The 72,089-nt window shown below is 32.7% G+C and overlaps 8 protein-coding genes across 17 annotated transcripts in view; 5 read left to right on the top strand and 3 right to left on the bottom strand.

Moving 5' to 3' along the window:
• The window catches only part of LOC132948401 (solute carrier family 35 member F3), a 12,708-nt gene extending 1,826 nt beyond the window's left edge, over positions 1–10,882 (bottom strand). Inside the window, exons 1-11 of one of the 3 annotated variants that reach the window (XM_061018840.1) lie at positions 10,741–10,882; positions 10,203–10,348; positions 7,301–7,447; positions 6,823–6,926; positions 6,462–6,611; positions 4,598–4,945; positions 2,262–2,396; positions 912–1,101; positions 756–845; positions 347–476; positions 200–229 (exon numbers count right to left, since the gene is read on the bottom strand). In XM_061018840.1, coding sequence (XP_060874823.1) covers positions 200–229; positions 347–476; positions 756–845; positions 912–1,101; positions 2,262–2,396; positions 4,598–4,945; positions 6,462–6,611; positions 6,823–6,926; positions 7,301–7,436 — 1,313 coding nt within the window. In that variant the 5' untranslated portion in view covers positions 7,437–7,447; positions 10,203–10,348; positions 10,741–10,882. The other 2 variants (XM_061018839.1, XM_061018841.1) reach the window with 2 other exon arrangements.
• A 7,451-nt stretch (positions 10,883–18,333) lies between these two features.
• Positions 18,334–19,122, top strand: LOC132949469 (uncharacterized). Of its 2 annotated transcripts, XM_061020379.1 has the most exons (3): positions 18,334–18,623; positions 18,704–18,857; positions 19,000–19,122. In XM_061020379.1, exons 1-3 carry the CDS (start codon positions 18,442–18,444, stop codon positions 19,015–19,017), a joined length of 354 nt encoding a protein of 117 aa, XP_060876362.1. In that variant the 5' UTR covers positions 18,334–18,441; the 3' UTR covers positions 19,018–19,122. The 2 variants fall into 2 exon arrangements, with proteins under 2 accessions (XP_060876362.1, XP_060876361.1); XM_061020378.1 differs by having other exon boundaries at positions 18,337–18,623; positions 18,704–19,122.
• A 1,151-nt stretch (positions 19,123–20,273) lies between these two features.
• Positions 20,274–23,182, top strand: LOC132949522 (transmembrane protein 115). The gene is made up of 3 exons (XM_061020464.1): positions 20,274–21,318; positions 21,374–21,550; positions 22,964–23,182. Exons 1-3 carry the CDS (start codon positions 20,612–20,614, stop codon positions 23,133–23,135), a joined length of 1,056 nt encoding a protein of 351 aa, XP_060876447.1. The 5' UTR covers positions 20,274–20,611; the 3' UTR covers positions 23,136–23,182.
• Positions 23,183–23,667: 485 nt separating this feature from the next.
• LOC132949451 (protein scarlet-like) lies at positions 23,668–29,932 on the top strand. The gene is made up of 14 exons (XM_061020346.1): positions 23,668–24,003; positions 24,082–24,280; positions 25,007–25,055; positions 25,149–25,198; positions 26,278–26,411; positions 26,500–26,891; positions 26,959–27,118; positions 27,549–27,580; positions 27,640–27,745; positions 27,822–28,046; positions 28,111–28,234; positions 28,872–28,977; positions 29,234–29,334; positions 29,596–29,932. Exons 1-14 carry the CDS (start codon positions 23,995–23,997, stop codon positions 29,769–29,771), a joined length of 1,863 nt encoding a protein of 620 aa, XP_060876329.1. The 5' UTR covers positions 23,668–23,994; the 3' UTR covers positions 29,772–29,932.
• Positions 29,933–32,102: 2,170 nt separating this feature from the next.
• Positions 32,103–35,316, bottom strand: LOC132949458 (uncharacterized). 7 transcript variants are annotated; one of them, XM_061020359.1, is made up of 5 exons: positions 35,176–35,316; positions 34,499–34,685; positions 34,275–34,428; positions 33,820–34,118; positions 32,103–32,942 (listed from the first exon to the last, which is right to left on the bottom strand). In XM_061020359.1, exons 3-5 carry the CDS (start codon positions 34,411–34,413, stop codon positions 32,634–32,636), a joined length of 747 nt encoding a protein of 248 aa, XP_060876342.1. In that variant the 5' UTR covers positions 34,414–34,428; positions 34,499–34,685; positions 35,176–35,316; the 3' UTR covers positions 32,103–32,633. The 7 variants fall into 7 exon arrangements, with proteins under 7 accessions (XP_060876342.1, XP_060876340.1, XP_060876343.1 ...); XM_061020357.1 differs by lacking the exon at positions 35,176–35,316 and having other exon boundaries at positions 34,494–35,165; XM_061020360.1 differs by lacking the exon at positions 35,176–35,316 and having other exon boundaries at positions 34,275–34,442; positions 34,499–35,165.
• On the top strand, positions 32,949–33,649 carry LOC132949459 (nicolin-1-like). Its single transcript, XM_061020364.1, has 2 exons — positions 32,949–33,383; positions 33,458–33,649. The coding sequence occupies exons 1-2, from the start codon at positions 33,075–33,077 to the stop codon at positions 33,647–33,649; spliced, it is 501 nt and encodes a 166-aa protein (XP_060876347.1). The 5' UTR covers positions 32,949–33,074.
• A 2,009-nt stretch (positions 35,317–37,325) lies between the features above and the next one.
• Positions 37,326–39,858, top strand: LOC132948442 (uncharacterized). The gene is made up of 3 exons (XM_061018895.1): positions 37,326–37,500; positions 37,597–37,738; positions 39,709–39,858. Exons 1-3 carry the CDS (start codon positions 37,376–37,378, stop codon positions 39,856–39,858), a joined length of 417 nt encoding a protein of 138 aa, XP_060874878.1. The 5' UTR covers positions 37,326–37,375.
• A 12,726-nt stretch (positions 39,859–52,584) lies between these two features.
• On the bottom strand, positions 52,585–53,817 carry LOC132948440 (uncharacterized). The gene has a single exon (XM_061018892.1). It carries the CDS (start codon positions 53,815–53,817, stop codon positions 52,585–52,587), a length of 1,233 nt encoding a protein of 410 aa, XP_060874875.1.
• Between the last annotated feature and the right edge of the window lie 18,272 nt (positions 53,818–72,089).

Here is a 72,089-nt window from a genome sequence, read left to right as displayed (position 1 = left end):
TCTTTTCTTTTTTTTTTAATCCTACTACTGCAGCATCTATCACAAGGCCTTCCCCAAGCTACAATTCATCTTATTATTAGATTATTATTATTATTAATATTATATTATTATATATTATATTATGTATATATTGGTCCACTCTTTCAACAATTTCCACAAAAAAATTCATGCTTTTTTTTTTGGTTCACGCTACACTCACCTAGCGCTATGACTCAGTAGTATTATATTCCTGAAAATAATTGTTAAAAACATAATAGGTGAGTGTTTCGTCCGATTTGTTTGCCAGCGCTGTAGTAAGAAATGCCTAAACCGCTCGCATTGAATCTTATATTTATGTGCAATTTACCTGAGCAATCGAAAAATGTATTCTGGCCAGTTGTTAGGAAACATGACCAATAAGAAACCGATCGATATAAGTATGATGCCAGCAAGTTTCATACCATAAAACTGTACATCGTGTATGGTTATGTCAATGGCTGAAACAGTAAAATAGGCCAAGTACAAAAGGCCGTGTGAACAAAAAAAGGGTACTTATATATTTTTTGCTGAAATTAATTTCGATAAACTTATAATATAGTATATACTATATTATAAGTAAATCGCGTCAACTATATATTGTATTTCGTGTGTATAATAAAATGTATTTTTAATACACAATTTATGTTTCATAAACACGAAACACGTCAAACTTGGTGTAATTACTCGTACAAACATAGTATAAGTATTTCGTGATTTAGTCCAATGGAAAAATTTACCTGCAGACACGGGAACAGCGGTGATTAGTCCGAACGTAATGAATATGTCGTAAGTGAACGCAACGCTCAAATTTCCCAGTAAGTTCGCGACTGAAAATGGTAATGTATATAAAATAATAAGACAGTGTGGCGCAGATACAGATATTTGTTTTGTACCCAATGACAGCGTGCTGGCCGATAATAGTATCATCCAAGGCAAGCGGTCCCAATGAAGTATTTCGACTTCGGAAAAGTACAAAACTAAACACACTGGCCAGAGAAGTGCGGCGTTCAAAAGACCTATGAGTGAAAAAAATAGCGACACTTGACCGTAAGTAGCATCGCCGATCATTTTTTTGAACATGACCTGTAATGTACAATACAATATTTCAATCACAAATATACTAACTTCTAGCATTGAGTATATTATATTGTATAATATATACTCAATGCTTCTAGTTTCTCAATTATTTTCATCTTCTCGACATTATTTTTGAGCGTTTGCTCATCAGTTAACATAATATTGCTTAAATTACAATGATGTTTCCTTCACAATAGCGTTTATTCAACAAATAATTATAACCTTAGTCTTAATATCTATTAATATTGTTCGTCAAATAGTTAAAATATATTTATATATAACATTTTCAAATATATATATACTATAATGCATATAATATAATTAATATCCGTATAGAATTTAGATATCTGTGCCAGGGCCGGATTAAGCAGGAAGCAAAAAGGTAAATTGCCTACTGCCCTATATGTTTATTTATTCAGCCTAAAAATTAAAATTAAATATTAATTATAGATCAACATTTTTAAAATAAAAATAATAATATTTATTATACGCAGTTTTTCGAATATTGGTGTTGTCATTGTTTTGTCGTTAATTATCTAAAGGTGTTAAGTATTATATCATTCTTAATAATTGTGCATAAATAATTTGCCATTAGGTATTTTACAATATTGGCCGATTTCTAGTTTCATAATAGAAATCCATGAAGCTGCCTTTTATAAAATTTAATCAAATAGTATTAACTACTAACGAAGACAAATATAATGTATTTATCACTCATGCAACTACCTAATAAATTATATTATATTATAAAATTGCAACTTGTTTATAGATTTTAATTTTTTTTTATATCTGTATAAAATATATGTATATATATTATGTATTTTTATATCTGTATAATTATAATTCGTATATATATATTAATGCGAATATAAAATAATTTGTGTAAGACACAACACAGTTGTATAAACGATTTAAATAAAGATACACCTAATTATATTAGGTAAAATAGGTAGTAGGTATTTATATATTTAGAAGGTACGATAGGGATTCTGTAGGTATTTAGTGTGAATGTGATGATTATGATTTATGACTCTATATTAAACTTTAAAGTTTTTCACAAGACGTATATTAGGTATAGTGTTATGTATAGAACTATATCGACTGAATATACGTACAAATATTATGTTGTTAATTTTAATAGCAGTGTACCTGCCAGAGGTACTCACTTTATATACTGCCGACCCGGCAGCAGCTAAAGCCGCTAACAGAACCCCGGTCATGGTCTTCTTTTTGTTCGTAATGCCGGCGTCCATGTAGGCTAGTAAAGCCACCCCTGTGCTGCACAGGATGACAGCCACGATCTGCAAACGATCATTACTGAAAACGGGACGGGTCGCATGACATCGACGTGGTCCCGCAACGTGCGTCACTTAATACGATTTACTAAAATCCCCGAACTTTTTAAACACTACATATTTTAATATAGCGTTCCAATCAATAAAAGCACTATAATAATATAATATCTACGTCATCGCAGTTGATCGCATGCATAATGATATATATTTTTTATTATAGTAGGTAGACGATTATATTTGTAAACATGGACGTATACTATTAGGTATACACTGTACAATTTAGAGCGTAGGTACAGGGTAAGTCCATAGGTGCAAATAAGTTGGAGTACAGGGAGAAATTCCCCCTTCCCTAATCCATGAACATTTTTAATCTATTTTATCTAAATCATGCGGATGAGTGCACGCATTACTAAAAAAAATTGTATAACAACATGTTTATATTATACATAGAATATACAGTATATATTATGTCAATGTATAGTGTAAAATATACACTATATAGTATATAAATGGTATAAATTATGATCTACGACATACATATTATAGCTACTTGAAATAATAACAATAATAAAATTAATATTGTTCAATCAATTATGATAAATCGACAAAATTAAATTTTTATCGTTTATCATCTTGACATGGACTTAATAATATTAATATAGCGGCCAAAAGTCCGTTTCGCTGATAATGACTAAGAAGTTGATTATCCCAAATGATGAGTTTTCCGTTATATTATAATGCGTAAACCTATCATTGATTCAATTACCTATTTATGCCATTGGGCAGTGGCGCAACTAAGTATTTTTTTGCGAAAGGAGCGGGTCACAACCCCCAAACACTCCACCACTGGTTGAGCTATTGCCTATGAGTAGATAACCACCATCACCCCATAAAATTATCGAAAACATGTAAGATATGGAGTCCAAACATTTATTTTGTAGAATATTATAAACATGTCATACGTTGTTTCGTATATAGTATTAGGTATAATGTTTTTATAATATAATATCTAGTATATACAATATAGTACATTATACTGTATTCAGTGCTCGAATAGATGAAATAAATGAAAGGAAACTCCGAGACTTGAAAAAAATTATCGTTCCTTACAATGATTAGTTTAGGTTAGGTCCGTGCTTTTGACAGCGTTATCGATTATCATAAAAAAAACCATTAAATTGAATTTTAATATCTTATTGAAAAATAAATTTGGTACAACTTTACAAAATGATAAATTAAGGGTAGCCCCCTACGCTCCTCGGCCAATCTGAGCACTGAGAATATATTATAATTTTTTATAAAATACACAAACCTAAAAACAGTGGCGTATTTGAGAGTTCGTCTTGGCCCATGGCTAACAAACAGACATACCTCATAATTACATTATAGGTATAACGTATAATAAAGAATTTACAAATTTATCTTTTGGTAAGTCTGAGTTCCCATATGAGACACAATAGGTAAACAATCAACTATGTAAGTCCAATATACGGAATAAAAACGAGTTGAATATGTGAGTTCTTAGGAGTAAAAAAAATTAAATACATATTATACATACTATTATAATTAAAGTAAGAATATTAAACTTTTATATCCAAAAATATTCCATACTAACTTGAATCAGACTTATTAGGATCGATAACTAAATAATTATGTATACCTATAGAGTATAGTTGGTGTGCCGTGTGTTTAAAATGTGTTTGTTTTTGTTTGTGTTGTTAATTGCTTTTACCAGCTATCTCTTTTCATAAAATTATTAAAATAATATGTTACCATATTCATTCCTGCAGAATGACAATAGTCTGGGACAACTCGTTGTTAATAAACATTTTGTAAAATATTGCCGTATGGAAGACTCAACATATTTTTAATCCCGTGCAGGAGTTCGCGCATGAGTGGTTTTTACTTGTCACGTCTCTCCATGGATATATAAGAACTTATAATATTTCCCTCTTTATTTATCTTTTTACAGTTGTCCCTGCCGCTGTCGTCTCTAGTCTCTACACCCCCTTAAATACACCGCTTTGAAAGCAATGCCAACAGTCGTACCTATCACAATCCCTGCGAGAACATCTCCCATTGCCTCCCACCCCGCCACCGCCGCCGAAGCCCATCACCACAGACCCACGTGGCTTGACGGCTTTCGGTTTGCGATGATAGTGGCGGTGAGGGGGGGGGGGTCGGGAGAGGAGCCCCGACACACTCACCCGGACGCCGACGAACTGATCGTGGAGTATGACCCAAGACAGCAGGTACACGCAGCACACGTTGATGGCGAACAATGCCAGGGCGTCGGTGGCTACGAGTATGCTGAGCGCATGTATGTACAGGTAGTTGGTGAACACCCACAACATGCAGAACATGCAGCACCGCGTCAGGAAGTGTGCGGCGGTGAACCCGCGGTCCCGGAAATTCCGGACGCTCTCTCCCAGTATGTCGGTGGGTGTCTGGTAGTTGGGGCTGCCCAGCTGACAGAAGAAGTACAGCGGGAAGAACAGCACGGTCCAGTTCGTGCAAAACCACGTGGTGAAGAACGGTGCGTTGTACGTCATCAGCTGTAAGTTCGCCCGGTAAAACGACATGATATTATATAATGCGTATATATTTTATACCTAATTAAAACTATAATAATTATTCTAATAATGTGTAATGACATAGACGCGCGTATCTAGAAATTCGCTAAGCTAGACCGGTTCAAAATTATCCCACATTATCCCGCACCGGCATTATGAACCATGTAAATATTGTAAATGATATTATGGTCCAAACATCCCGGTGCATTATTTTTCACACCGGTTTAGCCCAGCGAATTTCTAGTATGTGTGCGTATATCCGTGTGACCGAATGAGGCCATCGATGCTTTTGCAGGTAACTAGTCAATTTTGATCTAGGCAACAGACCACCCGTTCGCATCAAGCCACACTCATCTCCCGAGCACACTCGAATTACCTCCATATGCTGCCAAAATAGTGCGTGCATCCAAAAATGTAAAAAAAAGCCCGCAAATTTATTTTGATAAGAAGGGCCTAATAATGATCAAAAGTCAATTTTTGTAATAAATTATTTATTTTAATGTGGAATACACACGAATATTAATCTGATTTATAACTTATGGTTAATAATGAACAGTAACCTGTGAGCTCGATGTATACCTTTTTTCATAATAGGATGTTATAATAAATAGTACAGAGTCTATGCTATAGACTATATTATGTTCTTGAATTGATTTTTTTGCAGGAATTTTGAGTAAAAGAATTTCACCTACCTAGATTTAGGTGGCTATTCGTGTACACTGTACACCATCCCATCCAACCTATCCAAAGATATACTAAACGTTTTATGGTATTATACCACTTTGAGGGGAAGGGCTCCCGATTTTTTGATTTAGAATTAATATACATAATATTTTATACACTTAATCCTTATTCTCTTTCATTTAAAATTCTCTGGCAGAAAGAACAATTAATCATCAATAACATAATAGTGGGTATTATCGAATAAAAAGAGATGCGATTTCCACGAAGGGTTTTTTTTAATGATGTATATTTATAAAAATAACCGAAAGTATAATAATACCTATATGTTTTAAATATTTCGTTTTAGAAAAAGAATTGTATAAAATCCGTATTAATCATTTGTATAAAAAAATATATGTACCTATATACAATATATTATGTTAATGAATAATGATATACTTGCAGATAAAGTGTGTTGAACAGCGCACGCACGCCGCTGCTAAAAAATATTATAAAGTCTCGTTTTCGACCGCTCGTGTAATGCGCCCGTTTAAAATACATTATAATATATAATATAATGGCGTGTAAAATGGTAATTTTGGAGTTTTATTCTTCTACCGTCAGCGAGCAATAATTCCGACCTCGCATACAAACAATACAGTCCAAGCATAATCTGACTCATAAACACCTCGTCTGCGCGTATACCTATGTGGCTAATGTTTATATACTACCTATGTATATAATATGTGTGTGTGTGTGCGAGGCACACGTTTAGCCAATTTCGTGAAATCGATAATATTTTGATACATTTTTTTTATTTATTTATAATATATACCGTTTGTTGGTGTATGGATGAAAAATTGAACCCGCTGCCTGTGAGCACCGGATATTTGGTCGGATGATACATATATAGGTACTTGATAGCGTGCGTGGCACCAACCCAAGACGCGGTGACGAAAAAAGTGACGCACAAACCGTAGTATACCTGTGGACATAGAGGTACACGCGTATTATACACAATACAATATCTTAAGAACCTATAGAGAAAATTGGTATGTTTTGGGTAAGCTTTTTTCAATAAGCCTAGAAATGGACTTTTTTAAGGTACCTACATAGCTACCTATAATTTTTTATGCTGCCTGGATTTGAAAAAAAATTAACGAATAGCACATAAACTATACGCGCACTTTACAAACCTTCCTCGCATGTTTCGAACAGCATTTGTTCTTCAGCCTCTTGAACACGCCCAACTGCCTCCGCTGGCACTGTTCCACTTGTTCCACATCTTCGGGCTGACACACTAGAAAAACGATACCAAACGAGACAAGAATTTAAGTCATAAACACACACACACACGACATTAGGATAAATTTCGGGAAACGAGATGTATTTTGTTCGAGGCGTGCAGAAATGTTCAATCCTGGAGATGAGTGTTATATTATTATTTTCTATACAATATGTTTGCCATCTCCTTTCAAAACGATTTAACACATCGAAGGTACACGATTAATTTTATTCTTTGAATTTCACTCGAATAATAATCAATTAATGATAAGGTTACGCTCCACTGAAGATTAATCCAATTCTTCACATATTAATTATGTATACGCCCTGCACGCCTCGGCCATCAAATCCATCCGTTGTTAGATCAACGCGGCACAACCAGACACGTACGAGATTCACTTCTGGACAGCACGTGCGAGAAAGGACCATAAGGCCTGTGGTCTGACGTCAGCACGGCATTACTTTGCGAAAGTCTAGGCTTCCGTGGGTTGAATATTGTGGGCACATCACTGTTTTCAACCTTCATCACTCGAGTATCTAAAAAATCATAAAGCCGTCACTTAGGTTAAGTTGGGTTAGGCTGTTAGGTTATGCCCAAGCGAACATTGCGGGCGATGTAATTTATTCATTCGGTTCGCGCGTTTTGTAATATTATGCCAAATCGTACAGGACAGTATAGCTGATTCGATTGTAAGCCCCAATTTACTGAACGGTCCACGCATCTGAGTGATAATAACGACAATCGGTCCGTTGAATTAATTAGTGCATTAAACAGTATTCAACAAGTCGATAAAAATATGGATTACGTAATTTGCCCGCCCGATATGTCGGAATACGAATAATATTACCCTAGCCTTTTATACTGACAAAAGTGTTATATTTAAAACTAATCCAAAAAACCATTTTTTTTTTTATTAAATCTATTACGAAAAAATCTTATGTTTTAATAACTATAAGTTAAAATTGCGATTATGTATGGATTTGTTATTAAGTTTAAGTTTTGAAACTTAAGGTAATAACAATAGGTATAATGGTATAAGTAAATATTTATTACACGACCACTTAAAAATTGTATTTGGAGACTGTCCAAATGTATATGTATATTATGTAGTACCCACATAAAACATTTTATCTCCATTCCTAAATTACCTATCTGCGTTCTTTTAAAAACAATATTTGTATAACGTTGGTCAATTAAATTTGACAATTAATTATTCACCCTTGTGATGATGTATTAGTGAATGTAGTTGCAGTTTTAAATTTCCCTTGTCCCAAACAGACGGTTTTCTTTTTTATTATTTTTTTTTTTTGGTCTTTAATTTTTACTTGGTAAATGCAAAAACAATTTTCGCATGCAAATATATTATATAATGATGTGAAATCGTCAGTGATGTACTGCACTACTCAGCTGTTGTGATTATTAAGATTATTTGACTTTATAATAATATTTAACCAATATTTAACTATATTATAAAATAAATTCTATTAGTTATTAATTATTATTTATTATAATGGTTAGAACTTATCAATTATCTTCATAGATATTTCAATTTCTATACTTGTTTACTTTACCTAAATTGTAAATATCAGAGAGCATTATTTTTTATTCAATCATTCCGATGTGATAGGTTTGGTTATAAGTTTTTCTATAGAATCACGTTATTAGTTAGGAAGTATTCCTAACTAATAAGTTGAGTGGCTGTGTAAACGTTTTATTTAAGGTCGATTATTAGGTACTATTTTTAGTCTAAATTAATGTACCTACCTAAAAGCAATAAATATATAATTTGAGGTATAAACTACATAATATATGCTCGTGTGATTCAGAAATATCTTTAAGAGTTATTTAATTTTTTCATTTACAATATTTTTATTAATAATATAGGTACCTACCTATAATTACAGTACATTTTTAAATTACATATTTTATACTTATAACTTATTATATAAGTGACTTCATGAATGTATGTTATTTTACTACTACTGAAAATGAACCAGTTTATTAGCAATAACACTAGACGATGGACTTCAAAAAATATAGTAATTAGTAAGTAATATTATGTGGTAGACATAGGCGCAATTTGGACAACTGATTTGGGGGGCTAAATTTATAAAATCAATACAGACCCGCATAATTTTTTTAGTAGGTGGATTTAAGAATGAATATATTTAAAAACTTACGGGGGCTTAAATAAAACTAGGGGGGATATGCCCCCCTATAAACCCCCCCCCCCAATTGCTCGACTATCGGAGTATGTATTATAATATAGGGAATACCTCGGGGAATACATTGATAACTTAAATACATATTATAACTAAGAATAAGGTCTTCCTGATAATTTACTGTGGGGTAGTAGTACTGAACGTACTTATACAGGTGACTATAATACAGTATAAGTAAATGTAAATCAATAATTTGTAAAGATACATAAATATGGGGTGGTGAAAAATAATGCATTATAAACTTCAAAACATGCAATGAGAATGTAAAAAAATATATTTTATATTTCACACTTAAAAAGTTGTCTTACAAAAAATATGTCAAAAATATTGCACCACTTGTAATTAAAACGCTTAATATAGGTAACTAAACATTTTATAAATTTGATAATGTGACATTTAGGACAAACAAAATTGATTCAAAAAATTATTTATTCAATATTTTGCATTACGCAATGAAAAATGAACAAATTTCAAATTTAACGTAATACATCAAAATACGTCTTCATTATCATATCTAATCTAATCGTAACAATTTGTTCATCACATAAATATAAAAATAATAAAAAAATACTGTGATTAACTGAAATGCTATGATAAAATGGTGATTAAAAGATTATCATGAAGGTTAACAAATTAGTAACAACTGCAAAATATAAGTTAAAGTATTTTATTATTATTAAAGTATCATCAAGTATGCTAAATTGTAAAATTATGTTCCAATATACATTTTAATTGAAATTTGGGTACCTACAACCTACTATTAAAAACTCTATGCCTCACGACAATCATTAAAAAATAAATACATTTTCTGCAAATTCATAGGCTGCATCCCTATTATTGTATATAATATGGCAACAATATTAATAACATGTATCTAGCTGCAGACCACTTAATGTCTTAATATAAGTACAGTCGATTTTGTATAGCTGTAATTCAAACGATATGGATTATAGGTACAGACACGATAATTATACGCCATACGGTAACATTATACGCCTATTTATATTATTTAAATCGTCACGTGTTCTATAAACCACGTGTATATTTAAATTAATTTGTGAAGTCTTACCTTCAAACTGGTCGGGGGAACAATAAGACGACGTCGTACGTTTGCTTTCGAAATCATATCGTTGCAGAACTTTCGGGACGATGAGACAAGAGAAAACAGCAGACGGCTCTCATCACGCGTGTGGTCAAGATACGATTGATCGAGTACTATTATAATATAACATACAATATTGATTGTTGTTAAGTATAATATCATATCATAATCGTATATTATGTAAAAAAAAATATTCGAAATACAAAACGGTCGTGGAGCCCGGACGGCGTATGTCAAATATTCAAGTCTCACACGCGTTCTATACAGCCGGTTATAATAATATCATGCAATATTCTACTTACCGAGACGAAAAGCTACATATCGCGCAGTGATATTTTAGGTATCTTAATTACATCGCGTCCAACAATTTAACACGACGCGTACTTATATTATATGTTAATCGTCACGGTGACCCGGTAACCCTGCTCGCGTAGTCCGATCCGACTCCGAGCCGTACATAAAACTGCAGCAAAGCGAACGCGCGCGTATTATACTAGGTACCTACCACTCGAGCGAGCGGTTATTTCGCCGTTTTCTTTCCCGTTTCTCTCTTCGTTCTTCCTTCTCCGTCCGTCCCGATCGCAATCCCACTAGGTGCCTTTCTCCTCTCTCTCTTTCGTGCTCCTGGCATGCGACCGCAATTGATTTTTCCACCCACCGCCGACACACAGGGACCGACCTCTGGCGGCGCTAATTGGCCGGCGGCGGCGCGCGCGCGTCCCGTTCGGCGACAGCGTACGGCGGCTGATGCCCGCTGCCGCTACTATACGACCATACTTACTGTACGGCCGCCACCGCCGCTCACTGGACCCGCCACTGCCTCGTCGCGAGTTCTATCATAACAGCTTTATACATATTTTATAATTACGGTATAATTAAAAAGCTTGGTCTGCGAATCACTATATTATAGTCAATACTGTACAGTATACATATAATAATATTATTATAAACCTATTACCTTTATATTATGCTCGTATTATAGGTGGTAATATTATTATACCTGGTCGTTCATTTAAAACTATACCAAATCACCATGTTTTTCAAATATAAATCTAATTTTTATCATAGTGGTTTTTGGGTTCTTCATTATTTTCGATTTCATAATCAGGAGGAGAATTACACTATTTTCTAAACTTTTCCGATTAATTTTATTGGATGCTGGATGTCTAACAAATACCCAATCGTTTAAACTTTGGGTGAGCTTAGATTAATGGACGGTGAACCGCAACTTTGGCTAAGAACCTATACCCAATGCCATTTATACTTCACTCGTCTATACATTTTAAATGCGATACGTATTATTTTATAGATTACCTGTAAACAATTTAATAAACTTCAATAGGTAATATAATTAATACATTATATTATAATATACCTATATATATTGAAATATTATATAGTTGTAATAGGTAGGTAGGTATGCTCAGTGGCGCTGGAGTACAGGGGGAGGGGGGCGCAGGGAGAGTAACTGAATCCCCAGATATATACCCGGTGGGTCAAAAGTATAATTTTTGATCCCCCCTCTTAACTAATATTAAACGTTTACCCATTTACATCAGATGTTTTTTGGACGCATAATGTATTTGTCATTTAGATTTTAATAATAATATAAATTATTAACAGAATATAATATTATATTGAATATTATGACTATAATATGAGGTGAGAATTTCATAAAACATTTTAAAAATCCTCAAATTTAATGTTTTGTATATTATAATATAGCTGCAAGGTGACCCTGCAGTACGTTTATTATTATTATTTATATGTACATATGACTTATCAGAAATATGTATATATATATTATAATTACTATGATGTTAATATATTATAGACTATAGTATTAAGTACAACATATTATAACGTCACGATGTAGACTACGGAGAGTGTACACTGTACACATTACACATATATAAATATTTAATACCCATATTATACGCATGTAAGTACACAATAGGAAGTATACCTACACAATATACTGCAGCTAGCCGCCTCGCCATTTATAGCAGCCTGCATGCTCTGACTGTGCAAATAAAATACCAAACAAAAATCGTTATATACGTCTTGTGCCCCTAAGGTTATTAAATAAAATGTGCTCGTTCTGCTGGTACAACACCCGGGTCAAGGTCAACTCTGCAGGCAAAGATCTAATTGGCCGGATTGTTGCAGAATTCAAGGACCACATTACTGTGATTTTTGGACTATAATCATAATCACATATTTTTTCATAAATCAATTATATGATATCAGATATGTCTATTGTCTATGGTTTATATCTATTGCGGCGTCAATACATTTGGTATATATTGTTCTTCCTATTTCTATCAGCAGTATTTTGTTATTTAAAATGAATTCGATTTAAGAAGATTTAAGTACATGAGTACTGAGTAGGTTGCTATACATGTTTCAAAAGTTAAATGAGCGAGAATAACGAGATCAAAAGTGAAGGAAAAGTCATTATGTTTAATTATTATTATTTTTATTATTTAGAATAGTCTTAAAAATCATTATCCTACTTTTACATTTACATTAATTACATACCTACTTGAACTAATAATTATGGTTGCATTACATTGTGAATGAACATTTTTTTATCATATTTTTATTATACTGTATAATATATAGAATACTATATACGTCCACCAAAATATATGCGCCAAAATCAAAATCAAAATATAAATTAAATTATAATATGCTAATATCGACAATATATAATATTAATTATTATAATCCATACGTTATTACATACATACAACTTTTATTGTTTGGACTTTTTATAAATGTAGGTTAACAAGATACACTGTAACTACTAACTAATATTTTATTTACTCAAACAATATAGTACCCACTATACTACTATAGTACTATCTATAGTTATAATCCTTATTCTAAGAAACTGTTTGAAATATATTTGTATATTTATATGTTTCTATTTAAAAATAGCTCATAGCTATTAAATTATTTAGCATATTAAAAAATGTTATAACGTTTAAACATTATACAGACATAGATATAGGTAGGTACTTAAGAAAATATGATTTATCGATTGTAAATATTATAAGTTACATTATTGTTGTTTTTAATATGATATGAGTATATTATTATGACTGATATTATTAAGTATTAACTACCTAATGATATTAAACCTTAAGTATTCAGGCGTATTGTATTTATGTTGTACATTGATCCTCAACCACTGTACGCCTTACCTATTTTTTTATGAATTTCATGAAAATTATAATAGTTTATTGTTTTTCGGTGACATATATATTAATAATTATTTTATTATAGGTATTTATACTAAGTGTAACATAATGACCAGTCAAAGTGTCGTGATTTCGACAACGTTTGAAAAAATTTAAATTTTAAATGCTTACAAAATAAAATGTGCTTATGCGTATCTTTCATATTTTTAAATAGCTATAAAAACAATTTATATGAAGAATCTTAATAATATGGTATTACATTTTAAAACTTTTTGACGGAACGAATACTTTTTTAACGACCTTTATAGAAGAAAAACTAAAATAAATCGAAGACATATCTAAATAAAGACGGTACTTACTTATAACTTTTTAGTAAACTGCATAGTTGTCAGTTACCAAACAATTATTTTACTAAATGTCCGTATTTTAGATCCTGACTGTATTGGCTAAATACAAAATGGTACAGTACAGTATGTATTGGTTACAATGAAGTGTTTTTATTTTTAATTTTTAAATTTTTTTTTGTGTCTGTCATCGCCTTTTGGGACAGTGAAAATGCTTTGATTTTCAACTTCAGTACCTATCTTGTTCGATGGAAAAGTGTATTTAGTTGGTGCTTGGGGAGGTCAAAATGTTTACATAAAATCGGTTTTCGACAAAATCGATTTTGGTTTTTGGTGTAAATTTAAAACAAATGGCCATATAAATACCTTTGACATTTTCACTGAATGTTTTTAATAGCTTTTATATACCCCATAACATGACCAAAATATTTTGAATTGTTTTGATCTGTTTACGGACATTTTCAGTTTCCAATTTTTTATTTTTTTTTCTCTTAATGTCAATTAAATATTTATTCGTTGGGTCAAAAAGCTTGAAAATTCAATACAAGGTGCCTAATAGATTTTTATAACAGCAGTTAATAAATATTAAAAATACAATTTTTTTTTTATTAGCATTTAAAGTTCGAATTTTGACAAAAGACGTACAAATCAGGGAAATGTGCAAATTATTTTGAATTAAGAAAAAATGTAATTTTTAAATCTTAGAAGAAATTTAAAATTAAAAAATGATTTTCTAGTTAAAAATGTATAAAAGGTTCAACTTTTATAGCTGAGGATTGAAAATTTAAAATAAGATTCCTCATAAGTTTGTCTACCTTTATAAAAAAAAATGTCTACCAGAAAGTCAAATTACATTTTTATAAGCTTTTAAAGTTCAAATGTTGACATAATTTATCAAATTGAAAATTTACTAATTATTTTTAATTATAAAAAATGTATAAGATGTTCAACTTTTATAGCTAAGGATTGAAAATTTAAAACAAGGTTACACGTAAGTAGTTAATTCCGTAACCAAAAAATCTAAAAATATACATAAACACAGTTTTGTTTTAGTTAATTTAAGTTTATCTATAAATTCGACGAAATTCCATATTAAATAACCAAGAATAACGATTTTAGTTATTTTTTTGTTATTTATAACATTAATTCAACTTACCTGCTACCATATTAATAATAAGTATTAACAATATAAATATAATATAAAATATCTTAGACTGACAAACCGTCCCCGCTCGGCGCTCAGAATCGTTTTTCGTATATAGGTACAAGTATATAATATCATATTGAATTTAAATTTAATACCATCTATTACAGTGACCCTCTTGTAACCCACTGTACAACAGATCAACATCTACTAACCAGCTGTTTTGTTTTATTTTTCCCGATTAATTTAAAAAGTATATTAAATAGTTCCAACTAGATCCAATGTTCTACCAAAAACCTCTTTCAAAGTTGTACAATCTGTCTGTTTTGCCTAAAGAAAAAGTGTTTCCAGACCCACAAAAAATAAAACACACATCACTGTTAAATCAATACATTCGATATTCATTGCTATGCTTAGAATCTAAAACAACACAATGGTTTTTAATAGATATTTATTATGCATTTAAAGAGAAATATTTCAAATTGTTAATTCTAAATAAAATCTAAATAATGCCTACAATACACCAAAATACTCCTCAAAATTCAACTTCCAGAAACTCTCTAGAATCTAGATTCATCTATTAAGCCAATCTATAACAACTAATTTAATACATAGTAAAAAATAATAGAAGAATAATATTGTTAACACAAAATGTGTCATTGAAATTTTTAAGTTGGCTATTACCTTGGTAGGTAGCTAATTTTTTTGTTGATGCCTTAAAATAAACAAATTAAAAAAACTAAAATAATAATTTTCCTTAGGAATCGATGATGTTCATAAACCTGTATAGTTATTGTACGGAATACAAATATACAATATATATATAGGTACTATACAGAACGAATTTGAATTAATATTTAACGGATCAATAAATAATTAAAATACATTGAAATACAAATGAATTTCATTATATTTATTGTTAGGTGCGTAACTATCGTATTTGTTTATATTAAATTTTGACTGTTTTGTTTAATATTTGAGACTAGATTTATTATTTAATAGGTAGGTACAACGATATAATATGTAATATGTAGACAATATAACGTATAGTTACATACTATTGGTTAATGAATATAATGGTACATTGGTACCTACTATATAATAGGCCTATAATAATTAATAGTACTATAGTAGTATAATAGTTGTTCATATTAAGTTGTTAAAAAGCCATTTATGAAACCATATAAACGATGCGATGGACCATTAATGTACCTATATTATATTTTTCAATTTGAAAGTAGGTAATTCTAAAACTCAAAGCGAATAGGTAAATAATATTTAAAATCTATCGATTACTAATAATCAAAAAATAAAAATCATTTTTTAAATTATATTTAATGTATAAAAACAATTGTATTTTCATATATCTATGTAAATTACTTATACTTACACAATCCATTTTTGTTTCATTCAATTTACTGTTTTCGAGCTAATAGCCCGGACGACGACGAAATAATAATAAATCTATAGATTAAGTATCTATATATATAGACTTTTTATTGTTAACTTTAATCCGGACGAAAATCAATTTCTTTGACAATTTGTATAATATATAGTATTCTGAGTTTATTGTATTTTTCCAGTTGTCCTGGTTGAACATTAAACAACGAATAACCATAATTACCACGAATACCATTTTAATCGTATTTAACCTATCATTAAACAGTTTTAGGGACCACATTTTCAAGGCAAACCTCGATTAAACGTATGATGCCTATAACCTCTAATAATATGCTTTCTAAATTTACGTCCGGAATTTTGATTATTTCCGTTTTGGTTGCTTTTGGGATTTGGGATGTAATTTTATCTTTATTGTTCATGTCAATTTCATTGTCAGCTTCAGCAATGTTATTGATAGGTATCCGCAGAATTTGCTGCAGCGTCTTTTGATATATTTTTGGATGCTTTCTTATTGTAATTAATCGTTTGATAACTTTCTTTAGATACGTCATTAAAAGGGTGCAGATTTTTATGTAAATACATAATATTAATGAATGTAGATCTCTTAATTCTGCAGATTAAGCACGTTTTAGGTATAACACTTTAAATCTAATAAAATATATACTAAATATTAATTATAAAATATTTTTGCATATTTTGTAGTAAATACATTTTCTTAAATATTTTACGATTAAGACCATATTTTTTTTAAATATTTCGTATTTTTTTAGAGTAATCATTATTCTGCCAGAATTATTTTCAATCAGGCGTAAATCGTAATAGATAACGTCGTAATATATAAAATAAAATGGATAAACATAAACGACTTTTATGATATTGATAAATCTGTTGTACAATTTATTTTTCTCTATATCACGGCTAGCAGTGGCTCTAGTTCATTCATTTATTTTTATTTTTAATACTTTTCTTTTTTATATAGGTATGATTAAAATTTAAAAAACGTATGTTGAATAAAAGCTTTTTGTTAAATATTTCATGGTATTTAAACATATTTTGGTAAAATAACAACATAAATATTTACATAATATTTTGTCTTTTATATTTCATAAGATTCTGAGCCCTAGCCATTAATATCATCTAGTGAATTACCGAAGTGATATTTTAACCCTTAGGTTACCCTTAGGTTTTGATAGGTACCACTAGGTATAATATTTACCCCCCTATACGATTTATATCATATTGTGAATTCCACTAGTGAATATTTTGACGGTTGTTTTTTTAATGACGCCCCTGGAGTACGATATGATCTAAGCTTATCAGTTATCAGTAACCACCACGGCTATAGATAGCTGCGCACAGGACTGGACACGTCATGGTTGGACGGTGTGGGGGGTTGACCACGAAATGTTATACAACAGGCGGAGTTCGGGGGGTATTGTCATTTTAGCATTACTAGCGCTGTACTTAGTGGATAGGTACTAATGGAACTAGAAATTTGTATGATGTGTTCTATAGAAAGTCCGTGATAGATAGTACACTATCTTTAATCGGGGTAACCCACAGTCACAGAATATATCTATATAGTACTAGATAGTGAACTCTCACAGTGAATTGAAGCATCAACGTTGGGGGGCAATTGCATGGTATTTCATATGACAAATAAGATTAATTACGATTTATTTTGTATTGTATTTTATTATTTCTAAACCTGTAGTTTTAAAAACAAAAAAAATATTTTATAGAAGTCATTTTACATGTACTATTTTATTTTACCATTAAAAGCGATGTTGTTCCTAATACATTTTGTATAATGAATGAAATGTTTTGCCCCCCGAGAAAATGGCGGCCGTCGACAGCTGAGCTTCACTTGATAACAATGTAAATTATATAGGAGTACCTTATCTATAGTTAGTATATAGATATCTGTGCCCACGGTCAAGCCGGTGGCATATAAGCAAACCATACATTGCTAGAGACCCATAGGAAATAGAGAGCTCTCATTGGTCCTATTACATTTGTGATAACATGATAAAATTATCAATATTTTCAAATTTTATGCTTTTTCTAATTAGAATAGATTTGTTGATTAACATTTTTAATTATTTAATAAAATGATTTACCCACCATCATTTAAATATGAAATTGTCAAAGATGACAATGTAAATATAACTTTAAGATGTGATGTGAAATCTATGGAAGACATCAATGTGTGGGTTGCTGAGTTTGGTAAAATAAATTATTTAAATTGGAACGTTAGAACTAGTGTTCCAAATGGGCAGCGAATTGTGTGTTCGTAAGTATTTTATATTGTATTTACATTACTATTTATGTTGTAGAAATCTTAACTAAAAAACATCTTTAAACATTTTTTAGAAAAAACTTTGTTTGTCAACATAGTGGATTTCAGAAGCCTAGTATATCTGAAAATCAAAAAGGAATTTCGAAAAATGCTGAATGTCCAGCTAAGGTTAAGGCTGTTATTAAACTGGACACAGTATCTACAAGGAAGAAAGATCCATTTATTAAGGTATTTATAAATTCAATTAAACTCATAATTAATTTTTTTGTCTTTTTGTTTAGCTTGTGAATTTGTCCAGATCATCTATGGTAATATATTATTCTGATACTATTTTCATTTTAATTTTCACAATTAGTTTTTTTTTTTGCAGACTCCAAATATGTGTTAAATTTGTGAAATAAAAATGAATTCTACATTTTTACAGATTGATTGACAAGTCATAGTAAACAATTTATGTTATGTCTGTCTGATAAAAATAAATTGGTACTTTAAATTTGTGTTCATTATTTACTAACAAATAATACAGACTATATTGTATTACACTGTTTCTGGTATAGTATTGTAAACAATACATCCACAATATTTTCCACTGTATTATACAGTCTTTATTGTATTACACTGTATATTATACTTTAATGATGTGATTTAAAAAATAAAAATTAACAACACTTAATATGTACTTAACAATTGGTAATAAGCAGTAATAATACAAGCTTTACAATAAATAGATATTTAATATTTATATTACAGAAAGGTTTAGTATGTTACATAGAAATATATAAAATTAATTAATGTGTGTTCATTATTTATTAACAAATAATAAAGTCTATATTGTATTACACTGTTTCTGGTATAGTATTGTAAACAATACATCCACAATATTTTCCAATTAATGATGTGATTTAAAAATTAACAACACTTAATAATTGAAAATAAATAATAATAATAATAATATAAGCATTACAATAAATATGTAATATTTATATTACAGAAAGGTTTAGTATGTTGTATAGAAATATATAATCATCATACCCATACTATAAAATCTGGTACTACAAAAGGTAGCAAACGGTTATTAGCTGGTAGACCTCCATTAGGAGAAAATGTTGCTAAAAAAAGGAAAAGAAATTTGAACCAAAATATTAATTGTAATCAACCTAATGCTAAAAGTCACGGTTCACTTTAAATACCTATTTGTAATTTTAAAATTTATTTTTAATTTTTAGTATTTTAAAACTGACTATAATATGTATCTATACACTTAATTTGAATTTGAATTTTAACTAGAAAACTTATACTTTATTATTATTATGAACTGTAGAAATTGATTAGATGTACATACCTATACATGTAATTTGAATTTTAACTTGAGAACTTATATTTTATTATTATTATGAATTGTAGAAATTGACTTGATGTACATACCTATACACGTGATTTGAATTTTAACTTGAGAACTTATACTTTATTGTCATTATATTTTATATATGAATCATGTATTCATGTATGAACTAGAAAAAGCATAAAATTTGAAAATATTGATAATTTTATCATGTTATCACAAATGTAATAGGACCAATGAGAGCTCTCTATTTCCTATGGGTCTCTAGCAATGTATGGTTTGCTTATATGCAAGCCGGTGTAACAGTTATTTTTTAATAGGGGTAATCACAGTTGAGTTGACTGATAATGGGATTTTAAAAACAACCATCAAAATATTATCACAGTCTGTGTCCTGTGAAATTGTGAAAAACACATTGTTATCATTTTTGATGACTTCTATGATATTAGTTATTATTAATAAAAAAAAAAAAATACTATTACAATTCACAATTAATTATTATAGTTATTATGTTATGTACTTATGTGCAATTGTAGAACGCCGAGTACGATTAATACAATACAAATATACGATGAAAGTACGTGCGTGTGCAAATTGATATTTGTTTTTGGAGCTTTCGCGTGTCACTGCCAACATCACTATGTCCGTTTTCAACAAAGTACGTAAAAATTTACCTCACATCAAGCAAAACACCGAACTGCTATTCAACAACACTGGGTTGTGTATTAAAATCATATCGTGCTTGTTGTCTGTGTGTTATTTCTTCTCGTTTTGGTCCAAGAGCTCGACGGTTTTCGGTGTGACTCCCGGTTACTTGTTTCCGCCATCGTTCTGGCTATGGACACCATTCACATTTTGTTTCTTCGAAACGCACCTGTGGCAAGTATTGCTCGACATCGCCATGGTGGCTGTGTGTAGCAAGCTCATCGAACCCCTGTGGGGTGAACTACAAGTGCTTGTGTTCTTTGCGGTCGTCAATGTAGGAGTGGCGTTGGCATGCGCGGTGTTCTATTACATCCTTTACATGTGCACCTGGGACCCGGAATTGTTGTTCTCGGTGCACGTGCGAGGCTTGGCAGGATATCTAGCTGGTGTCACTGTGGCTGTAAAACAGATCATGCCTGATAGCACCGTGCTTGACACGCCAGCCGGTCGCATCACCAACCGCAATGTACCCTTGTTCACAATATTCATTGCACTCGTACTCTGGTTCATCGGTTTTGTCGATGGCACGAAACCGACAATGGTTATCAGTGGAGTGTTGATGAGTTGGACGTATTTGAGGTTTTATCAGATTCATACAAACGGAACAAGAGGTGATATGGCTGACAATTTTACTTTTGCAAGGTAAAATACCATATTACCTACTTGTGTGCATTTTTAACTTGATTTTTTTTTATAGTTTTTTCCCAGTTATTGTTCAACCACCGATTTCAGTGTTGTCAAATTCAGTATATAGCATTTTTGTAAAAGCTGGTATATGCAGAAAGACTGTTCGTAGAGTTGATATTGCCAGTGCACCAACTGGTATTACTGTCGCATTGCCTGGTATTCGATCACTTGATATGGACAGAAGAAAGTAAATGAATATCGATTATTTCTATGCCTTATTTAATTTATCAAAAATAAAAAAAAATAATAAAATAATATTTAATATATCTACCATCTACCTATTACCTAACATGAATAAAATAAAAATAAAATAACTATTTTATAGTATTTATAAATTATTTTTGGATAATTTAAATTTCTGTATGGTTTTTAAGTCATATATTTTTTTGTTACAAAACTGGTTGATAATTGAAAATAAACATCTGAATTATTAAGTAATAGTGAGGTGCTAGGTATTCAAATATATTTAAAACTGTGATAACTGATAAGATACCTAAGTATACCATCATCCAAGCCTGGGCAAGTTAATGATAATTTTTAATTAAGTTAAATTAAGGAGATTTGATACCGTGATTTTCTGCTTTTGTCTAATACACGCACAAGTGCACAACATAGTATTTTAGACATATTTTTTGCCAAACATACCAATTTATCTAATGAAGCAATAAGAATTCTGACAGAATTGAATTTGTCGTCAAGTGTACTTGAAATCAACTTTCCCACATTTTTGATTTTTTGATTTTAACTTCTCTGAAAATTGAAATACAACAATTTTTAAACACTCTTTTTTAATATGACATTTCTTAGGAATTTGGGGGATAATATCAAAAATGTGGGAAAGTCAATTTCAAGTAGACTAGACGACAAATTCAAATCTATTTTTAGTATTATTATCGCTTCATTAGATCAATTGGTATGTTTGGCAAAAAACACGTCTAAAATACTATGTCACGCGTGTGTTAGACAAAAGCAGAAAATCACGGTATCGAATCCCCTTAAGTTGATAGAAAATATTTTAAAAAGTTTATAGTTTATGGTTATCCTAATTTTTTTTTAACTCAGTTAAGTTAAAAGTTATACGGAATCTTACAATTAACTTACTAGCTTAAATTAAGTTATTTCTTTTTTCTTTTTAAAATTTATAAATATCTAGTAATATGGTTTAAAATAATAAAATGTAAATGATTACGCAACATGTATCATCTATAATAATTGTATTATATTTATTATTTAATTATTTATAAATTATTGTAACTTGGATTTGATTAGGGCCTTAATATACCTACGAAACCACTAAAATGTTGGTAAAATATGGAAGAATGAACAACAATAAGTGTTTGAATTTGAGATGAATAATATTATAATCTAAAGAAAAATTTTTTTCGAACCGATTTGAAATATGCAACCCGTATCTTTATTCTATGTATGCAACTGCTTAAATAATGACTTATATGCTAATACACTAAGTTCTATAAAGCCCTGATTGTGATATACACAATATAATATGATTTATAAATTATTCTACCACTTAAATTGTTGATATAGTATACCTTATAATATTAACTTACCTTTTTATAACTTGTTCTATGTTTTATTATAGATTGTTAGCCTTGAAAGCTCTTAATAGCCGATTAGTTGATACTACCAAAGATACTCCAAGAATAGATAACATTGAATCTGAAAGAAGAGACTCTGTAGTTATATCAATCGGAGATGCAGAACAGACTTCAAAACTATCGCCTACTAGTATGGTTTCAAATAAAACAACATAGTGTAGTTGAATTATTAAAGGAGTAATATATAATAATTTATTCATGCATTATCATAATCGTAATTTAATTTACTATTGTAGAGTCTAGAAATATAAAAAGTTTTACATTGTCTCTATGCACATTTAAAACATGTTCCATTTGTTCTAGACACCCAGTATCTAATTTTAACATTATTTATTGTTTTTTTGTACATTTGTTAATATTGTAAATAGGTAAACTAGGGTATTTTAATAACTGATTATTGATTATATAACTACATACTTTTTGTTGTATAAACCTGATTATGGGTTTTGATTATAATTATTTATATTATGAGTTTTGTATAATTTTTTAATATTATAAGTTTTAATAATTTATATAACATAATATTTAATGTCTATATAAGCCTGTGATAATAAAATAACTAATTATAATTTATTACTAGTACAAAATACTGAGTTATCTTTGTAGGTGAAAGGTTATTCTGTAGTCTACTAATTCCTCCGTGTACAACTCTGTTCATTACAGATGTAGAGTGTGTACTTTGTAAGAAAGTATGTTATTAAATCTTGAAGTATGATTAATCCTTTGAAAGTTATAAGTTGAACCTAACTGTCTTGATAAAGTTTCAAAAAAAAGATGAGTTGTTAACACGTCCTAACAATAGATAGTACTATTATAGCAGTGAAGCGCAATTGAAAATGGCTCAAAATTTGAAATGTATAAGTCCATAAGCCCAAAGATCACTATTAAAATCCAAGGTCATCAGGCTGATAAGTTTTAGCGATATACTGAAAAAAGTACAAACAATGTGCTTGTAGTATATTATAATTTATAGCATTTTATATTGTAACGGGTTTGGGTTGCTGTTTGCTTTACCATGACGACGGTGAGTAGCTAATTTTAAATTGTATATTTTAATTAATTTATTTATTTCAATATATTTTTGTAATCATTTTATTTACAGAAAAAAATATTGGATTTGAGGTACAATGAAATGTGGAAGGCTTGGAATAGCACTAATGAAGAAGTGGATGATTATTCTTCACCATTGTTTAAACGGGATTTGGTACTGTCATGGAAACAGTTGAATGTAACGGTTGTGAGGAAAATTCCTAAACTGTTTGGTAGTAGTGAGGTAGTAACTAAACAAATTTTGAACAATGGTAAGTTAGCAAAAGCATATTAAATTCAACAATATTGTTTATATTGAATTCTTAACCAATCATAATTTTTTTTGCTTTGGAAGATATAAATTTACTAGTAAAACTATAACTATATTTATATGAATGTTTAATTTAAAGCTATTTTAAAACATCTTTAATCTATTTTTTAGGAAAAATATTTCAATAAAAAATAACAATGGATAAAAAGTAAAAAAGATGTATTACTATTATGTAATAGTTGTGATTCTGGTAATACAATAATACTCTTTGTTAGTGCAAGTAATACTTTTAGTTGAGTTCAAGTTTTTTTTTTCTAGATTTTGTTACTCTGTCCAAACATTCACTCTCATACTAACTATTTAATACTGCCTCATGATAATTGATTGAAAAAATGTTCAATCAAACAATAGTTATCAGCCTGTAGTATACTAAAAACAAAGCACTTTTATGCATAGTTTAATACTAAAACATACAATAAATAATCAATTTAAATTAAACAATAACAATACTTCTTATTCAAATAATTAAACTTTAACTATCAATGATTCACTTAACATTCAAACAAGTTCAGTTACCTAGTCCACAAGTATATAAACATTTGAACCCTTAATTTCTGAAAGGTATATTTTGTAAATATTACAGATAATATTTTTACATGGTTACTTATTTGAAATACTATGATATTGATAAGTGATAACTAATAAAATATTCATATAATATTTTCAGTTAGTGGAAATGTTGAATGTGGTACTCTTTTGGGAATAATGGGTCCAAGGTTAGTAATTATAAAATATAAATATATAATTTTAAACACTAACTACTAAGTTATGTATTAAAATGGGTTTTTATTTTATTCTATTTAATCTAGCGGTTCGGGAAAGACTACACTAATGGCTACAATAAGTCATCGAACAAAAGGTTAGTCAGTATTCATACATAAGAGGAAAATAAAAACTAATAATTATAATTTAAGTGCGATAGATATTGTCCATAAAAATATCAATTGTAAGTTATAACCTACGTGAGCTACTAATTCAGAGCATGATTTAGACATTTTAAAGGAAGATAAAAAAGGTTTAGGCCCATATTGACTAACCTACAATAAAATATTTTATCCATTAAAAACATATTTTTTCTGTATTCTATACTTCAAATTTCCATTTGGTATGTTACAATATTATATTATGTAAGACATTTACATTACACTTCTTATATTATATTATTCTATAATATAGAAAAACTGAAAACAATTGTGTATTATATATTTTAATTATACAATTTACTTAAGTTGTGAGTAACGGTCTTATTTATTACATTTTCATAAAATGTAAGTCGAAATAATGTACCATAATATAAAGAAGGCAACGATAGTCTAAATTTAATTTCTAAAAAAAACTCAATACTTATATTTGGATGAGTTGTACAAAAAAATATTACAAAATTTGAAATGTCCTTTAATTTATAATCACTATTTAATCAGTAAGGCTCAAATTTATATGTAAATATATATATCATATTTTTGCTGTTACTACTTACTAGATACTTTAATTTAGGTTAGGCTTAGGTTAGTAATTTAAAAACATAAATTTGTAATAAAATGAGCTATACTTGATATTACATACTTTTTATATATTTCTCAATAGTTCCATATTTCTTTTTTTACATATTTACATAATTTCGAAAATATATACAATTGTATAATGTGTTTCTCAACTGTATACAACTATTGTCGTGTAGAAAAGCTGAATTAAATGTATCCGAATTTGAGTCTTCTACCAGAACCAATGTAATAACTATTAACTACTAATGTATTATCTATTAAATACTTTTGTAAAAATAAAGACTTTTTTATTATAAAACATTTGGTAATAATATTTTTAATTAAAATGTTGAAATTAATTATTGAAATGGTAGGTAGTACAAGTCATACAAATGTAAACCACTAATAGTTTGGATATTAACAAAACCAACTTCTATTGCATATATTATTATTAAAGGAAATTTTAATGGAGAACTCTTACTGAATGGACGTTCAGTATCTGAAGATGTCATGATAAAAATATCTGGGTTTGTTGCTCAGGAAGATATAAGTTTCGTCCAATTAACTGTTTTGGAACAACTTAAGTTGATGGTAGGTATTTTATATGAATTTATCAAACTATTATTATAATTATAAATAATGCAATAGGAAACACTGTGAAAATAATATATTTTTACAGGCTAAATTAAAAATGGATCGGACCACATCTGACAAAGTAATCAAGGACCGCATAGATTATCTTGCAGCTCATTTAGGTTTGAATAAAATCATAAATTCACGTTTGTGTTTTCTCTCTGGAGGGGAACGAAAAAAAGTAGCTCTAGCTGTTCAACTTATAAATGATCCACCAATTCTATTTTGTGATGAAATAACTACAGGATTAGATAGTTACTCTGCTGCACACATAGTAAACACATTAAGAAGAGTAGCACATGGTGGAAAAATTGTCATATGCACCATACACCAACCTGCATCTGGTTTGTTTGATCAGTTTCAAGAAGTCATACTTTTAACTAATGGTCGGTTGGCTTACCAAGGATCAGTATCTTTGGTCAATAATTTTTTTCAAAAGTATAACCTTAAAATAATTTTTATAAAAGCAATTTTAGATGAATTAATTAGTTAAAATTATTATTAGGTATGGTTACATTTGCCCTGCCACCTATAACAAAGCTGACTTTATTGTATCAGTTTTGAATTCAGATGGTGTGTTGGATAGAAACAATGTAAACAATATGTGTGAACTATCTTCAAACGTAGCACAAATGGACATTAAGTTTAATTCATTCAATAAGGATGTATGTTGAGATTTGAGATTAATTATTTGTAATAAACAGCTCAGAAGTTGATGACTTCTTTATATTGTTTTAGAACATCTATTAGATTATGCTTTCCTAAAAAATCCTTTTCAGTAACTTTTAAATCTAAATAATTCATTTTTACTTGATTTTTTTTCTAATTTTTGTAATTTGTATTGTTAGGGGTATCTTTTAGTAATTTGTTATTTTAATCTATGTTCCACTAATTGAGAAAAAATCATCAATTTATAAATCACCATTTAAATGCAATACCTTGCAAAACTTTAGGTAAAAATGTTAAGTCTTTTAATGACATTTGTGTGTTATATTATGTAAAATACGGTTTTTAGATCATTATTTAATGTTTTTGTTTCATCAACTTCTGAGCCCTAGTAATAAGCTAAATTGATAATACAAATTGTAACTTTAGGTTCAGTCAGAATATGGGCATCATTTACAAGCGTAAGTCTCTGTTTTGAAGTATTAGTGAAAGTTTCTGAGGTTTTTTTTTTGGATCTTAGAGAAAAACTTAGCTGGATAACTCAAGTATTGCTTCTGCTGTATATATCCATCATATGTTTTATAAGAAATTACAAGGAAAAGTTATTGGAATTTGGAACATTAATAGTAAAATATAAATATTAACATTTAATAGAACACTGCTTAATTTATATGAATAAAACAATTTATGTTTATATTATAGTTTTTAGGTGTTATTAATGCTAGTCCTTATGCAAACTTACAATTCGATACAAAAGCAGTTCAAAATTGGCAAGGATTTTGGTTATGCTTAACTATTAACACTGTGTTCCAATTCAGTTATTCGGCTATAGCCACACATCAAATAAAGTTTTCAGTTGTACATCGAGAAGTCAGCAATAAAATATACTCCTTGAGTGCATACTACGTGTCTGAAATAATTTTATTAGTATGCAATATGAATAATGTACATCAAGCTTTTAACAGTGATATAATTTTGTCTTTATTTATAGTATGTTTGGGTATTTATAAAGACAGTACTCTTCTGCATGGTCGTGTTTTGGATTGTTGGTGTCAATTGGGTTTATATGCAATTATTAGTGTTTATGATAATCTCATTTGCATCAGTTTCATATGGTAATTGAATTAAATTTATAATACCATCATTATATTTAACATTAAGGGCATCGGAGCCGGAGCGTTTTTAGTACAAAAATATGTTGTACAGGAAAAACTTTCACGTCCTGTAGCCTGTTGAATAGTCGGATTTTGTTAATTTTTTTTATTTAAAAGGAGAACATTTTGCAAAGCCCTATTTTAAAAATTATAATTATAGAAGTTAAAATATGAATTTGAATAATGTACAATATTTGCTTTTTTTTAAGCGTATTTTTCTACCACTATTTAAAGTTAATTAAAAATTTTATCTTTAACCAACCTGAAATAAGTCCTCGTCTTTTAGATATAAAAAAAATATGAAAATTCGACATAAATGATGTGTGAGAGTTTTTCCTGTAAAGTAATTTTTGTTGGTATAATACACCGCATCAATTCCGCCTCCCCCTAAATATGTATTGGATAGTAGATTAGCAGAAAAGTATTATGATTAAGGTAGGTAGTAAATTAAATATAAAATATAATTTTCAAATTTTATAGAATTGCGGAAAATTGGTAAAATCTGTACCGACACCCTTAAGTCAATTAATGATTAATGAATAATAATCTATAAAACATATTATTGAACAAAATTATAGTAATATTATTATTATTTCAGGAAGTCTGTTGTCAGCATACTTTAGTCGCGTAGAGGAAGCTGTGGTATTTTCAACAGTTTATGAGTACTTAGCATTGCCTCTTAGTGGTGCTTATCTATCATTCAGGTAAGTTGTACTAAGGCATAGTTCAGTTGCTGCAATGCTGCTTCAGAAACTTGGTTTGGGGGTCATATTTTTTAGAAAACTTTCAATAGCAGTTTTTTTAAAAAATATACAGTTTTTTTTAGTAAATACGGGCTCGTGGTTAGAGGGTGGCCTCTAGGGCCCCCTGGAGCCGCTCCTGGTATAGTTTATTCAGTTGTAAGTGTAAGTGTTACATTGTAAGTGTTACTAAATATAAAATATTTTTGAATGTTATCAGGTCATTACCAAAAGTGTTATACTCACTAAGATATTTGTCATTATTTTTCCTTGGTTGTGAAACAGTGTCTTCTCTGTTTTGGGAAAGAATTAAATCATTACGTAAGCATATTTAATCATTAATTGGGGACTTAGTGGTGTATTTTAGATGCATAGAATTTTATTCAACATTAATGATGATAACAATTTTTATTTTTATTTTAAATAAAATTATAAATTTTTAGATGTACATTAATATACTATTACAATATTTAAGGGGGGACTGTGTTAATCTACCACTTCTGTCTTCTTATGTAAATATGCCACTATTGAAAACTAAATGCAGGCTCGTCTTAATATTTCAATTATTTTATATTTTTATAGCATGCACTGATGTCGCTAATTGTTTGGACAACGGCAAAGCAGTTTTAAATAATTACGGTTTTGTAAGCAGTGATTTATATTTTGACATAACGATATTGCTTACATTTTGTTTATTAGCAAACATACTCGGTTATTTTGGTGTACTTAAAAGAATGAAAAAGCAACCAGCTTATTGAAACAATATATTATTTTTAATTAATTTTAATACCTACTAAGAACTAAAAGTGTCATTATGTTTTCCTTCGCCAATTAACTATATTATTAAAACTGAACAATAAACCATCTTGTTTAAAATTTGTTTGTTATACGAATATATTATTATATTATATTAAGTTAAGTAAGATGTTGTATGCTAATATTTATTTATTTATAAATAGTTATAATTTTTTTTTTTTGGTGACCCTCGGCAACGTGGGCCAATAAGTGTATGGAGGGTATGGATGGTATTTTTATGAGGGTAAAAGATTAGTCACCAAGTACTTAGATGGTTACCCATCCGGGAGTCAGTGACGCCGTACGATGTTTGACCGCAGCACATCTTAGTGACTGCAGCCAATCACCTTGCCACACCAGGCTACAAATAGTTATGATTATTATAAATGGTAAGATATGATTTTATCATCCAAAAATGTAATTGAAATTAGTTAAATATTGTTTGGTAGTATTATTAAATATTTAATATTATAAATTTTATATTTATATTAACTATGCCATATTAACAATATTTATCAACCTATCATCTTGAATTTTAAAATTATATTCTTGTTAAACAATTCCATATTAATATAATAAAATCATTGTTTTCAAATTGTTACTTTTGTATATTTCAGAAGTGCGATTGGGTATACGAGTATAGTAGATATGTAATTTATTATATTATTATGATTAAATCTTTATAATATAACTGTCATTTAATATTCATGTCGTTTTTTTGAAAAACTTATTAATACATCAAAGTTTGGATTCAAATGTTAAGCTGATCCCTCCATTTTTTATTTTGTTTTCAAATTACACTCTGATAATAATATTATTTAATATCTGTTACCAATAATTTGCAGTTTTAGAATAGTTAAAAATTATGGTGTAGAGTGTAGTCTACAATGTAGAAGACAATTACTTTGTAAATACTAAATTATCATACACTTAGTCTATAATAAACATTTTAATTGGTTTATTAAATAATAATATACTGTCTTCAACATGATTTTTAAGTTCATGAATTTCTATCAAAAATAATTGGAAGTTAGTCATTAGCTTATAATCTTTGTTACAAGTTCTTGCTATTTTGTTAATCTTGCCATTATATTTTAGTTCCCATGTTGAATTTGCAGTATGTAATCTACTTGCTAAATCTTAAAAAATGTTGATTTTGATTTTTTTTTAAAAAATTAAAATATGATTAACAAAATGAAGAATAATTACATAACATTGAATCTACATTAAATTCTTGATCAATAAAAGGGCACTTTAAAAATTAAAATATTAGGCAAAGACAATATTAAACAGTTGACTAATTTTGTTAAATTTAACTGCAATCATTGTAAATAATTAAATTAACAGTGTAGCATGAGAGTGACATAACAGTTTTTGATATGAAAATATGGTTACATTTTAAAATGAACATAATTCAAACTTTAATAATTATACTATATTATACATTAGATACAGAAAAAAGAAATAAACTTGTATGAAATGGAGTAATAGATCAAAAAAATAATAATATTAACCTATCAAATTAAAGCATGTAATAACCAATCTTGAATAGGTAATAATAAAAAATACGGTATTACGTACATTTAAATATTTTAATAACATAATAACATAATAATAATAATAATAAAACGATAATAGTTATACAATATAATATTATCATGTATTTTAATATTATGCTTAAAGTAACTTTAAAAAAAAATATCAATCTTTCATTTTTCCCAAGTCAATAACAGAATAAAACAATCAAACATTTAATTTTCAATTATTTCTAAATAAACTATAAAATAGTTTTAAACATAATATAATGGTTTATATATTAGGATACATAAAAATTGATTTTTGGTTGTAAATTATTATTATATAATAGGTATATAAAAATATAATTGATTATGTCTTTTCTTAGTATTCAATAATAACTATAAATATGTTATACAAATTACAATTTTTCAACAGTTATGACTTATGAATAACAAACATTTCTTTTTAAATCACAGGTTATGATTAATATTTAACACTTAACGATTAATTAACAATATGTAATAATTAAAATAATTAAAAAGTAGAAAAATAATTTTGACAGTAAAAATATTAACTTTCTTAGAAAATTATATTAAGCTCGTCTTGAATGTTTTTTGGTATCGAGGAATGAATGATTTATCAATTTTGGTTTATTACCAATTTTTATATATATAAAAGTAAAAGAGAAAAGTATGTAGTGTAAAATAATAAATAAATATATTACTACACTACACATGTGGATAATTTTTGTTTTGTTAATTCAAAAATAGTCAGTCTAAACTTCTGTATAGTATAATCAGAATCTTACAAATATTGCAATACAACATGTTTTGAAACATTCAATATAGAGTACAATTTAATGAATTATACATTTAATTTTTTATAAAATGTATAAATATGTTAATTAATAATTGAAACATACATTATGTTTTATGTTATACATTTTAGACTAAAAATTATTTTTCTTGATGTACAATTATTCCCAGAGTAATGACAAATGGTAATTAATGTTTTAATTCTAATATGGATGAACTACTGAACAGACTAGAATGGACTGTTCTCTGACTAGAATAAATATTTCATGATTATTATGTAATCTTTAAATAAATATAAACTATAAACAATAAATATAACAAACAATAAACAGTGAACTCATAAGAAATTTTTATTTTATTTCTGAGCCACACTTCACAAGTGAAGATTTGAACTTATTCTACCCTATAAGTATTGTATATGTAAAATAAATATATAAGTATTATATTATATTTGGTTAAAAAACTTTATAACTTTTTCCTTTAAGAAAACAATTATTTTTTTGACTTTGCAATGCCATATTCATTACCCAGGTAACATGAACTTCCCTGTTTAGATGTGTGCACGTCAAGATATGCCTGCCTTGAAAATACACGATGGCAAGATTGACACTGGTACTTACTAATGTGCACTTTGTTATTGTGTCGCAACAACGATGTTTGGAATTTAAACGTTTTACTACATGCCACACAATAAAACGATTTGCGATGATATTTTTCTGTATCGACGATTAAAGGTTGTTCAAAATCTGATGACTGGGCATTTGTAAAATCTGATCGCCTGTGAGATACTTTTGGACGTACCTAAAATATAGAAAAATGTTCATTAATTTATTTTATGCTGGTACAAATTATTTATAATAAAATATTATTATTTAATACTTATTGCTATGCATATAAACAAGTCTAGTGCTTATAGAACCAAACATTAAAAAAATGGAAAATTATATTTATGAACTAAATTCCGACTTGAGTATAGTGAGTTCATCAGCAGAGAATAATCATAATTCTATTGAATTTGGAGCTACTGTAATACCGATTTATTTAAACATTAATGACCAGGAAAATCCAGATTATAATCCTAAATGTACTGCGATGATATTAGACTTTGGTTCTATCCCACAAGATGTTGGTGAAATATACTTTAAAAATTATTATACTTATATTATTTCAATTTTAGTCATGAAAATATCAAATACTGATTCGAAAAGATTAAAAAAATGGTACATAGCTATAAGACAAAAGGTTGTGCACATATTTAGCAATTATAAAATTTCAGTAAAAATGAGAAAATTATATTTTATTTTCACAAATTTTAGAAGTTAATGGATAATGCTCATACAGAATTTGAATCACAAGACTATGTATGCATTAAATCGTCTGAAAGTGAAATAGATTGGTCAGATTTGTATAAAATAAAATTGATCTTGCGCCAACCATCACCGAATTGGAGTAATTTTGGCATAGATGATGTGAAAGTTGTTCGTAAAGTTCAGTCACAAAATGTATAAATACTAAAAACAGACCATCAGAAATATATTTTATAATAATAAAGTAAATACCTACTATTAAGTTGATTCACTTATTTGAAAACTATAAGTAACTTATAATTTATATTAATTTAATGTTTTTATTTATTCATATTCATTAAAAATTAAAGATAACTTTTACAAATACTAGCCTTATTTTTATGAATCATTTGACGTGGAACATCAGGCATAAGAGGATGTGGTGGTAAATTTAATGGATCTATAAATGACGATTCCATTTGATTTCGTCGTCTTTGGTTTAAAAGCAATGGGTGAATGTCATAACCATTTAAGTGTGGATAAAACATAGTCATTGCTGATGTTGTTTTCGGAAATGCTGTTAAATCATAAGACAGTCCAGAATTGGATGGTGATGGATCTGTGTCTGGTTGCTCCAAATCTCCATCACAAAAATCTTCAATAGAGGTAGTGCAATGTACACTTAGACCCACTGAAAATATATATAATATAACTAATGTTGGATTTTACAAAGTTCTATAAATATTTCATTAGTGTAAGCAAATTAAAATTAGCATGTAGGTATCTACTGTTATTAGCTTTAGACAATAGTTACGTTTTTATCGGGAAATCAACAAATAAATCTTACACCAGTTATCAATCATCTGATTCCCAGACATCACATCGGATTTGGACAAACTAGATGAACTGTTTGGCGAACAATCTTGGTTTGAAGCCAACGACTCACCGAGATCTGTTTCATCGTCCATACTATAGACGTTGATCATTGAACATCAATAAATCTAAAGATAGTATTCTAGATACATATACCTAATTGTGATAAATCTTAGTATTTAGCAAAGCAGACCTTACTTGTGCTCTTGTCGTCCAACAGACACGTCCTGCCGGGCTGTTGTGTCATTCGAAGCGGGGTTTCCAATTCAACAGCAGAATGTTCAATGACGGAAGTTCAACTTAGTATTTTGAGTATTGTCCATCGTTTCGCAACGTCCCCTCGATAGGTAGGTAGGCGTAGGGCCCACAACGGCACTACTCGTCACTCGAGTAACAAAATATATTATTATCAACTATTTCGTACATTCAAAATTTATTGAGAAATCAGCTGCGGCTAGATTTTTATCACAGATAATTACTAATAATACAATAATAATATGTTATTATTATTAGATAAAGGGGATATTAATATTCCATAGCTCTGCGGCTGCAGCAGTCTACGCGTAATTGGACGTTGATGTAATTATTGGTCGTTTTAATTGGCGCGCACGTTCGGTGGACTCGAAACAATCGTCATTATCAGGGAACGACGACGTGAAGAGCAATAAAAACATTCTTAGAACGCAAAATAATCTACCCATTCCCGGGCCTCCCGGCGAACCGCAGTTGTATTAGTGTTTTTTAGTCGGTTGAGCTCGTTGATTTTTTTTTTTAGTAAGCTTTTGTGATAAATGATAATTTTATTGATAATGATATTATTGCCATCACAAACTACTACAACTACAGTATACAACTACTTACAACAACTTACTTACTTTTAGTTCGCGATTGCCATAATATATTATTATTTCAACGGAATTTGTGATACAATGATAACACGATTTGCTTACGGTGATAAGACCAAGATATCATAATATTTTTTATTATTGTAGTATGTAAAACTGCGCCACAGTGCGCAGTGACCGTAATTATAATATTCAGATTTCAGTTGTTCTGCATAACAGAATAGATCTATTTTGTCTTGTGGTTCTGTATAGTGTGTTGTGCCTACACGGCTACACGTCTTGTATGTACTGTTGTGTGAAGCGTGTACGCCGTACGAAATTGGCTAACAACCAGTGGGCAGTGGTTATCATCCACCGATCACCATTGGCTTCATATTACATTCCCTAATTGTACAGCCCTAATTGACTCGGTCGTCTGACAAGTGTGTCCCAAGAAAAACAGGTTTAACGTAGCCCAAGTGCGGCCCAGTTTATGTAGAGTTACTCAGGCCATGAAGAGGTGAACTGGCTTACACCCCAAAAATATTTGGTTATTATTATTAATTTTATTATTTTGGATTACACCCATTTTTAAAATGTTAGGTGAGAGGTGAACGTAGATATATTTTTGTATTATTATTATTTTTTTGGCTGATTTTTCAATGCCATGGTTTTTAAAAAATTGAATCTAGATTCGTTCAGTCTTATATATTATTTGTTTTCCTCTTATCTTCAATGAATTACATTTGGGACTAGGTTTGTGGGAACTGTAAGAGTGCATAAAGCTGTTAGCAGTGTTAGAACCCCAAAGCACTTCCATAGTTGCGGCTATGGCGATGATCCAAATTATGTATTACACTTACCGGTACGTCCCTGAGGGAGAGGGCGATGGAGGCGATGATCCCCCCGTAAGTCGTGAGATGTTCTGTTTGGGCTAATAGATAAATATATTTTATATATATTTTGTTAATTGTTAAAAGCGGTATTCAAGACCTTTTAAAATTATCCGCCCCTCCCCTTTTATGGAATTGACCCAAAGACGCTCCTGCTCCGATAAGCAGATACCCGATAGTATCTAATAACTAATATGCAAACAAGCATTGGTACAGTTGTACCAAGTACAATCATATTACTTATATTAATGAGTATAAGATTAAATATAATAATGTTTATTTTACAATGATTCTTATCACATATCCTTACAGGGATTTTATTCATATAATATAATGTTTTCCAAACCGACGTTTTGAATCTGAGTAAGGTATAAGTCGTGGCCATATATTTCTAACTTATAAAATTAATGTATATAATATAAAACATTCTAATTTTATAAAATAGTAATATATGTCCTCAATCATATTATATCAGCTTCCAGCATCTTCATGTATCTTATGTCTATTGATATTGATTGAGAATTTGAAACAACAAATTGACACTGACTAGTTATATAATTTTGTCCACTACATGTCTAATACATACCAAAGTTACAATACTTATTAGCTCTGATAACCTAGAGTTTCTAATTGTTAAGCTCCACTTTCAAGTTTCAGCCCTCCTCCAGGTAGTTATATTGTCATGTTTATTTTTCGAAACCATTGGTGGGTATCTGAATATTGTTATAAGCCATATTATTGAACCATAATTACATCATTCAGACGACTGTTAATTTGATATTCACGATTAACTATTACAATATTACATAATAATATAATTGCCATTCCCCTATCCTCAACGTACCGTGTACCTACACATGCAGTTGCCTTGTCCAGGCACGGATGGTAGGTTAAGTACTCATAAATAAATTCCACAGGATGTTGTTCTAGTGTTAAAGGTAATATAAGTATTAGGAATCATTCTAAGATAGTAAATAGTAATATATATATAATATATATTTTTATTGACAAGGTAATGAGTTAATAATGATTTACGCAGACACTATAATAAAGTTTGAAGTTTTAATAAAGACAGTAAGTATTTACGTCAGTTCCTATTGAACATTTTATCTATGGTCTCAAAGAATACGCCTTTATTAAATGACCTACCAGTTGTCGAAGTTGTATATTATATCTCAGAATAATCACAGAACAAGATAAGCTACTAGTTTATATTAGATAGGTTAGATAGGAAATAATCATTCCGAATGGAACGATTGCGAACGGACCTTTTCCGGTAACACGATTGCGAACGTTTTTACCTGCCTTTAATCGTGCGGTGTTGTCAGATTTGGTGTTAGTCAATAACAAATTTTTAAATGCCCGAATGCCCCAGCCTTGAAGAAGGTCATGTATTTACAGACTATTTAGTATCGACATATATTCCACCTGATGCATTATTTCCACCATATCTTTGGGCACAAGAACCTTCAGTAAATCCAAGGTATGATTTAAAAAAAATAACTTGAATTCTTGTTCCTTCCCACTTAAATTTTACCAGTAAATACAAGATCTCTAAGTTTTTATAATTATTTTGTAGAACTAACAATGGCCCAGAGAGCTTTCATAGGACGTACAATGGTCAGTTTTATAGCCCCCATCCTCCAACACACGTCGTGATATCAGTTTTAAAAGAAACACAAGCTCAAAATTTGACAATTATAAATTCAATTAAAAACAACGTATATAATCCTATGGCCAAAAAAGATAAATCTAAAATTGAATTAACATTACAAAATTATAATGATTATAAAATACACAAGGATCTAATTTTATATTTAAGAAAAACTGGAAGATTCCTACCAGGGAAAAAATTAAAAAAAAGCAAAAATGTAGAAAACAATTTTTAAAAGCCGTTATTTTATTTATTTTTCAGCTTTTAACGTAACATTAACACGTAGATTTTGTAATAGTATTATTAATAATTATAATTGAATATTATTTTATTTTATTTTAGTTTGTAACGTAGTTGTTGTTTTCATTGTGTAATTAATATCAATAGTTTTTATTTAAAAAAAATATTTTGTAAACTTGGCAACGTGGTCTATAAAAACGTTCGCAATCGTTCCGTTTTTCAGGTAAAACACCAAATTCTCTGATGAGCGTCATTCGTTCGCAATCGTGTTATAAAAAAGGTAAAACGTTCGCAATCGTGTTGTACCCGTACTTTATTACATACTACCTAGTACTTATATATTAATATTCAGCTATCTCACTCCAACATTGATTATCTTTACAAAGTTATATTTCCATGAACTTTTGTTTGATGAGAAGCTATAAAAAATTAAGGTCCTATGATTGAGTTAAATTTTTGGTTGGATACATTAAGTAGCTTTGGTTGTTGCTCTATATATATTTAGACGGATAAATAAATTAATGTGATAATATAAACGCATAGAAAATAATTATTTATTACTGATTTGTTTATGGATGTTTTTTAAATATTTATACATTTTCGACTGCTCTTGCACACCATTTAATTACGCAATAATTACGGACCATTGGTAAACTTGTTGTATTGCTGAGAAAATGTAAACTGTATTATTCATAATTAATTATGATATTCTTATCAATAGTTTAGTATCCGTTTAGTACCTTAAAAAGTTGTGGTGCCCATCTAAATTTTCTTTATACGTAACATGTCCTAAAAACCAAGAAAATTGTTGTTACCATTTACAATTCATGTAGAATCAAATTTAAATGAATTATGCATTAGAAGTTACAAGAAATAATAACATTAAATCAAAAATATTTTTTATCTATAATTTAGTCATATAAATATAAGAACTATATTAGGTATATAAATGAAGTCAATTAAATAATTGTAAAATTAACTAAAAATACAGATTTTACTAACTTTGATAATAATAATAAAAAAAAAAAACCAAAGATACGTAAATAATTAAACAATATTTTGATAATTTAAAATCTAATTTTCCTTCTTTTTATGAAGCAAACATATTATTAATTATTACTTCAGAATCAATATGTATATCAGCTGTGAATATTCATCAGTACTAAATCATTTAGTCTTGTCTTTCCTGTAGAGTTCCTTAAATACAGCTTTATTCTTTTTAAAGTAGAAGAACTTCTTTCGACTGATGCAGTTAATACTGGTAATAAAGATAGTATTTTTAAAAAAACATTTATATTTGGAAACAATTCTTCTGGACACTTAGGTATTGTAATCAAGGGACTTTTTGGAATACAATTTTTTCATTGGACCATTTTTGATTACAAAATTCAATTCCCTTCTCAAGTAATTTGTAATTTTCTATAACCAAATCTTATTCATAAAAAGTAATTGCTGGTTTTAAGTCATTTCAAAAAAAAAAAAAAAAAAATGAATAGTGAATATAGAGAGTACTACAATCATGGTAGAATGTAGATACAAGAAATGAGTAACGATTCATGCCAGCTGCAACAGGCAAATATTAAATTTCCAATTTAATATTTCAGAGGAGGCTTAAGCCCTTAAGCCCCCCCCCCCCCGCGAGCTACGGCACTGCTACCTAAGTAAAAATACGATCGTGAGGCTATTTCAAAACGCCCCCCCCCCACATGCCTCTTTTATACGTCCCTAAATCTGGTGCCCGCATAGTTACAAAATAGTGTAGGCACTATATTTAGCCTGAATAAATGGTGCCTATAGATAAGTAATCCATTAGAGCACTTTTCTGGAACGTGCCATTTAAGAGTTTTGGACGGTCCTTCAATGTTAATATTCAGTATTCAAAATTGCCATGGGACCAGTGGAGGCACTAGTCCGTCACCATATAGGAACGGTCCTGGACCATTTTGATCAGTTTTGGCACTTTTCTGATACCTAAATTGCTACCCGGGTAGGTTTCTTCGCTACTCCGAGTTATGGCCAAGGAGAGCAAGTGATCATGCACTCACAATTAAAATTGAACAAATGTTTGTCATATTGATGGTCAATATATTAAAGAACAAAAGTAAATATTTTACGATTTATAAATTAAATAGAAAAAAAAAATAAACGTTTGACACTCCAATGACAGCGATACACTGTAAACGGAGAACTATCCGGCTCATTCTCAAACTTCATGTGAGTCTGCCCGGGTGGGTCTCACTATAAAGTTGAGCACGAGGAAAGCGTTAGGATGTCTCTTACCTGAATCGCAAAAGTCTGCTCGAGTGGGTCTTGCTACGATGCAGATGAAAGACTAGATAATGAATAGTCAGTCGAGTAGTCTTACATGCGCCAAAGCTGGTGGTCTTGAGTGTGCCCGGGTGGATCTCACTACAAAGTTGAACACGAGCGAAGTGTAGGATGTCTCTCACCTGAATCGCGCAAGTCTGCCCGGGTGGGTCTTGCTACGATGCAGATGAAAGATCAGATGATGAGTAGTCGGTTGTGTAGCCTTTTATACAGGCTCCATCATCTATTAAGCTTCGACAGTTTTGAGTCTACCTTGGTGGATCTCACTACAAAGTTGAACACGAACGAAGGATGAGGAAAGAGGATATCTCTCACCTGAATCGCGCAAGTCTGCCCGGGTGGGTCTTGCTACGATGCAGATGAAAGATCAGATGTTGAGTAGTCGGTTGTGTAGCCTTTTATACAGGCTCCATCATCTATTAAGCTTCGACGGTTTTGAGTCTACCTTGGTGGATCTCACTACAAAGTTGAACACGAACGAAGGATGAGGAAAGAGGATATCGCTCATCTGAATCGCGCAAGTCTGCCCGGGTGGGTCTTGCTACGATACAGATGAAAGCGTATATAATTAGTGGTCGGTCGTGTAGCTTTTTATATGGGCTCCTAGGTGGTCTTGAGTCTGTCCAAATGGAACTCACTAAAAAGTTGAACACGAGCGAAGTGTGAGGATGTCTCTCACCTGAATCGCGCAAGTCTGCCCGGGTGGGTCTTGCTACGAATCAGATGAAATACTGATAACGAGTAGTTGGTCGTGTAGCCTTTTATACAGGCTCCACAGCTGGTGGTCTTGATTTTGCCTGGGCGGGTCTCACTACAAAGTTGAGCACGAACGGAGTGTGGGAATGTCTTTCACCTCGATCGCGCAAGTCTGCCCGGGTGGGTCTTGCTACGATGCAGATGAAAGACAAGTTAGTGGTTGGTTGGTCGTACTCCATTTTATACGGGCTGCATCACAGTTTAAGGTTCGGCGGTCTCGTGTTCTGTTCATGACTTTGGCAGGCTTATGTATTCTATTCCACGATAAACACAAAACAGCAAAAGTGAAATCACCAATAACCACGTATGATGATACAACTATAAAATAAAATAGAATATATTATAAGCTCATGGGTCACGCTAAGTATAAAAAAAAGAGCGCCTTAAAATGCACACATAGGCAATACAACACACGAAAATTTGCCATGTATTATTATTTACAGAAAGCAATACGACTCACGAAAAAAATGTTTTGTGGAAGCATAGCAAAGTTGCAGTTAAATAATTGCAATATATAAATAATATACTCTTATATACTTAAATAAACTTATAGAATGAATTCACCAAAACGAACATATTATTTGAGTGTGAAAAATCAAACGCAACTAAAATATATTACGCAATATAAAATAATATTAGGTAACCATACTTTCCTTAACGATTACATTATCATTTAAAAAACAACACATCTCCACAATAAGCCATTAACATTATGAGATGTACGCACTCTAAAAGCTACCCATATTTGGGCGTAAAGAAATAATAAAGATAAGAGAACATTATGCAACACCAATACATTATTACGCAACCAGAATTCCATTGTATCAAAAAAACAGCATACATTATTTACACCTACGCATGCGCACCAATACAATATTCACTTAAATACCAAAAACTATTGCTCACATTTTACACAAAGGAAAAACAACAACAGCATACATGAACACATGACCTAACGAAACACCTCCTTCGTGTAAATATTACAAAAACAAACGATGACACATGAGCAAAAATATAGCATTTACTTAAGCACTTAAGCAACAGAATACCACTGCTAAAAAATATACAAAGGGAGAATAAAAAATAGCAACAATATAATATTATCATGAAGGGAATCAGAACAACACCTCATCAGAAATATACTACAGCACTTACATACATGAACCTATATAAATATTATACTAACTTACAAAGCCGTAATACCAAATATTTCATTCATCACTATACAAAGCAAGTATAACTTACTCGACACAAAAACATCCTTCGCGCATTCGCACTATGTAACATTTACTCAAAGCAACAAAATATTAGTGCTAAAATATTTTACAAAGGGATAATAACAATAACACTCATAAACATGCGACTTAACGAAACATTGCTTTCGCGCAAATAGTGCCAAAAACCAACGACAACATGCAAAATACAACATAAATGGACGTAAATGCGCACTATACAACATTCGGTCAAATTACCAGATAACAGTGCTAAAAGCTTGCGCAAAAGGAAAATTACAATAACACCTATCATACAAAATACCCCTCTCGTGTAAGTAGTGCCAAAAACCAACGACAATGTGCAAAACACAACAAAAAAAGCAAAGGTGGCAAATTAATGAAAATAATTAACTGCGGCAAGTTAAGTTAATTCAATTAAAGTGCCTTTAGTTAAGTTAAAAGTTAGCAACCAGATATCAGTACTAAAACCATGCGCAAAAGGAGAATTACAATAGCATCAAACATAAAAAACATCCCTTTCGGACCATTATTGCCAAAAACCAACGACATTGTGCAAAAACACAACATTAATGCACACGCGTACGCAATTCACGTAATAAACGCGAGGTAAGTGAACATACATATATTTTACACTCGAAGACAAATTTTCAATTCCGTATTTAACTAATAATAATTAGTATAGTAGAATAAAAATTGCGTAGTATAAGTGCCAATAAGCTATTACCTCATACTCACCCACACCCTTTATAATTTGCCGCCTATAGCCCGCACTCCACCCGACTTTCCATCACTTCGTTATTTTATTCCACTACATAATAAAGTTTGAAAATATAATCATCTTATTGGATATTTCACCTAGATGTGCATGCAGTATTTTTCAAATTATTCTTAACAATTTTAACAGAGTTATTACTAATTTAAATAGAAATTATTGTAGCGTATTTTCAAAAGTTAATTTCTACTATTACTGTTATAATCTGCAACCAATGGCAACCATTTGTAAACATATTATAGAACCTTATTTTATAAAATAATAATTAAAAAAATAAAATAAAATAAAACATCATTGTAAAATTAATATGTTCCTGATATAATGAAATAATGAGGTATAAAAAAAAAATGTGTGATATCCCAACAAAAACATTCCGCCAAACTCCGTGTAAAAAAACGCTTAGTATAAATATTCAAATTTATACGTTTTGTAGTTATTGAGATGTAGCGATCATTGAGTGAATTAGTGAGTGAGTGGTATTTGGCATTTATATAGGTAAGAAACCTATATGGCTAGATATGTCCAGGGCCGGATTGGTATGTATCGGCCCATCGGGATTTTCACTTTTATAAGCGGCCCATTTTAATATTCAGTAGCCCAAAATTACGTCTATAATTATTACGAGATTATAGGTGGCTAATCATATTTTAAACTTGAATTTATTTTCACTCACACTCACACGACCGGCCCAAACTTCAAGCGGCCCACCGAGATTTTCTCGGTAGCTCGCCTAACCAATCCGGCCCTGGATATGTCGTAAAATAACATAATTTAATTATTTTATTATATAAAATAATAATAAATATTCTCAATCATATTATATTTTCTTCCAGCATCTGCAGATGTCTTATTGTCTAATAATCTCGAATGATTCTTTAAAACAATACGTTTCCAACAACTAGTACCTAATATAATTTGTTAAATTCCACTTTCAGCCTATAACTACCTCCTTCAGGTAATTATGTCGCTTCGAAGGAATACCAATGCAGTTTCAGAGTCACAAACCAAAAAAAATGTTACATTTTTGAAACTATTGGAGGGTAAACAAGAACTATAATTATCTTTATCATTCTGATGGCTATAACTGTTCAATACCATTTATTTAATTTTTATGATTTACTATTACATCATAATAGTGGCCATTTCCCAATCCGCAACGTGGGTATGCGTCCGTACGTCCGGTCATATATTTTGTCAACTTGATAGTTTTTGGTATTTTTTGACATTAAAATAAGTTTTAAAAGATTTACACATAAATTGAAATGAAGCCTAATGTTGTAGAAAAAAACAGTGGGTGCGTCAATTCGACAGTGTCTATTGAAAATTTTAAGATGATCTCAAAAAATACTTTGATTAAGAGTACAATTCGTCAAAGTTCTATATTATTATGTCTGAAAATTAACACAGAATATGATGTGTAATTGATATACCTAGCTAACTAGGTGATTTAATACTTACATATTTAAATATTCAGTCATCTCACTCCAACATTGATTGTCTTTAAAAAATGTATTTCCATTAACTTTCAATTCCGGAGACGTTATTAAAAATTAAGCTTTTCTGATTGAGTTATTTCTTGGATAAATGCGTGAAATAATTTCTATTACCTTATATACTGTTTAAAAATGCTCTTCTATAAACGAAAAAAAGAAACTTTTATTAAATTAGTATTTAATTCATAATCATGATAACTACACATAAAATACCTACTTATGTATGAAAATATATAGAATCTTGCTCGAAAGTTAATAACTAATCAATGGTATTATTGTAAACTGTTATGATCGGATAGTTATTAAGTTAGTTCAGAATTAGATTTTTAGTACTAGGTATCACCATTTTGCTTCACATGTACCTGAAAATAAGAAGTATTTTAGTAATACTATTAATTTCTATATAAATTTATGGTGGCACACATAAATATAGGTATACCTTTTTATTTTCTTGTAGTATCGCTGCATGGGGTGAACCCTTTACACAATACTTACCCCCATGTAACATAATTTATAGAACAAAAAAAAAAATTACAATTACATTACAAAATATAAACATCAAAACAACAATAAGGTCATCATGGCTGCCGTGATCGCCTGTCCCTCCCTTGGTGCTATAGAGTATGGGATATAGTGAAGAGTCGTGATCTGCGTTACGTCAGATGTCTGGTCGGTACAGTATCTCCTGGATGTGTCTCAATCGCTTTTCGTCCTGGTTCGAAGACATTAATGGCTCTACCATGCGGTAGAGAATAATCTTTACGATTCTTCCGCTTTAAGTAGAGTCGTTGCGTTTTCGTCAGTTGGGATAGGTTGTCGATTGCCTGTCGACGAATTAGTTCAGGCATGTCAGCCGTAGTGACTAGTGAGAAAATGTCCCAAGTGAGTATGCATTTCCAACCTATGGCATCTGTGGCAATGAAACACGGTGTGTTCAGCAGAGATAGATATATAGGGCAGTGCATGCACTTGGGGCTCAGGGCCTTGCCTATCCAATATATGTAGAACTGGAAGCACCCGTGTCCCGTGATAATCTGTGTAATGTCCACTCAGCCTATCTCCTAACAGCCGGTCAGAGGCAATGGGTCCACTGCACTTTTGGCAAGGAACTCCACTATCGGCCACTGCGTTATTGTGACCTTCCTCTCTTCACTTTTAATTTGTTTGCATGTTACCGGAGGATTTCCGGTAGGCAAGACGGTGTTGAGCTCCGTTCGTATCCTGGACATTTCAGTCGATAGAAAGTCCCTAGGGGACATGCCAGCTAACATAAGAGCTGAGAGATCTGATATTCTGATACTATCCTGTACGCCTTGATCACCCTCAGAGTGGCTAACCTCTGAGGTCTTATTATATTGGCCCTGGTCAACGCTACTAATATGGCGTTATGGGTGCATACTGGGGTGGCGTACAGCAGTTGGATTTCTACCACAGTAGAGAGAAGCTTCCTTCTCCACTGACAGGGGCCACCAATATTAGGCATTAGTCTAGAAAGCGTCATTGCAGACTTGTATACCTTGACTGCTACTCTAAAATAGATCTGATGTGGAATTCCCACCAATTTCGCCATCCGACGGTCTAATTAGGATGGTGGGTTATTTTTATTGCTAATCTTTTGCTTTGTTGGGTAGTTGCTGTGATCGCAGCAGTACGTATATCAGATTTGGTCGTGTGTACCCTCCAGGGACGTTGCTCCAGGTATCGGTGTCAGTCTCCAAGGTGGATTCAGCCTCCGTATCGTGAAGATGAACGGTAGGCAAAGCGGCTGATCTGAACTTAGGTCTTAGGACCTAGATTTTCGTAGATGCTCTTGCCTCGATCGTTTTATCACTATTCCACCAGCTGGGGGTCAGGATAGTATCGTTATCGGCGTCGATCATAACCACCTTGCTGGAACTGCCATGACAGATGCTATAGTTTGTGGGGCATCGTTTCTACCCTCCTTAGGGGAAGATGACTGGAGGAGGTTCAATAATCTCCTCTTCTTTTTGATGAATTTTGATATTGTCTCTTGAATGTTTTCTAGTAAATGTATGACGTTTCTAAGCCCTGAAGCGTCACCTGTCGTGTTACCATCTTTGTGTCGTTAACAGCCGTCCTCAAATTGAAGTTCAGACCAGTCACAAACATAAACATATACCTACATTGATTTAACTTACTGTTATATTATAATTCTACTATTTATTTTAAATTTTAGATGACCATTTTGAGTTCTATATTCGATTCACCTTCTTTGTAATTAGGATTTTCAACAGTTCTATCGAGCCTTAACATAAATTAATTACCTCGATATTTTTTTTTTTATATTTGATATAAATGTATTTTCATAATAAATTCACAAAAACTATTAAATTATATTAGGTTTTTTGGTTTTTATTTTTAAGATAATAAGACAAAAAACCGTGTAACTAACATATTAAAATACTGTTATTAGATTGAATTAATTATACTACAAAGATTTAATTAATATACTTTTATGTTTGTTATGAGTTATGTTAATATTATGTTTATACAATTTAAGTAACATTTGTTAAAAAGATATAAGCACTTTTCCAAAATTGCCACTAAGTGCACACAAAAGGACAAAACTTAATAGAACATCTTAAAAGCCCTCTAAAACTGTTTGTTACGGAATATTGGACATTGTTGGAAAGACCCCATCATTTGTTGAAAATAGGTTTTTTTATATGAATTTTTGAAAGAGGCCGATAATTTTTCCCGAAAACTTCAAAAATCATACAAAATTGTTTATTACGGTTTGTAGGTCAAACAAATGATGGGCCCTTTCCAACAATGTCCTACATAGTAAAGTCTTGGATGGTTTTTGATGTTTTTGGAAACATTTGGCGTCTGGTGTAAAGTTAGTGGTATTCTTTCAAAAATACGTCCAGTTTAGGACGTAGAGATCATAATATATTATCTTCCAGCATCTGCAGATAGCTTATTGTCTATTTATCTTGATCGAGAATGTGAAACAATAAGTTGACACAGATTAGCAATGCAATTTTATCTAATATATACCAAAATTGCATTACTATATGTGATAACCTAGAGTTTCTATTTGTTAAACTCCACTTTCAGCATTTTTCTATCTCATCCAGGTAGTTATAATAATATTGTCATGGTTATTTTGCGAAACCATTGGTGGGTAAATACTGTTTTAGGTCATATTTTAGAATTCGTAACCTATACCGAATCTAATTATCCATGACCATTTATGACATATTCACTTTTAATCATTCCATAATAGTATAATGGCCTTTCCCCTATCCAAAATCTGAACACACGTCCCGTTGCCTTGAAATGCAGACATATTGATAATAACTAATTGATATAAATTATAAGTAGGTGATTTAATACTTACATACCTATTTAAATATCCAACCATCTCACTATCTCACTACAACAATGATTGTCTTTACACAGTTATTTCCATCAACTTTCGGTTACCGAGAAGCTATGAAAAATTAAGGTCCTGTGTTTGAGTTATTTTTCGGTTAGATGCATAAATAGTAGCTTCGGTTGTAGCTTCGGTTACATACATATTTAAACAGATTAAACATTTAAGTATATTTTAATGTGTTATTATAAACTCATAGAAAAATATTATTAATAACTGATTTGTTTATAGATGTTGTTCAAATATTTATATATAGTCTAAAGTTTTGACTGCTCATGCTAACCATTTCATTTCAATAAAAATGGACCATCGGTAACTTGGTTGTATCACTGAGAACATTTAAACTGTATTATTCATAGTTAATTATGATATTCTTCTCAATAAATAAGTATCCGTTTAGTAGCTTAAAAATTTGTTTCCAAAAATTGTGATTTGTGTGATTTGGTTTTTATGTCAAACAACATTTATTACTGCTCATCAATGACGTTCTTTGATTATGTTTTATTGTAAGGTTCTGGTTTTAATGCTCTGAAATTCAGCATAATATATTAATTATATTTGATTGTAACATAAATATTAAACGAACATGGACGAGATCTTGAGGGGCTAGGCCATTAGAGTGTGCTCAGCTCCACCAATTTTGTGATTAGCACCCTCGAATTTTTTCATGTTCATTTATAATTCAGTAGTCATTATAATATGTGGGTATTCATAACCATAATATAATATGAAAAAAAAATAGAAGGGCTTCAGCGCCCTTAGTTTTTTCATTGAAATTCCACCCTTGTAAACGAATATGAATATGTACGTGGTACATTGTATGATATTACTAATTTTACAAATATAATATAAGTTACTAATTAGAATACTGAACTATTGAGAATCCATCACAATTCACTATAGTTCATAGTTTTAGATTCTGAACGAAGGGATAAATGTATTGATTTTACAATGATGCGTGTTTTTTTAATATTTTTTTTGTGCTTTGTACATGATAAGTTTCCGAAATAATGATTCGATTTTCAACTTCAGTTTCTTGTTCAATGGGAAAGTGAAACTAGTTGACACATTTTGGAGGTAAAATTTCCAGTAATTTTCAAAAAGCCGAGAAAAACAAAAAAAAAATTTAGGAAAACCAGGAACTTGTACGCAAAATCAGTTTTTGACAAAATTCATATTGGTTTTCGGTGAAACTGTAAAACAAATGACCGTAGATACATAAAATTTTCACTGGTTGTTTATATTAGCATTTTCTATACACGATTACATTTTAAAAATATTTTGATTTGTTTTGAACTGTTTACGGACATTTTCAGTTAGAAAACAAGGTTCCCCGTAAATATGTTATATTAATTAATATATTAATTTATTCACAATAATATCATCAAATTTTATACTTAGCATTATCACAGGCTGACTGACCGGGTTCGCTCAGAACCGTTTTCTAATACTTTTTCTTCTTCTGGCCATACTACTCTCTAAGAGTTTTAGTCATCACTACCATATCCCGCAACTTTTTTCTGTCTTGTAAAATGTCATGCCACTCTACTATGCCCATTGCGTTTAGGTCTTCTGACACTCTATCAATCCATCTCTTTCTGGGACGTCTCCTTGGTCGTTTTACAACAGGTTTCCATTCGGAAGCAACCCGTGAGGGTCATTTTCTTCTCTTATTAGAATATGGCCTAGCCATTGGATTTTTTAACCTTTGATGAAGTTAGTTACTGGAGCCAAATTAATCATTTCCTGCAGTTCCCTATTGTATCTTCTTCGCCAACTTCCCATATTCGTGTCAAACACTGCAGGGCTATTTTTCGTCATATCTTATTTTGGTATGTTCCTAGCCTCCTCTATGTAGCCGTCGTGACAAGTCTTCTTCTGCGGTTCGGAGTTTATTGTTAAACATTTTCTTTTTTTTGTTGTATTATTTTCTTACGTTCGGATATGAAAAATTTTTGACTATCATTTGTTCCCCATCTTAGATGACTCTCTCTTGCTTTTCGGCGTTATTCGATAGCTTTTTGACAGTGACTGTTATACCAAGCATTTTTTGACCTCTTCAATACACCAATATTTTGCTATTTTTATGATCGTTTTCCTAATTACATCACAGTCTAGCTCAGCATTGTTTTCATCAACTTCTTCGGTGGCTTTGTCGATAGCCGTTTGATATTGTTTTTTTTACTTCTAAATCGTTTAGCATTTTGATATTTATCCTAGATTTCTTCTTGGTTTTAATTTATTCCGGACATTTCAACTTTATTTTAAATTTTGCAATAACCAGAAAGTGGTCTGTGTCACAGTCAGCACTATTATAACTTCTGACATTTACTATAATACTCCTATATCTGCGTTCGATTAATACATGGTCGGTCAATTGGGTTTCTCGTTCTGTCATCTGGTAATTTCCATGTTGCTGTGTGGATTTCTTTGTGGGGAAATATAATACTGCTTATCGTCATGCCATTGGATGCTCTAAACGGTACTAGTCTCAGCCCTTTACCGTTGCAATGATCATGTAGGCTTTCTCTCCCAATTGTGGGGATAAATTGTGATTCTCTACAACATTTGGAATTCAAATCACACATCACAATTTTTATTGAATTTTTTCGTATTCCCTCATATTATATTTTCGTCAATTCTTCATAAAATTCATATTTTTTATTTTGATTGCTAACTTCCGTTGGAACGTGCGTGGTTACTTAACATGACATTGTGTTTATTGGCTTCGTGTCTAGTAATTTGACAAATGTCTAGCCAACGTTGTACTTCCTGTATGGCTACAGCGTCTAACTTATATTTGATTAATACGTCAGCTAAATGTTGGCAAGCGCCAGTTTTAAAGAGGCTTGTTACATTCCAGGTTGCTATTTTTAATTCAGTGTTCCGTTTCCATTTTCAAGTCTTTAATCCGTAATCTCTTATCCGAGGCTTCGATATTTGTGATATCATAACACAAAGTTTTTACTAGGTAGGGTTGTTACTTATTAGCCCTACGCTAAACCCCCAACCTGGAGGACCAGACCCCCCAGCCAACTAAGGCCAGGAGGTGGCTATTGCAGCAGCTTGTGCTGGGCGATGGGAGCGCCACTTTCCCTACGCCGGTGTTTTTCTTATACATTGATATTATATCATTTAATTCATTTAATTCAAATTTAACACCATCCATTACAGTGACCCACTTGTAACCTACTGTACAGCAGAGTGACACTCACTTGTCCATCTTTGTATAATTCTCCTAAAATATTATGGCATTAAAAGTAATCAAAATATAAACTTAACACAATATTTAATTATTATAATATTATCTACCCTTTTAAAAATTTGAAATTTAAATTGATAAACATGACGTATGTTATTTTAATTTGTTATAAATGCCATTAGGTTATAATATGTATTATATTTATATCAAATGATTTTTGTATAGGTTGGGCATATTTTTGTAGATTTCTTCTGTGTTATTTTGTTGCGTATTATACGTATTAAGTTCAAGAAATAATAAAAAAAAATATTTTAATGTATTTAAATTTCACAGATACACATAAAAATAATATTGTTACGTATTTTGTTCTGATAGTAACCTATATAGATTCATGTATAAAAAAACATGAATTTCGGTCCATTGGTTCCCGCATTACTTGAGAACGACTCGTCTGATTTGTAAATGTATATTATCTATCTGCACTTGATCCTATAAGGCGTCAACTTAATAAATAAATAAAAAAATGTTTTTGTGCTATCATCATTTTAAATATTGTTTTTAGGATTGTTTTTAGGATTTTCGCAACTTACTCTCACGCATTGGCAGTGGGCCAGCATAATCTTCTCCAACTTTTGAAAAGGGTCGACATGCTTGGACTCGTGAACTGGGAAGATTACCCATCACGGGATGTGGCGATTGGGCAATATCTCTGACACATGGAGTACATTGAACGATCACCTTGCGAATTACCGATCTCATCGATAAGATCCGAAATTGCCGTATGATTAAAGACGTGATGACACGGGGACCTGAGTGGCACGTAACTAAGTGCCAATGGCGTGCAATTAACAAAGAAAGATGTGACTCCTTGGACAGCAGCATCGGATGTTTTTCCGCATCAGCTAAATCGGACTTCAGTAATCGGCCACCAACACACACAATATTTTGCGAATTCAAAAATGGCCGTAGACTAGATAATGGGCGAGCTGCACCACGGCCACGTGACAGACCCAAAATCAGATCAGGAAACCAACGTTGTTGAGAAGATTGTACAATTACCATTAACGAATGATTTATCTCTTCACGTGACAAAAAAATGTTGGAATACGTTCGTTTCTTACATAAGCTGATAAACCTGCGCATCCAAGCGACGACCTTGATCATATTGAGAAAAGACGAGAAGCGACAGAACCATTCTTTATTTGAGGTAACTTGAACGGCCAGCGACACGGGTTTGAACTCTGGTAGTTGTTCAACAGGAACCGAAGGGACCAGCATGCTCCAAGTTTCAATTGGGTTTTTTAGGAACGTAGGGCCGGACCAATACAATGCATGTACGGGTAGCTCCGAAGGGAGTATTCCTCTTGAAGCACAGTCCGCAGGATTTTCAGCTGAGCGTACATAGAGCCAGCGGCATGACGGAATAAGTTGACGCACCTGATGTACACGATTTGAAATGAACACCTTAAAGGAAACATGCGAGTTCATTAACCAGGCCAAAGCGACTTGGGAATCGGACCAGGCGTAAAGCCCGTTAATCGTGAGTTTCCATCGAACATTTTTAATATGCGTGCCATCCATCGAGCGAGCAAAACTGAAGCACATAATTCAAGTCTCGGGATGGATACGGTTTTCATCGGTGCCATCTTTGTTTTGGATCCAAGCAGGAACACAGACACGTCGTCGTCTGAAACTATTACCCGAAGGTATACCACTGCAACGAATCCGCGTTCGGAGGCGTCACAGAATCCACACAATTCGACGTATGATTGACGTTGAGTAGCGACATAACGTGGAATCTTGATCGCAGATAGAACCGGTAGCTCATCCGTAAATGTTTTCCAATTCTGACATAATCTCAGAGGTAAAGGGTCGTCCCATGCCAATTCCTCTTCCCAAATTTCATGTAGGATATGTTTAGCATAGAAGGTCACCGGTGCTAAAAACCCAATAGGGTCAAAAATGCGCGCGATAGTCGATAGAATTGCCCGCTTTGTGACGACGGCGTAGGTTGAATGGCCGTTGAATTTAAAAATTTCTTTGGCTGGATCCCACTGCAGCCCCAGGATCTTGGTGGTTTCACAAACGTCTTCATCGAAGCTTAGACTTTCCATGACACGATCCTCTGGCGATACAGCTTCTAACACAGACACGGTGTTACTCGACCACTTCTTTAACTCAAGACCAGCACGTTTCAGGACGGAACAAAGATTTGACTGTAAACTCAACAATTCATCCTCGGTGTCGGCACCAAGACAAATGTCATCTACATAGGTTTGTTCCCTGAGCCCCAATTGTACTTCAGGAAATCCTGTACAATCATTGTCAGCGATATCCTTTAAGACTCTCAATGCCAAAAAGGGGGCACTATTGATGCCGTATGTCACGGTATTGAGCTGATACTCTTTCAACTCGTCTAGTGGAGATGGCCTCCATAGAATGTGCTGAAAGCGACGGTAGTCTGGAGGAACGAGAATTTGTCTGTACATCTTGTAGACATCTGCAGTAAAGACGAACTGGTGAAGTCGGAATCGAAATAGAATGTCCACGATATCCAGCTGTAACTTCGGGCCGGCGTATAGACATTGATTTAATGACAACAGAGAGGCAGCCTTAGCCGATCCATCGAATACCACTCGGATTTTGCTCGATGGACAGTTGAGCTTGAAAACAGGGTGATGAGGAATGAAGTAGGCACCAGGTTCAGTGGCAACTGACATATGACCTAAGGTTTCATATTCGCTCATAAAATGCTTGTATGCGGTATATAGCACATCGTCGTTTTGAAGCTTCCGCTCAAGGTTTTGAAAACGACGTTCGGCAATATTGCGAGAACCAGGAAATGTTTCATCGCGGTGTTTCGGTATGAATGGCAAAGGAACTAGGAATCGACCAAAGTTGTCTCGACGGCTTTCAGAAGCATAAATGGACTCTCATTGTCCATCACTAGTAAACGTAGTAGGAGCTTCATCCGGTTCTTCGAGTTGCCAAAAACGTTGGACCAGCCCTTCCAGTGATACCGACAGGGATACAGCGGTGTTACAATGGTACTGTTGAACAGGGAGTTCGCCTATCAAGACCCAACCAAAGACTGATCCGTATGCGACAGGTAGAGAATCATCGATTGACACCCGTTTTCCATCCATGATTCGAGCAAACACGTCTGCTCCCAGTAGCATATCAATAGATGTGGACAGGTCAAAGTGAGGGTCAGCTAGTGCAGGATGGGAACACTTGTCCTTGATAAGCTTCGGTAGATGTTGAGATGGCATATCTGAAACTATAGTTCGCATGACCCAAGCAGTTAAGGAAAATGTTGGGTCCGTAGTATGTCTGGGCGTCATATAACAATCGACTTTTCCTGATATTATTGGTATCGATACGCCAGTCAAGCCAGTTATCGGTGCGGTCCATCTACTTCTTTTTAGTTCCAGACGATCCACACAGGCGATGGACATTGCGGTGATCTGAGAGGCAGAGTCAATAAGAACTCGAACAGATTGCATATAACCAGCACGGTCACGCACGTGAACTAAGGCTGTTCCCAAAAGTACAGTTGTTTTGTTTAGTGAGCTCGTAATTGAGGAGGTTGTTGACGCTGTGACAGCCGGAGTCGAGTCAGAAGACGACGAGGGCTTACTTACAGGGTGTAATAAAGTGTGATGACGACCAGAACACTTAGTACACGGTTTGGCTGTTTTACAATGATTAGACCAATGAGTTGAATTAAGACACCGAAAACAGATCCTAGTCTTACGGGCGACGTCATACCTCTCATCCAGAGACATTTTTGAAAACTCATTACACGCGACTGATGCATGGCTTCCCGAACAGAACAGACACTTTGATGAGGTCGAAGCGTCAGTCTTTGAAGACAGCAACGAAACCTTCGAACCTTTTGATCCCAACCTAGTTGGAACTGGTTTCGAATGACTATGAGTGTGAGTAGGATGTTTTGGAACATTAGAACAGTTGACTGCCTCCAGAAGCGATACACGGGCCTTTGAAAATCACAGAGATAAACACCGTTGACCGGCCGTCGGGACCAAAGTCCACGAGTGATCACGACTCTGTGCACTAATACGTGAAACCGGTCAAAACGGCGGCGCGTCGATAATCGTAATCTCCAACAACAATAGTTATTATAGTTAATAATTTTTATTATAAAATTGAAGTATGATTTTTGAAAGCAAATAAAATTAACACTAAACTCAATATTGAATAATAATTACCTTTTGAATCGTCGAATTAAAAAAATTATAAATTCATATATACAAAGATTTTACCTTTTTCAACGATGAATATTTGGCACAAATGTAATTTACATTTGATTTGAGGCTACCTAAATCAATTTAATTAAGATCATACTTATTAGTTATTTTTCGAATAGCTGCATAAAATAATATTGTCATTTTCTTATATTCTGTTTAGAAATTCTCTTCTATAAATTAAAAACAAAAAATAAATTTTCATTAAATTATATTTTAATTCATAATTATAATCGCACAGACATCACATACTTACGTATAATAATTAATAGTACATAAAACCTTGCTCGAATGTTTATAACTTGACAATGGTATTATTGGTACGATGGAATATTAAGTATCTATTATTGGAATAGTTTTTTTTAGTACAAGTTAGAGGCATTTCTTCGCCGTGACTATTATTAGATTTCATACCTGAAAAAGAGAAGTATTTTAGTAAACATATTTAAATATATATTTATTCATTGATTTAACTCACTATATGATATAAATTATGATCATAGGTAGGTACCTATTTATCTGATGTCCGTCACTCTGGATCTTTAATTTGATTTATAGACATCCATATTCGAATAATTTTCTTTTTACTTGGATTTTTAACAATTTTATAGAACCTCAACATAAATGTATAATTATACTTACTGAATCAATTGGTTTATATACACAAAACTTTTAAAATTGTAATCGTTGTTTTTTTTATGATTATAAGACAAGACACCATGTGCCTAACATAGGTTTTTTTTATTGTAATAATTGCATTTGTAGGACTAAGAATGTATCTATGTGTATTAAAATTTACCTTTATGTTTGTTACGGATTAGATACGGTTTTCGGTAGTTTGTAGATCATATCAAGTGTTCTTTATACTTCTGTAACTCAAATATATCTACTTACTTTCGGGCGAAGACAAATATTAGGTAGCTACTTACGTCATTCTATCCACATAATTTCACATTTAGTGAACCAGTAAGATTTCAAATATTAATAAATATAATTCTTAAACCTCGTAATTTCTGAATAACAATCTATTTTATTTACTCATTAGCCCGCAGTACTGCAGTAGGTAGTTACATATTAATTGTAATGATTTCAATAAGATATACCCCACTATTTTAAATAAAAACAAACTTTATATAACTACACGTAACATTATATTATGTATTTATATTATTTTAAATTAACAGAAATCACATAACTTAAATTTAGTTATGTATACTTATATAATGCATGACTATTGCCCATAGACAAAACTATAATATTCAATATAACATAGAATATAAGTAACACTAAAACATATTTTATGTTTATACATTTTGTAAAATAAAACATGTTAAACAGTACTTAACATTATCTATACAGCTAAATAGTTATTAATACAATATAATGTTTATTTTAAATCGTCAAAAATTCGATATAATCCATGGATATCTGTGAGTGAATCCCACTTATAATATTTACTTGTTACAATTTATTTGATTAGTAAATTCTTATTCAATAACTAATTCAATACAATATAATGTCATATAAAAAGAAACTTATGTTGTTTTATTTCCATCTAATATCTACGCCTTCACTAGTGAATTATATGAAATTAACTATTTTAGAAACATTTATAGTAATACAAATTATAAATACTTAATCATTAATCATATTTTATTCACAAATTGAATACACTTTATCAAATCGCCTAATAATAATTACATTTAAAAATAATTATTTATTATGAATACTGAATAGGTAGGTATGGCAAATAAAAACAGGTGGGTGAAGATACTCTGGTTTTATATATTATGGTTTATGTGTGACCTATGACTCTAACTGTGATTCAATAAAAATCGTTAGTTTTGAAAAAAAAATTAAAGTTGTTTAATGTTTCAAGTACACATACATGTCATAATTATAAATACAAAACCATAGCAATGATAATAAGCGAGATATGGGTATGTTAAAGAAGAAAGTGTTTGAATTGGGGGAAAAATAGGAAGGGGATGTGTAACTATAAAAAAATTGCGTACCTGGATATTAAAATGTCGTTTTGATTACCAAGACTGTGTACGCTAAAATATTTGTGTATATAAGTGACACTCCACCCCCCCCCCCCCGCATCTTCCTCCAATTCAAGCACTGAAAGTAGAAAGTTGGTAATAAATAATAATCATCTATCCTACTAGTTCATATAATAGAGGATTCTATCCAGATATGGATTTGAATTCATCTATATGAATTGGTGTTCACTTCTCACAGTATTATAAACATAAGTATCATTATTACTTTCCATTTCTAAATCTATATAATTTAGAAGTATTTCTAGATTTCTTAACCTGGGTACTTATGTTAAGTAGTAAAAAGTATATCACGTATAAATTTAATATAAATGATAGACGATAAGTACCTTAAGGTTACATAATTATATCTTTATAATACTTACCATAATACCTATTATCATGATTTAATAAAATACAACTTAAAACAATACTACTATAATAGTACTATATTATATTGAACAAGTATATCCGAGCACTTTATAAAGATAATTATGGTTTTATAAAACGTTATCAAATATATTTTATTATTATAAAACCGACGTTATTTTACTTAAAGTCATAATAAAAATATGTTTAAAATATTAACACATAATATTATATTGTTTAAATCTTAATCATTGTATTATATAAATTAAAAATAAGTAGTGTATCTAGGTAATTATAACATAATATTTTACTTATGTTCTAATTTAGAATATCTCTAACGCTCCACCTACTGATCTAGTGATCTAGATTTTTTATTTGAAACAAATCAAGTCACTATATAATTTTTATTAAATTACAAATTATTATTATGCAATTTAAAAACTATTGATCTTATAAAAAATCTTATAAGTATAAATCATAAATGGCATCATTAAATAATTAAAAGAAAACATTGCGTTTAAAAATTATTTGGTATTCAGATCGGAGATTAGTTTTCTATATTATATTATATCATAATATTATTATTATAATGTGTGTGTTTGTAGCATATTGTATATATTTGTATATATCAATTATTAATACTGTGTAGTATTTATATAAAATTATGTTAATACGTATACTAATAATTGTATTATTATTAATATTTTATGAGAAATACTTAAAATTGTATAAATAGTTATACATTTCATAGTATAAATCTGGGTTCGGTATTTGATAATACAATTATTAAACTAAAATTGGGCAATGTATAAGCATTGCGGGAATAAGAATACTGCAGTTATAAATGTATATTTTTAATTTATAAACTTATAATAATTATATACGATAAAGGTACTCTACAATCAATGTATAACAATATATTCACAATTCACACCGAACACTGAATTATATTTTTTATAGCACCATGCCACCATTCAACAAGCAATTGTATTATGTCAAGCATTTACCTTCAAAATAAATTTGAAATCATTTTTCTAAAAATATTTCTTAAGGGGGCTCCAGTGGGTCGTGTTTTAAGGAAATTAATATAGACAATTTGACAGGATCACATTCAAATGAATTGTGTACAAAGTAAACGAACATTAGAATATGTGAGTTTAATCTGTATCGTTTCGATCAATATTTCCTAGAAATATCCTGAATTATAATAATAGGTACCGACCGGTAAGTCGGTCGTTATTTATGTTGCCGTCAATTAATTTACGTACGCGCAGGCATTGGCGAAGAAATTAATTAGATAAACTTTCAAATTAAGTGGTTTTTAGACCAAAAATCCTTTTAAAACTGAAAGAATTTGGTATGACGAATTAAAATTTTTAAAACTGATTTTCATTGATTACCAAGTTTACTAGGTTTCGGCTGAGGCGATTTACAATATCTAATTTTTTCAGCTGTGATATCCATAATAAAAATATGATATTTTTGTATTTATATTATTCATTATAACACTAACAATAATTGGAGTTTTAAAAATCGTCTCTAGTCAAACCTAATGAACTTTTTAATGAATCATAATCGGTTTTCAAAATTAAAATCCATCAAACCAAATTCCTCCAGTTTTTCCTGGATTTTTGGTCTAAAAGTCACTTTTTATCATCGACTGGAGCCCCTTGAATTCCTAGGTGTAGAATGGGAGAAGGGAGCTATGAGGGCTATTATATCCCTCCCAGAATTTTGTTTAGCTCCACCCTTAATTTCTTATTTGTTACATTTTTAAAATATATGTTGTATACCTGAAAAATTATAGACTATAACCCCCCCCCCCCCACCATATAAATTCATCGCGCTACGCCAATGTAATAGCTTGGAGGTACCTTTCTACCAATTTATAGAGATTACTAACTAGTAATGTACCTACAACGTAATAACTAATATGATTATTATATTATACATTTAATGCCAACTAAACTTATAAACATTTTTTTTTTGTTTTTGCTTCACGTGTCATTCAGACGCTTTGGAGTCTTTTAGCAGATCTCTCCAAACTTCTCGATCTTATGAATCCTCAATAATCGCTCCATTTCTTAATCTTTTTAAGTCATCTTTTACTCCAACCATCCACCGTTGTCATGGTCTTCCACAGAGCACAGGTCGTTTTTATTTGGCGTGTCGATGAGTACCTGTCTAAACAATCAACACTCTGCACGCCATATGTGATAGGCTTACTATGGCTTTTTTTACCTCAAAAAATCTTATAAATTGGGTGAATTAATACAGTTAGCTTTAAGTCTACGTTTTTATCCACTCGTATACAACAGTATTGGGGTTTCACATATATGTTTCCAAGTATTTTCCTTTCAAAGCTTATTCTTGTCACCCTGCGTCGTTGATCATGTTTCACATCCATACATGACAATGAGACGTAAGTTTTTTCTTTGTGTCTCTTGAAAGGAGTTTCGATGTGAACATTTTACGCATTGCGTGGTACCCTCGATTTGTTGCATTTATGCTGGATTTATCTCGTTATGCATTGTTCGAACTTGCCGCCGTTTATTGTGCAACAGTTGGCAACCGGTCTGCGCGACGGACGGCGCATCGCGCGGACCGCGGACACCGGGCTCCGGACGAATCGCTGCCGGCAACTTTATACCAGTCCTCTCCGTACGCTCCAGGCGAGCCCACCGTGTGTCACGACCGTCCGTCGTTCGGTCACTGCGTGTAGTGCGATTTATGTTATGTTATTATATTCCTCGCTGTGTGTCGATTATTATTTCGCGCTAGTGCATTGCTTCGTGATCGCACCGTCCGGCGTGCTATTATTATTGTTTATACGTATGGTACTGTGGTGTATCCCTCGTGTGACGCCACGCTCGGTGCCGTGATCACGTAACTTGCGTATTATGTAATCCGGTCACTCGCCGTCGTCCGGTGCCGCCGCCAACAGCCGCTGCGCCCCGTTCACCTGCTTGTCGTCGCCATCGTCGCAGCAGCTGGCTCAGCCGCCGATACACCACCCCACCGTGGCAATACACAACTTATTATTATTATTACAACAATAGTGTTATTATTATATATATCGGTCACCTATTCCGTCCAAATTTGAACACCATTTTCTCGTCACTTAAGTAGCTGCTCGACCAAATGCTAGTGAATAGCTGGCAGCCCAAACATTTGGTAGCAGAGCGTGGTTGTTTCATATTTAATTGTGGTGTTCACGTTTGGATTGGGTTTGTGACAGCTTGAGTAGGACCAGTGTCCCCGTTAGTTATTGTATTTGAGTGCTGCTAGACTGAGTGATTGCCCCGTTGTTACATGCGCGCACCTTTTGTTTGCATCCTCCCGAATTCGTAACCAGCCGTGTCATGGCTTCTGACGAGGAGGTGGAGCGTGATAAGCTCGCGAAAGACCGAGCGTTGGCCAAACGAGAATCGTACGTCGCGAGCATTAAGGCTATCCACGCGACGGCTCGACTGGCCAGTGCTGATGCGACCCTGGCGCCTTAGCTGCTCGCGGCATCTACCAGGCTGGATAATCTGTTGACTGGGTTCGAGATTGAGGTCGATGCCGTGTTCGACGCTTATTGTGTTTTCGATATGTTGTGCGAATACACGACTGACCTGCTCGTTCAAGTGAACGGTTGGGTAGATTATATCAGGTCTATTGTGTCACAATACCATGTTCAACCTACGCCGCCGCTGGGATCTGTTGCCGGAGGTGACTATCACGTGGCACAAACCCGCGTTTTCCGCCGACTACCTGAAATTCCATAACCACAATTCGACGGCGATATTCATAAGTGGCCTGCATCCCGAGATCAGTTCCTCGCTGTAGTGTCTCAATTTCCGGACATACCCGACATCGAGCGGTTTTATCATTTGCGAAGCTGCGTTCACGGAGGCGCTGCCGACGTTATCCGTGGCATACTGGTTTCGGGAGCCACATTCACCGTAGCTTGGGCCACATCAGTATCGCGTTACGACAAGCCGCGTTTAGTCGCGGGATCATTCGTCGACCAATTGTTGCAAGTACCTGTGTCGTCCGTGGATAGTTTGTCGGACCTGAGTAAATTTATGTCGGTGTTTGGTGAAGGTATTTCAGTCCTTACCGCATTACAGGTTCCGGACTTAGGCGATTTCATTTTATTTTCACTGGCGTCACGGTGCCTTTCGTCGTCGTGTCGCACGTTATTTGAGACGGGAACGACAGGTGACTTCCCACGGTGGATGACTTGTTCACATTTATTAAAAATCGTATTGCTATTCTCGAGCGCGTACAGGGCGTCGCCGGTAAACAGGCCATGCTCGCGTCCCGTTCTAAGGACCGACCGTCTGTGCCGTCGAAGTGGTCACATAAAGTGGATCGACCATCGCCGACATCGTTAGTCTCAGCTGTGCAAGTACCGCCGCCGTCGCCGCATACATTGTCGTGTCAATATTGCAATAATTTACACGCGCTCGATGTGTGCCGTAAATTTAGTTCGCTTCCCGCGGATGAACGCACGAAATGGGCGCGTGCTCAACGTATTTGTTTCTCGTGCCTCAGTCCCGATCGTTGGTCGCCTAGCTGTAAGGCGCCCGCCAAATGTGCAGTTTGTTCACGCCGTCATCATAGTTTGTTACATCCGACAGCTAAGGACGTTGCGCCGTTATCGGAGGTGGAATCAGCTGTTGTCCCCACATCGCTATTATCCGGGCTCGGGTCGCCGTCCGTCGTGCTTGGCACGGCGTTGGTACATATACGTGATCGTTCTGGAAGTTTCCAAGTGGCCCGCGCGTTGATTGATTCGGCGTCACAAATAAACGCGATTTCACTGTCATGCGCGAAGCGACTATGTCTCCGGTAGTCACGGTACAAGGACGAGTCGATTGCCATGTTGTGCCACGCTACGCGTCCGATCCAGTTTTAGCGTTCGAGTCATGGGTTCTACCATCTATAACCGGTGACCTCCCGTGGCATTCATTGGCACCGTCTGTACCACCGTCTCGGACCCGGATTTCCATATCGCTGCGCCAATTGATCTATTATTAGGCGCTGACCTGTTTTCATCCATTATTAACGGGTGTCAGGTTGTTGTGAATAAGTCATTGCCTGCCGTGTTCAGTTCATGCTTCGGGTGGATCCTTATTGGTTCAGTGTCGCCGTCGGATATATCGATCCCGCAAACAACCACCGTGTCTCTACTCACTTCCGTGGAACAATTAATCGACCGTTTTTGGCACATTGAGGAGTCCGACGTAGCCCTGTTGAAGTTTACCGATGTCGGCAAATGCGAAGCCGTATTCCGTGATAATGTTGTCCGTAACGAGTCCAGCCGTTTTTCGGTTCCATTGCCGTTTCGTGCCGTTGCATGATGATTTATTTCCTGGGTCTCGGGCGGTCGCGGCGAAACGGTTCGAGCATCTCGAGTGGAAGCTAAGCTCGAACGATCGAATGCGCACTAAGTATAACGATTTTATGTCGGAATACTTGTCACTCGGACCCATGTCAGTGACGGCCACTCCTGGCCGGTATTTTATTCCGCTTCATGCCGTGTGTGGCGCCGATGAAAAATTCCGCGTAGTATTCGACGCATCCGCTTCGGTCGCTGATGGCTCGTCATTAAACACATCGTTATTCCCGGGACCAAAGTTACAACTGGACATCGTATGCTCACGCGCTTTCGTTTGTTCCGTCACGCATATACCACCGATATTTGCAAAATGTAACGAAAGATTACGGTCCTTCCGCAATATCGTGCGTATCAGCATATTTTATGGCGATCGTCCCCGCACATAGAGCTCGTCGAATGCGAGTTAAATACAGTGACTTATGGCGTAAATTGTGCGCCGTTTCGCGCGCTACGTGTTTTGCAAGAGGTCGCTGAGGTTGACTGCCGTGGTTCCGCCCACGCATGTGACGCGTTGCGTCACCAGACGTATATAGACGACATTTGTTACGGCGCCGACACTGTGGAAGACGCGCTCAGTATTCAAGTAGAATTAACGGCTGTCCTTAACGGCGCGGGGTTTGAATTGCGAAAATGAGCTAGCAATACCGCAGCTGTTGTGCATGCTGTTCCGGAAGAATTCCAGGTGATCAAATGTACGACGTTTGCCGGTGATGAGGGCGGTGACACGAAGGACTCGGTCTTGGCATACCGGTGGCGATTATTTCGGATGCGAAGCTCACCTCGACTCAGCCATGATGTTTACCAAACGTGGTATATTGTCACTAACCGCACGTTTCTTCGATCCGTTAGGTTTATTTGCGCCGTCAATCTTCCTTGCCAAGCACATCATGCAACGCACCTGGCAGTCCAATTGTACGTGGGACCAGCGTTTGCCTACCGAGATTTATTCAGATTGGTCGCGGTTCATCGACGAATTGCCCGCGCTAGCCTCCGTGCGTGTTCCGCGTTATTTCAATACAACCGCTAGAGCTCAGTGTTCGTTGTGTGGATTTTGCGACGCGTCGCAACGCGGCTATGCCGCGGTAGTGTTTTTGCGCGTCCATGATGCCCCTCGCGCGTCGTCAGTCATGTTGGTCGGTTCCAAGACCAAGTTAGCACCGCTTAAACCGTTATAGATTCCGAGGCTCGAGCTGAATGCCGCAGTGTTATTGTCGCGCTGGATGAGCCGAATATTTTTATTATTAAATGCGCACATTGATATCGTTGACATGTGTGCCTGGACAGATTCGTTGATTGTATTGTCATGGTTAACAGTGCCCCACGACACGTTCAAGCAATATGTATCAAACCGTGTTCACCAGGTACGGACATTGTTGCCGAGTTGTCAATGGCGCCACGTCAGTTCGGAGATGAACCCAGCTGATTGCGCGTCCCGTGGGTAGATGCCGCCTGAGTTGCCGCACCATCAGTTATATTGGCAGGGCCCCGCCTTTCTCCGTGACCCACCACAGGAATGGGGGAGTGACATCGCGCGTTTGCCAATTGCGGAACTACCCGAAGTTAAATTCATGTCATCTGCAGTTTGTTTAGCTGCCCCCACGGTCGAATGGTTCACGCGTTTCTCGTCTTACGACGCACTTATACGTGTGGTCGCGCATGTGCGCCGGTTTATCGATATTTGTCGCCGACGTCCTGCCGAGAGATCGAATGCGTTTACTCGAGCGGAGCTCGACGGTGCAACTCGTGTGGTAATCCCTGCGTCTCAACGTGTCACATTTCCGACATTAATCAACGACCTGTGAAAATTACATCGCTTAGCATCCAAGCCGTTGGCACGGCTGTGCCCTTTTGTCGATTCCGGAGGTATAATCCGCATCGGTGGACGCTTACGTCATTCAGAGTTACCGTACGATTGTCGACATCCAATTTTGTCAGCAAAAGGTTCGTACCTCGCGCTGCTGGTGTGTCGTCACTGGCACAAAATCACTGGGCACTCGGGACCACGGGTAATGACCTCCTTAATACATCGGCAGTATTGGATTGTGTCGCTGCGTTCCGTTATCCATTCCGTCATTAGTCAATGCACACGGTGCGTGCGTCTCCGTGCGTCCATCCCCACGCCCATCATGGCGGACTTGCCAGAATCGCGGGTGTCGAAATGTCACCCGTTTTCTTGTGTCGGTGTTGATTACGGCGGGCCTATACCTATGGGTGAAAATAAACTACGGAAATCTCGGACGTACAAGGCATATATAGCCGTGTTCGTATGTATGAGCGTCGAAGCCGTCCATTTGGAACTCGTATCAGATTTGTCCATTTGGCCTTTCTCGCCGCCTTTTACCGGTTCGTCGATCGGCGCGGCTTGCCTACGACGGTTTATTCCGACTGTGGGACAAATTTTGTTGGTGCCGACAGACAATTGCGTCAGCTGATTAATAGCCCCGCTGCATAATCGATTATTACGTCGGGGAAGTCCTACTGCGACTGGAAGTTTAATCCCCCTAGTGCACCGCATTTTGGTGGGTTGTGGGAGGCCGTAGTACGCTCGGCTAAACGCCTGCTGGTCCGAATCATGGGTGCCCACACGTTCACTTATGAATAATTTACAACCATATTGTGCCGAGTTGAAACCATGTTGAACTCACGCCCCCTCACTCCAGCATCGACCGACTCTCACGACATCGACTGTCTAACGCCCGGCCATTTTTTGATCGGCCAGCCGCTGTTAGCGCTCCCGCCGCGTACTACCGAGTTTCCGAAACGTCCGCTCACGTACCGTTGGAAGCTGTTGGACCACTGTCACCAGCACTTCTGGCGCCGTTGGTCGACGGAATATTTGCACACGTTACAAGAACGATACACCGCCCCACCGCGGCGCATGTGCCGACGGTAATATTTTATCTTTTGTCATTATTGTTATCTACGGTCTTCTAATTACAAAACCTACCCCTTGTTCATGTTTGCCGGTCTCTTTGCAACTAAAGAAGATAGATGAGTTTCCAGATTGAATATTTCCATTTCCTAGTTAACAGATTTCTTGTTTCATAACTATTGGAATTTGTATTTTAATTATAAATTTCTTCCACAATATTTTTAGAGCTCCTGCTTTATAGAGGTTAAGGATATTCAATATTCCATACCAAGCTTCAAAAGTTTTCTGTTTTGAGTTCCATGAGTTCAAGTTTTCACATGAATTCCCATTGTTATCCAAATTTTGAGACTTTGTTAGAAGATTTACAACAAATGGATTTTTACAAGGATGGATTGTTAGTCCATCGCTTAACCCCCAAACCTGGAGGACCATTTTGGGCCAACTAATTAAAGCCAGCCCGTAGCTCGGGGCCCCAGGTCCGCAAAGCCCGTAGCACTAAATACTTAGTGCTCCCCTGAGGGGTACTTATAAATATATTTTAGCTTAATTAAATATCATTATAATCGTGACAAGATTGTTTCAAAAATAAAAATCTTTTCTTCCTCTAATAATAAAATTTTAAAATAATATGTATTATACATACATCATAGTGTTTTAAATTATAATTACTTATTTTACACCTTACAATATGCCTAGATCATAATATAATATAGATATTTATGAAAAGCGTGATAAATATAGGTACTTTTCCTTTCAACAACTACTAAATTGTAAAGTTTTATAAAATACTACTTTTTAAACTATTTTGATACTCGAGAATATTAATTATATATAAATAATAATAGTATTAATAATTAACAATTAATTTAAGTATATAAATACGTATACTATTTAAATATTTATACCATTTAGTCATTACATCACAAATATACGTAATAGTGAAGTAGGTACCTACCATATATATATATATATTAATATATTAATTATTAAACATATAATAGTTGTAGTATAAAATATAATTATAATATATAATTTATTATATTTTAATATAATTATATATTATAGCGGGAAGTGTTTGCGGCAATGCGCATAATATATATTTATATACTATTGCGCAGTACATGAGTTAATTTATATAAAAATTGTATAATATAAAACGGGCGTTATCAATTCAGCGACTGACAATACAAAAAATAAACAAAATTAAAATCGATATTGGCGCAATAGAATGTTGTGGGACATCGGCGATACCGAAAATGAAAGATACGTAAGCGTGGTCGACGGGGGAGGGGGTTGTCGTCTAGCTTTGGCACCCTTGCACCACAAATCGTCAAGTACCGGTCTCCTAGCAATATAATATATTAATATATACATACGCGCGGCAGGTGCGCACGGTTTCGTAGTCGGGCAGAGCTGCTACAGGGTCATCAGTGGCCGCTGCCGCAGGGCCTCACCGGTTTAGGTCTGGCCGGTCTGGGCAACGGGTCCGGGACCTGGACGACGACGCGGTGCCACACGTTGGCGGGGATGCCATAATAGTACCGCGGTATGACGGTGTGGTGCCGTTTCTTGGCGTGTGTCCTCAGCGTGTCGATGCGGCTGTACACGGCGTCGCAGTCCGAGCACTTGTGGTCCCGCGAGTAGTGCGTCTGGAAGTGATGCCATTTGCTTCGCACGTGCTTGGCGCACACCTTGCACACGTACAATTTGGGATTGTCCGGGTCCTCGTGGAATATCTGATCGCAGTTGGGCTTGCGGTGGTATTTGATATCTGTGAAACGTGAGCCAAGTGTTAAAATTTACAATGAAAAACAATTTCCCGGAAATTTGGGAACCTAAAAATCGGTTATTGTTATTTTAAACACATTTTTATTCCCAGTAATCGGTTGCCGGTTACCGTCACGGTTTTTAAATTAACATAAAACGTTGAGCAAATTCTATAGCGGTACACGTTGGAAACAATTGATTAAAGAGAAATTTGGACTGTCTGTTTGCTTAACAATGAGGTAAACGTTTGCAAACATTGTGAACGCCATGACTCAGCGTTCTGTTTGTCCAGTCCCAATAACCAATACCTTGGTATAAGAATATCAAACATATGTATGTTTCATATATTATTCTGTTATATTATTATCTGTGTTATCACGGAATACCAATGGTATCATTATGTATGACTTATACCTCAGTTAATTTACATACCTCATCAAGCGATTACGAATTTCAACCTTTTCAACGTTTCGAACGTTGGCGTTCGTACTGCAAAACGGTTTCCGCTATATAATTTGCTCGTTATCCAGGTAATCGACTACCGTTACTTATGAACTATAATATGTTTAATTTATTTTAGCTACATAAATAATGATGAGCTCGCAGCTCCACAGGAATTTTTTTTGAAGCGGTTACTGATTAATCAGTAATCATCAGTATTAAATTTAGTACCGGTAATAGATTACCGCTAACGACAGTATCTGTTTAAAACCGGTAAACAGTATCAAAAATTTACGCTTTAGCGGTAACCGATAATTTTGATAACGGTTTCAAGCCCTGGGGTTTGTATATATACATATATTTTATACATTTTGGATTTCCGACCAGTATATTATTAGTATCTATAGGTAGGTACTGTTAATTGGTTATGAATCATAATTTAAAGTATTTCAAGTTTATAAGAGCGAGGTAGTGTTATGGAATAAAAATTTTCAAAAGTATAAGTTTTGTAACTTAGAGGTTAGGTACATATATAATTAATGATTATGTAAAAATATTAATATGATTTCATAAGCACATATATTTACGATTTACCAAAACAAGTTACTGTTTAGTGTGATAAAAATATCACCCTTTATAGAAATAAAGAATTTAGAATGGTAGGTGCATCATATGAGAACATAACCTCATAAAAGAAAAACGGATTTATTTTATACCTTGCAGACATATATAAGACAATAGAAATACATAAAATAGAAAATATAGATATTTTTGATCTTATTTACGGCGTTGGATTAATGAGTATAGAAGGTATATTGAATTAAGATAATAATTGATAAAGTAGATAAATACCGTATACGCTCTTTAGTATCAATAACGTCGCTTCGTTTATATTTGATGGCAACGGCAATGGTACATCGGAGTTGCAGGGCTCAAAGTAATTGTGATGTTTAACCTGGAATATAACAAACATATTCGATTTAACGTTTGTGTTATATTTATCTTATTTATGGACATGGTTGGTTCAGCGATGATGTTGCTTTTTTACATCAAAATAATGTATTCATTTTATAATATTTTAAGCTTTTATAATAAAGATTTCGTATGTATGAATGAAGATTACCAATGATTTAGGTATAATAAGTTCGCAGTTATTATTTTTTTAACCGATTAGTTTGTATAATGCTATAAATAATAAAGTGAATACAGTGAATAATAAATAAATGGATTTACGAGTACCAATGTATTATCAAATAGCTCTATACCTCATAGCGAGTTTTTTTTACCACGTTTGAATTCGCAATTTTCACACAAGACAAGTCCATTGGTTCAATTTGTTCTGTATTGTTATCTGTTATTGATACAAATGGATCCGGTGGTCTTATTTGAATGTAATTGTTGTCATTGGCGATATTATTCTGTAATAAAAGTAAAAGTCATTACCTACATATTAATTATATCCTACAACATTATATAGTAAATAGTCAGCCATACGTTTGAGGATGCTACAACCTGCACATGTGTTGTCTCACATCTTACAAACCTATAATATATATTATATACCTATACCAAAATTGCGTTCAGAAAAATCTATTATTTGTTATGTGTTGTCAGTTAAATTATTATAGTGAATCGGACTTATTCTACAATTTAAAGGCAAAAAATATTATGTAAGTAGGCCATACTGCAGGTTTTTAATGATATTTTAATTTTAATATGATATTTTACACACATAGATTGGTTCAAAATGTAAGTATCAATATAAGCCTACCAGATAATAATATTCTTAACTTTAAATTTGAATATAGTTATACTTCGAATATATTGACATAGGTAAATTTACACTTATATAATATGTATTACAATAATATTATGAATTAATGATCTAAAATGGATTCTGCTGAGTACAAGTTTGTAAGATGGAGACAATTTATGCGGATATTACGTCCTCTTAAAAGAAAACAGCTCCTTTACTTCTAAACGCTTTATGCTGAATATGGGCATGTTGCTAGATATTTCTCGTTCGAAGATCAGATTTTTATATACACCACAACGTTTGTATCGTTATAGCTAGAACTGCCACAATTCGTATCAGTATTATGTTTCGGTGGACGTCTTCTACAGTGGCACTTCAGTGCGTAGACCTGAGAAAAAAACTTAAGTGTATTTCCAAGCAGAACATTGATTAAGTTAAAAATAGCATAATTAATTCTTACGTCATATTCCTTTAGAAAAGTTGTGTAACTATTTAAATTATTTTCCAAATTTTTATTTCCTTAGTGTCATTCCATTTTATTACAAAAACCAAGAATCATGGATATACTCGCCGTGTATATGCAATTGTTTTGTATTTTCAAATCTCGAAGGCACTTCTCCCATGTATGCACCTATTATGATATGAGTTCGGTTTTCGACGGTTAGGCGTCGAGAAAAATGATTGGCTCAAGTTTATAATTTTTCATTAAGAGGACTCATACAGACATTTGTTGTTTCCATCTTACAAGTGCGTAACATACCAAATTTTACATCAAATTTAGGTCCACTAGTTTAACAATTTTATTAGAGTAAATTCACCTCTAATAAAGTTTAAAGGTAATATTATTAACTAGGGCATCTCATACTCCATAGGCTTTTTATTATATTTTAATTTTAGAGCGAATTATGAGTATTTTAAAACTGTAAATGGTTTGTACATCTTAAAATAATCATAACTCGCTTTAAAATTAAAATATAACAAAAACCCTATGAGATGCTCTATATAATAATCTTACCTTTATATTTTATAAGAGGTTATTTCACTCTATTTTTGAACTAACGCAGCTAAACATGTTCTAATGAGCGTACAATTTACTATGTTACGCACTTGTAAGACGGAGACAGCAAATTTTTGTGTAGCTTCCTCTTCATAGGCGCAACTCGGGTTAAAATTCTGGGGGGCTAAAAAAACTATTTATTAAAAATAACCCATAAGGGGCTTATATCTTAATCAATGAAGGATATTTGTGGTGGGCTCAATCTTAGTCAGGGGGGCTAAGCACCCCCTAGACCCCCTAGTTGCGCCAATGGTCCTCTTAACAGATTTTAAAAATATGGACTATTTGCCGCAATAACCAATTGATGTATTTATATTTGAAGAGTCCAGTTATCCACTCAAAATGCTCATAAACGAGACGTTTTCAGTTGAAAGTTGAAAGATTTATTGTTTTAAAGATAATGTATTCTAGAAATTAATTCAGTTAGGCGCTTATTACGATTGTTCCATTTCATAGAAAATAATTGGAATATATATAATATGTTGAATATAATATACCTATATGGGCTATATGGGAATATGTATACTCCTATTACATTTATATGTATTTATTTATATAATCTCTAAGTAAAAGCAATACAATAATGTTATTACTATATGTACGTATTTTAAAAATATTTTTCTAATTACATGTGATATGTATTAGTTTTGTATTGATATTATGTATAATCCAGTGAGATAAGTGATACCAATTGTACTGTTTTATTATTTTACTGTCGCATTCTTTGATCGAGTACATATAGACATAACATACCTAGGTGGTATTAATGACCAGGGTCGGATTTACCCATAGGCCACCTAGGCACGTGCCTAGGGCGCAATATTTTTCGGGGCGCAATTTTTTAGTTAATTTTTACTTTTTATTTTTTCATAATTTCATAATTATATTTACCTAAATTTATATTTTATATTAATTTTATTTGTATACAACTTGCATGAAACTAGAGAATGGCTCACGTAGTCACGTCGCAGTAACGTTTTAATTTATAAGCTATAATAACCTTGCCGTTTGAGTTTAACCCTGCGACCGGC

The sequence above is a fragment of the Metopolophium dirhodum genome, chromosome 7 (assembly GCF_019925205.1).
Source record: "Metopolophium dirhodum isolate CAU chromosome 7, ASM1992520v1, whole genome shotgun sequence".
Classification (NCBI taxonomy): Eukaryota; Metazoa; Arthropoda; class Insecta; order Hemiptera; family Aphididae; genus Metopolophium; species Metopolophium dirhodum.
The sequence above is the reverse complement of the archived record's forward strand: the minus strand, read 5'-3'. Positions and strand labels throughout refer to the sequence as shown.

Excerpts from the sequence above, each read along its gene's own strand:
- LOC132949469 (XM_061020378.1), top strand. The coding sequence starts at position 18,442 with ATGATTTACCCACCATCATTTAAATATGAAATTGTCAAAGATGACAAT. Across the intron at positions 18,624-18,703 it reads GGGCAGCGAATTGTGTGTTC|AAAAAACTTTGTTTGTCAAC; the intron begins GTAAGTATTTTA and ends AACATTTTTTAG.
- LOC132949522 (XM_061020464.1), top strand. The coding sequence starts at position 20,612 with ATGTCCGTTTTCAACAAAGTACGTAAAAATTTACCTCACATCAAGCAA. Across the intron at positions 21,319-21,373 it reads GACAATTTTACTTTTGCAAG|TTTTTTCCCAGTTATTGTTC; the intron begins GTAAAATACCAT and ends TTTTTTTTATAG. Across the intron at positions 21,551-22,963 it reads CTTGATATGGACAGAAGAAA|ATTGTTAGCCTTGAAAGCTC; the intron begins GTAAATGAATAT and ends GTTTTATTATAG.
- LOC132949451 (XM_061020346.1), top strand. Across the intron at positions 24,281-25,006 it reads TAAACAAATTTTGAACAATG|TTAGTGGAAATGTTGAATGT; the intron begins GTAAGTTAGCAA and ends TAATATTTTCAG. Across the intron at positions 26,412-26,499 it reads TGGAACAACTTAAGTTGATG|GCTAAATTAAAAATGGATCG; the intron begins GTAGGTATTTTA and ends ATATTTTTACAG.
- LOC132949459 (XM_061020364.1), top strand. The coding sequence starts at position 33,075 with ATGGAAAATTATATTTATGAACTAAATTCCGACTTGAGTATAGTGAGT. Across the intron at positions 33,384-33,457 it reads ACATAGCTATAAGACAAAAG|AAGTTAATGGATAATGCTCA; the intron begins GTTGTGCACATA and ends CACAAATTTTAG.
- LOC132949458 (XM_061020359.1), bottom strand. The coding sequence starts at position 34,413 with ATGATCAACGTCTATAGTATGGACGATGAAACAGATCTCGGTGAGTCG. Across the intron at positions 34,119-34,274 it reads TCAGATGATTGATAACTGGT|TGGGTCTAAGTGTACATTGC; the intron begins GTAAGATTTATT and ends ATATATTTTCAG. Across the intron at positions 32,943-33,819 it reads AAATGATTCATAAAAATAAG|GTACGTCCAAAAGTATCTCA; the intron begins GCTAGTATTTGT and ends TCTATATTTTAG.
- LOC132948442 (XM_061018895.1), top strand. The coding sequence starts at position 37,376 with ATGCCCGAATGCCCCAGCCTTGAAGAAGGTCATGTATTTACAGACTAT. Across the intron at positions 37,501-37,596 it reads GAACCTTCAGTAAATCCAAG|AACTAACAATGGCCCAGAGA; the intron begins GTATGATTTAAA and ends ATTATTTTGTAG. Across the intron at positions 37,739-39,708 it reads TAAATTCAATTAAAAACAAC|ATAAGTAATCCATTAGAGCA; the intron begins GTATATAATCCT and ends TGGTGCCTATAG.
- LOC132948440 (XM_061018892.1), bottom strand. The coding sequence starts at position 53,817 with ATGTCAGTTGCCACTGAACCTGGTGCCTACTTCATTCCTCATCACCCT.